Source organism: Ixodes scapularis, unplaced genomic scaffold, assembly GCF_016920785.2.
Source record: "Ixodes scapularis isolate PalLabHiFi unplaced genomic scaffold, ASM1692078v2 PGA_scaffold5__190_contigs__length_132052651, whole genome shotgun sequence".
NCBI classification, from domain to species: domain Eukaryota; kingdom Metazoa; phylum Arthropoda; class Arachnida; order Ixodida; family Ixodidae; genus Ixodes; species Ixodes scapularis.
The window spans coordinates 108,990,822-109,062,910 of NW_024609880.1; the positions used below are offsets into that span (position 1 = coordinate 108,990,822).

The 72,089-nt window shown below is 45.5% G+C and overlaps 3 pseudogenes; all 3 read left to right on the forward strand.

The window, feature by feature from the left end:
- The first annotated feature begins 13,500 nt into the window (after positions 1 to 13,500).
- On the forward strand, positions 13,501 to 34,159 carry LOC115332578 (annotated as a pseudogene).
- Positions 34,160 to 38,094: 3,935 nt separating this feature from the next.
- Positions 38,095 to 39,096, forward strand: LOC115332576 (annotated as a pseudogene).
- A 24,248-nt stretch (positions 39,097 to 63,344) lies between these two features.
- Positions 63,345 to 72,089, forward strand: part of LOC115324185 — a 25,696-nt pseudogene continuing 16,951 nt past the window's right edge.

A 72,089-nucleotide genomic window follows, 5' to 3' on the forward strand; every position in this document is an offset into this window, starting at 1 on the left:
TATCTAAGCCAGAAAAAACACGTACCTTCGCGCTGTATACTGAAAATGGGCAATGTTCACAAATTTAAAATTCAGTGTTTGTATCCATCAATTCGTTTGTTTGTTGCAATTCCCATTTCTCATGAATGTCTTCCTTATAACCGTTTTTTCCAATAGGTGAGCTGGCTAACCCCGTTAAGATCGTCTCAGAAAGAAGAAACAAAATGGAATTTCGGACCACGTACGTTACTGCGATGTCAGTATGCTCTAAAATAAGTCAATTGTGCATATGCGAACCTGACGCGATTGCTGAAATTAATAAAAGCGGGGTCACAAGAAAAGCAGACTTCTCCCGCGTGCCAAAGAAAAAACTAGGAGAGCGTCGCAACGCAAATAAAGGTGATTTCAATCACGTTAGTGCCACTAAGTAAGGTACGCTTCTGAGTTACGACACTTGGCCAAATTATGGCTTAAAATCATGGTTGCCAGTTATCTGAAGCTTTATCTGAAATCGCCGGAAACAATTTTCTACCCTCCAGGAATGCTTAAACAGTTCGCGACAAAGCAAATCAATATTCCATGAGCTTCCTATCACCGAATGTAATGCTGAGGAAGTCGAACTTTTGAATCATGACGATCGGCAGTTGCGTCTGCTCCGGATACGACCCAAAATGCGGCACCCACAACAATGTCGGGAAACAGAGTGCCGATACTCTAACCGCAGTTCATTTTTGGCTATTGGTCACGTTATAGACCGTCTTACTGGAAGAGGGCGAGAGAGAAGAGGGGAAAGGGCTACCACGCTTTCTCCCTTGCTGGCGCGTTAGAAAGAGTGAGAGTACCGGATGAGAGGTTCTGGAAATGCATGCATTTCCAGAACTTCGTTCGCGCTTTCTTCTCTGTTTTAAACTCCCAAACTTAAATGGAACCGTGGGCTTCGATGTCGACAGTATCCGGTCATCGAGACACCATTGCTCGGTTATAGGGCGCACAAATAACGAGAGAAAGTTTCAAATACTGTCCGAGGACCTATGCAGCTTGCACGGAATCCGGCAAGGCGAGTGCGGCTGCAATGACTTTAAACTAAATTTTATCGCTTTGCACATGACCCCGATCTCCGGCTGCAGTGCGTTGCGTCCGGAAACTGAAAAGACTTTTCCCAAACGCCATGCTCTTGACTGTGCTCGGAACATTTTGTGAATGGCGCGCGCACCCCCCTTAACACTGTACTGTCGATGAACATGGGGTGCGTTTGCAAGGTGCTTGCCAGTTTTCTCTTGATAATTGCTCTTTCAGCTTGTAACTTCTCTTAACTGAATTTATTTTAATATCGATAATTTGAAGTGGTGACACTGACTCAATTTTATCATCTACAACACATAATTGAAGGCTAAGTTCAGCCAACGGCTGTGGCTGGAAATCGTTGATAAGTTAGTTCTATCGGTTTTCCTGAATCGCGATCTCCTGCGCGATACCAGAGAGCCGTGAACCTATGTTGACCCTATCAAAGCAACTAGATCCTTCTTTTTTTAAAAAAATGAGTGCATAATGTAGCTGAAACAAAGCCTTAAATTTCTGTTGCTGAAAATTGAAACACGCTAATGCATCAATTTTGAAACGCTGAATTATTGATTGACTCGCTCAGGCAATAGGCCCTTCTCAAGTTTGCTCTTTACAGTTGTCGACAAGAAACGCACTCGTCGACGCGGAATCCTGAAATAAAGGGTTTAAAAAAAACCTTCAAGCCGCAAGTGCCCTAATGGATACACTTTATGCTCATACATGTTGTATGGGTTACGGTGCAGAAACTTTCGGGGAACCGTTAGAGTTAAAGAGCGACAGCAACCAAGACTTCTAGTTGATGCAATAACGGCCGTAAAATGTAAAAAAAAAATTAAAGACGTTTACAATTTTCTTTGACGCCAAATTAGACTGCAGCTCTTAAGGAGCTGCGGTCTGAATCTGTTGTCACGCCGACTACGACGCCCGCGACGCCCTGCTTTCTCTGTTTGCTTTTTGATTTTTGGGCACAATTTTGCCCAATTAAACGTTTAGTTTCTTCAGTTATTATACCCTCATCACTTGTCATTCATAACATTTTGGTGGAGGTGTGGGGCACTGCATTCTATGCCCGTTAAGCGTACCTCTCCGAAGACATCCCGGCAAAGCGACGTGCTCGGCCCCGGAAGGCTAACCTTCGTCGAAGACGCCGAAGCTCGAAGAAGACGTCGTACCAGAGGCCAGTCCCTCGAACACTGTCTCTCGCCCGTGAAACGGAAGAACAAGATCCCGACCATGACCACCCCGCCCGTCGTCGTCCTGCCCGTCGCTCCGCGTTCACCTGCCCCCTTCCTCGGCGAGATCTACGAAGACGTCGAAGATTGGATCAACCAGTACGAACGTGTGGCTCGCCACAACGGGTTTAGCGACGAACAGCGCCTGAAAAACCTCTATTTCTCGCTTGAAGGAACTGCCAAGCGCTGGTTCGAAAACCATGAAGCTTCGTTGATCACGTGAGACCTTTGCAAGAACGAGCGCATTCGTACGTTCTCCAGTCAACACTGAAGGGAGAGGGCCGAAGACCTGCTGCGATCGAGGACCCAGGGCCCCAATGAAAGCGTCAAGAGCTTTCTGGAAGACGTGCTTCGCCCGGGCTCCCGGCCGACCCTCAGGCCACCGAGGGAAAGAAGCTCCGCATTTTGATGCCTGGCGTGACGGACGACATTTTTGGTGGACTCGTACGCAACCCACCGACGACCGTTCAAGGATTTGTCACGGACGCGACGAACATCGAGCGTGCTCTGCAGGCCCGAGCCAGCCACTACCAGAAACTTTCCGGCGTCAGCGCGGTTCCGCAGTCCCCTTGCCACCCTGCCCACGGCATCCCGGGCATCCGAAAGCTCATTCGCGAGGTCGTCCGGGAAGAGCTTAAGAAACTTCTGTCGACTGCTGAGCGCCCGGCCTTAATCTCCATTGCTGAGGTTCTTCGGGACGAGGTTCAGCGAGCGTCCCATCCGGATGCCCCTGTCACCGTGGCCGCAGCCGATGAGCCGACGCTGACCTATGCCGCAGTGGCCCGACGACCGCCGCCAACTGCTCAACATTACCCGGTTGCGCCACGACGAGACCCCCCAACGCAGGCGTTCCCCCGACGCAACGACGAGGGACGTCAGTACGACTGCCGAGAACAGCCGGCGCCGAGGAAAACCGACGTGTGGAGAACAGCAGACCGACGACCCATCTGCTACCACTGCGGGGGGGCCCACCATACCTATCGCCGTTGTCTCTACCGGCAAATGGGCCTGCATCGGTTCCACCCGAACTACCCACGCCCGAGGTACGGCGAACGCCCGAGGTACGGCGAACGCCCGAGGTACGGCAAACGCCCGAGGTACGGCGAACGCCCTCACGACATCGAGGAATACCTCCGCCACCAGCGCCAACGGCACCACGAGGTTCCCGTTCTCCATCCCCCAGAAGTTCCGCATCGCCTTTCCGTCGGTTGCGCCGTGACAGCCTGTCGCCCCTGTGTCGTCGGGAAAACTAAGTGCGGCAACGCCTGAAGTGGCGTTGCCGAAGACGACCGAAGTAAAGAGCGTCCAAGAACGTCGAAGCGCTCCCGCTCTCTCGACGCCACGGATCACAACGACGCGCCTGTAAAAGTGTCCAACAACCTAAACGTCGTCATCGACGGCCACGAACGCATCGGCGCTTGTGGAAACCGGAGCATACTACTCAGTCATGAGTGGGAGGCTCTCTCGCCGCCTTTGAAAAGTCGCGACGCCGTGGGAGGGACCTCAAGTACGAACCGCCGGAGGACACCTAATTACACCAGTGAGAAGATGCACTGCTCGGGTCGAGATCCACGGTGAGACGTGCCCTGTGAAGTTTGTCATTCTAGAAGACGGTTCCAGAGACGCCATCCTCGGCCTGGACTTTCTGTGCGAATAAAATGCCGTCATCGACCTTGGTGAGAACAGATTGACGCTGCGCAAGCCTGTTCCACCTTCAGAGAAACCCCAAACAACGTCAGCCACCGCCCGAGTCGCTGCCGACCGCGTGAACCTTCCGCCGCGATCAAGTGTTTTCGTACCCTTCGTGACCGATGAAACGACCTGCGGGGAAGTTGTTCTGGAAGGCAACCTTCAATTTCTCCTTGGAAGAGGAATAGGCGTCGCAAGAGGAATGGCTGAACATCAGGATGGGCATGCCGTGGTCCTCGTGAAGAACTTCCGACAAGAAATGCAACATCTCACAAAAGGATGCGCTGTGGGCCACGTCGAGGAACTTCGGAACTCTGCCGGAATCGCCGTCATTGCTGAAGAATCAATGCCACCTCAGCAAGACACTACGCCGCCAGCGCAGCTCGACATTGACCGCAAGCTTCGGGGCCCGAAACGGCGGCAGGTTTGTGACCTCCTCGCCGAATACAGCGACTGCTTTGCGACGTCGTCGAGGGTGCGCCAAACCGCCGCCGCGAAACATCGCATCGTTACCAAGGACGACGCACTCCATGTGCACCGATTGCCGTACGGAGTCTTCCTAAAAGAAAGGAAGGTCATCCAAGAGCAAGTGCAGAAAATACTGAATGACGACATAACACAGCCCTCAAGCACTCCGTGGGCCTTTCCAGTCATACTGGTTAAGAAAAAGGACGGAAAGCTTAGGTTCTGCGTCGACTACCGGCAGCTGAACGCCGTAACGAAGAAAGACGTCTATCCACTCCCCCGCATCGATGACACGCTAGACCAGCTACGCCACTCACAATATTTTTCATCGATGGACTTGAAGAGCGGCTACTGGCAGACCGAAGTCGACAAACGGGACCGGGAGAAGACAGCTTTCGTCACGCCGGATTGATTGTACGAGTTCAAGGTGACGCCCTTCGGACTATGCACGGCGCCAGCAACTTTCCAGCGTGTCATTCACACTGTACTGGCAGGACTGAATTAGCAGAGCTGTCTCCCCTACTGAAAAAAGTATATGAATCTATATAAGAACTGATATGAAATATCCAAAAACTGATATGCGACCTATGAAACTAATTTGAAATATCCAAAAACTGATATGCGATATAAGAACTGATATGAAATACTCAAAAACTGATATGCGACATATAAGAACTGATATGCAACATATGCCAACTGATATGAAATATCCAAAAACTGATATGCGATATAAGAACTGATATGAAATACCCGAAAACTGATATGCGACATATAAGAACTGATATGCAACATATGCCAACTGATATGAATGTGTCCAATAAACATATAAGAAATAAATTCATATAATTTTTTTCAGTATACGACGTGCCGAGAGGGAAAGCAAACACGTGGCTTGGAACCGCAGTGGAGCGGCTTGATTTACTGGCTTTCAAATAATTACGGCATGAGCGTTTACTTTTTATTAAGAGATTTGTCCCCTGAGCCGTTCTAAATACTCTCAGAGGTACGACATTACTGAAAAAAATCCAACACGCTGAAAATATTATTTATTGCGTAGGTGGTCACCGAAAAACTCCGTACTTACAAAACGACCTGTGGAAAAGGCGGAAACGCAGAGCTCCGAAGTAGTTATAGGGTGTGCTGTTGTATTAATGTTTGTTGTACCGTGTATGTGTATGCACTCAATGTATTTGTTCAATTGATGCTAGTGGTATGCGTAATGTATCTACATGGTGGCGTGAGTAAATAAATATATTTTTGCAGCACATGAATTGGGCGGTACCTAGCGCCACCTAGCCTAGTGTAACTGATATGTGGCATAGGAAACTGATATGAAATAATAAGTTCTGATATGAAAAAGGTGTCCAATAAACATATCAGAAAAAATTCATATAATATTTTTCAGTAGGGTCGTCTACCTTGATGACGTCGTAGTGTTTTCAAGTGACTTCGAAGAGCACTTGCGACGACTTCGAGCTGTTCTCCAAGCCATAAAGACCGCCGGACTCACCCTCAAGCCGTCAAACTGCCGGTTCGCCTATGTCGAACTGAAATTCAAAGGTCACGTGGTTATAACGAAGGCGTCCGTCCAGACCACGAGAAGACTCGCGCCGTCGCGGCATTTCCAGAGCCCACAGACAAGAAGGCTAAGCGAATATTCCTTGGATTTTGTGCCCACTATCGACGCTTCGTGCGGGATTTCGCAAGGATTTTCTCACCGCTCACTGAACTCACGAAGGACGCCGAGAAGTTCTAATGGGCCGAGTAGCAGCAGCACGCATTTGACGAGCTGAAGCAACGACTCCAGACTCCCCCTGTTCTTGGACACTTCGATCAAGATGCGGAAACCGAGATTCATACGGACGCAAGTAACGAAGGACATGGCGCGGTACTGGTTCAAGTTCAAGAAGGCACAGAGCGAGTCATCGCCTACGCAAGTCGAACACTGTTCAAAGCGTAGAGAAATTACTCCAAGATTGAGAAGGAATGTCTTGCGGTCGTCTGGGCAATCACGAAGTTTCACCCGTACTTATACGGCAGCCCTTTTCGCGTTGTCACGAACCACCACTCACTCCGCTGGCTTGCGAACTTAAGGGACCCATCAGGACGTCTCGCTCGATGGAGTCTCAGACTGCAGAAGTTCGACATGACTGTGTGCCAGATGTCAGGCCGCAAGCACAGCGACGCCGATTGCCTGTCCAGAGCTCCTGTTGAGAAATCTCCCGGTAGTAGCGACGACGATTACGACGACTGCTTCCTAGGCGCAGTGAACACCGACGACATGGCGCGACGTGAAAGAGACGATCCTGAGTTGCGTGCCCTGAAAGAGCACCTCGAAGGACGGGGGGGTACTATTCCCCGTGTCTTCTCGGAAGCCCTTCCGACCTTCTTCATTCGACAAGATGTACTCTACAAGGAGAACTTCGGAGTTCTGAAATTGGAAAACAGCGCGCAAAAAGACGAAGACGACGAGAGAAGAGCACAGGACAAGCGCTGACTATCAACTGAAGTTTTATTAAAAGCGGCTCAAACAAGAAAAAACATTTTCTTGAAAGAAAGAAAAAGAAAAGAGAAAAAAGAAAAAGATGCAAGATTTCTCGTCGTCTTCGTCTTTTTGCGCGCTGTTTTCCAATTTCAGAAGTCATGAACCAACTCGCTTGCATCGCCACCTTAAGAACTTCGGAGACAATAGCTCGCCATGGCTGCTGGTAATCCCTCCCGACGTTAGAGAAATCTTCCAAGGGGGCCACGACGACCCAACGGCTGGGCACCATGGTTACAGCAGGCCGCTCGCCAGTATTCAGGAAAAATACTGCTGGACAAGACTACCAAAGACCTATCACCTCTACACTCGATCTTGCTACGAGTGTCAGCGACGCAAGAAACCACCGACGAAGCCGTCAGGACTTGTGCATCCGATTGCTACCCCTTCCATGCCGTTCCAGCAGATCCGAATGGATTTACCTGGCCCTTTCCACGGTCGTCTTCAGGAAACCGATGGATAATCGCCGCCACAGATTATCTCACGCGATACGCCTAAACAAAATCCCCCCTTCAGGGACTGCTGTAGAGGAGGCCAAGTTTTTCATCAAGTCTATTGTCCTCCGGCACGGCGCCCCTGAAGTCCTCATTACAGAACACGGATCATCGTTCATGGCTCTGCTGACGCAACAAATTCTTCGTCTCAGTAGCACCAGCCACCATCGAACCGCTGCGTACCATCCACAGACAAATGGACTAATGGAACGACTAAACGAAATTATCGCCGACATGATCTCCATGTATGTCGATGTAGATCACAAGACCTGGGACGAGGTGTTACCCTACGTCACGTTTGCTTACAACACGGCGGTGCAAGAGACCACAGGAGTAACACCGTTCTAGCTGGTGCATGGTAGAAAAGTAACGACCATGCTCCGCGCGATGGTGCCCCACGAACCAGCTGACGATGGAAGCCCCGACACCCAGGTGGTGGCGCAACGAGCTGAAGAAGCTCGCCAGTTGGCCCGACTACGGATTCAAAATCAACAACGTGTCGACGCCAACCGGCACAACCTTCGTCGGATCGACGTTCGCTTCAAGCCCAGAGACCGTGCGTGGGTCTGGACCCCGATACGACGACGTGGCCTAAGCGAGAAACTCCTGAAACGCTACTTCGGACCCTACAAAGCGCTTCGTCGACTCGGGATCTGAACTATGAGGTGATGCCCGACGGAATACGGACCTCATCACACCGCACTCAACGACCGGAAGTCGTCCACGTCGTGCGCATCAAGCCGTACGACGATCGATAAGACTGTGAATCGTGTTTCGTACTACGGTGGATAGGACTGGGAACGCGACAGAACAACACACGACAAAACAGCACGCGACAAAACAGCACGGTCAAAACAGCACGCGTCAAAAGAGCACAGCGTCAAAACAGCACGGCGACAAAACATCACGCGTGAAAATAGCGCGCAACAAAACAGCACAGCGTCAAAACGGCACAGCGACAGAAAAGCACGTGCCAAAACAGCACGGTGTCAAAAAAGCACAGCGACAAAACAGCACGTGTATAGCAAGTTCGAGCGCGCTTTTCATCTCTCTCTGCAAGAATAATTTCGAACCTCCTTGACCCCTTCATTTAATATCCCTAGGTTGTAAAAGAATTTATTGCCTATTTCTGTGCTTACCAAACTCCTCAACCCGGAGACACCCCCACGTTTTTCACAAGTCTACAAGAGGCAGTTTTAATGATTCTATGATGATTACTAGTGTCAGTCAACATAATAAAATGTATGCTGAAAGTAGCTGAACTGAAATCCATAAAAAAATACTGCGGGCAGCAATTGCTTCGCGACCCCCCACTGGATCTGTCGGACCCAGTTTGGGAGGCAGGGAAGTTGGTAGTGAACCACAATTTCTAGCTCAACAGGAGCTGCCGATCGGCATCCATCGTAAAGCATTCCCGTATAGGTGACGGGCGGAAAGCTTTAAACAATTAAATGGAATTGTTCGAACCTCCTTTTACAGTGAAGCTGTTGCTGGTACGTTTTTTTAGGATTTTTCCGTGTCGTTTATAGTCAGAAAAAAAAAAGGGTAAAATGTCAAATGTACTCATAACACCAATTGCCATTGTGTTCATCAGCTTCGCTTGCCAAATATGCCAGCAAGGATGAGTTTCAATCAAGTTTCGTATCTTAATTCAGATGTAGTAGGGATGAGTGTCTTATTTGGCAAGCACTTAGTTTTATAGCCGCAATGAAGTGTGAACCTCATGGACGATAGCGGAGTCTGCAAAGTGAATGAAGCCATATTTCTGACAGCCCCTTAAAGTTAGAGATTAATCGTACGCTGTTAACCTTTTTATAGTTAGGACGCTGACATGAAGGTCTTGCAAATAATGCATCGTGTAATCCGCAGAATATCAGAAGAATTCCAAAGGTCCTCACTTAGCGAATTGACCATCAGTCCTTCGCTAAAGTGCGCGAAATGTCCCTCTTTGGTTTGGCATGTAAATTCCCAGAGGTTACTTTAGCAGCATATTTATACTGCTAAAAGTCTTCTGGCTACCGATTAACATCCACGATAGTAGGAAAAACAAACTTGGAGACAGAGACAAGAGTAAAAAATGATGTCCTGAAGAATAGATTTTATTTGGCTCGCTTTTTTCTTTAACATTCAATTTACATAGTGTAGGAAAAGCGACACCCAAAAAGGGTATCAATGAGGGGCTGAGCGTCATGCTGGGATAAGATATTTCGTAGCGTTTGCGAGATCTTTGCATAGGGCTTTGAGCCCGACGGTCTGCATCCCCTTTGGCTGTCTACCAGATTCTGCTGGCTGAGGCTCTGCTCGGTTTTGAGTGCCTCGATGGATCGGTATGGATCTGGATGCTGGAAACCGAGGGAAGACTGCAGACTTCTCTGCTGTTTGTCATATTGTCAATGTCCTGTTTTGACGCTGTGCTGTTTTGTCGCGGTGCTGTTTTGACGCTGTGCTGTTTTGACGCCGTGCTGTTTTGGCACGTGCTCTGCTGTCGCTCTGCCGTTTTGACGCTGTGCTGTTTCGTCGTGTGCTATTTTGAAGCGTGCTGTTTTGTCGCTGTGCTGTTTTGACGCTGTGGTGTTTTGACGCGTGCTGTTTTGACCGTGCTGTTTTGTCGCGTGCTGTTTTGTCGTGTGCTGTTCTGTCATGGTGCCGGATAGGACTGTATTTCACAAGTTTACGCAGTTTGCCATTATTTTTGTTTGTTGCGTTTTGTTTCCCAGTATGTCGCATCGAGGCGATGCGCTTTTAAAAGGGGGGAAGTAATGCCGCACGCGTCGCCGAGCAAGCACGTGCGGGGCCCAGTGGTTAGCGTGCTTGACTGTCGCAAGAAGGATCCGGGTTCGATTCCAGGGAGCGGAATCTTCATTTATTTATTCTTTCTACATGGCGTTCTCGTAAGTTCGAGAACCTTCTCGTCCGATCTAGTCACGAATGTTCCAGACGCTCACGCGCGCATAGAAGGGGCTCCGCGTGGCATGCCGGAGCCAATTTCGCCCCAGCGTTCGACTCCGCTGTCACGCCGACTTCAATGCCCGCAACGGTCTGCTTTCTTCTGTTCCCTTTTTGATTTTTGGGCACAAGTTCGCTCCATTAAACGTTTACTTTCTTCAGTTACTATCGCCTCATCACTTGTCATTCGTGACAATAAGTAAATTCACCCCCAAAGTATCCGAAATGTGCTTTGCAAATCTTTACTGGCGTTTTTATCCTCGATAGACACGTCTATAAGTGTCTGTGGGCTGGACGACAACGAAGTACACAGTGGCGCGTGGCAAAAATATGACGATTGCGGGGGCAGGCCGTCAGAGAGTGAGCAGTTAAGTAGCTGCGATATCGAGTAGACTATAAAATACTACTTTGCTCTGTTGAAAAAAAAAAAACGCAAAAAAACACAAGCGTGGTGCCTATTTGCAGATTGAATTGACCGGCATCTTGTCAAGAACAAGCCTCAGACGCCAAGCTGTGTCGAAAATGTTCATCTCGATTCACGCTATTTTATATCGGACCCTGAAATGAGTGCGAAGGTCACTCTTTTCTGCAGAAGTTTTCGCCTGCATCACGGTGCTGAGTGCAAACAATATTGGCCAGAAAAGCAAGCATTGTTATTGCCGCTCAGTGTTTCTATAGAAGGTACACTGAAAGGCTTAGTTCTAAAGCTTTCCTAACACTTCGAAAATATTATTGCTTCTAGCTCAATCGCGTCGTCATCATATATATTGTGAAATGTACTTTCTAAACCAGATTTCGCAATATATGCGGCGAGGACGTGCCCATTTTATGACCCTATGCAATGTAATTAATCCGTAAGTTCAAGAGCAGAACAGGATTCGACTCTTAATAGTGCGACGCAAAGTAGTAATAATCACGGGCATTTTAGGCGACCTACCAGACTGAGAATGTTTCGATTCAGTTTAAATATATACGACTACGGTAAAAAAAGACAAAAAAAAAAAACAACAACACAGATTTTGAGTTATATACGGTAATCAAGCTTTTATTTCGGTGTTCCATCGAAATTAAATACCGCAATTTATTTTTGGTCCCTGAAATTAAAAGTTGATTCAACGAACGATGAAAAGCAATGTAGTTACTCGTTTTGCTTTAGAAATTCTGCCTATTGCCAAAAGAACGCAGAAAATATATTCTAAATTCAGCGATTCGAGCCGGTACGAACCAGTTGAAACCGGTTTGAACGTCATTTTTGCTCCCCGGAACTGAACCGGAGCTGAACCGAAAGCCTTGGACCCCTAACTGGAACCGAACCGATAAAAATTTCGGTTCGACACTCTGCCCAGTAGTAAATGGGCGGGGCCATTGATCTATGGGCGGTGCTTAGAGCGTGTCGCGTCCTCCACCTAAATATCGTCTAACAGCGTAAATATTGCGCGATTTTTCTTTTTGTAAAACAATAATTACAAACAAAATGTATAAGTGTTTTATCTAAGCCCTCTAACGAAAAATGTTTCTTTTCTTTATCGATTTAAACGTTTCTTTAAGTGTGAGCGCAGCGGATGCTACAAGAGCGAGCTCCGGGATTTCACCGTCTGTGCCAAGCAGTCGCGCTCGTGAAGTGCAAGCGCTGTTTAGGACCATATGCTCGCGTTCGTCTCATCGGCTGCGTCTGTACTTAGGCTGAAACGCAGAATCGCAAGCCGGTCCCGCTGGAGATGAAAAAAACTAGCCAGTGCGGTACCCGTTCTAGATGAGTTTTAGCGTGTGTCGCGCAGTAGTGGTACACGACGGTACGCCGATACGCGTACCGCGTACCGCCGCGCCCCATCTTCACTTCCTCACGGCAGCTGGAGATGGAACGCGCGGCACCTTTTACATGCTAACATTTCTAGTGTTTAGGAGCTTCCGTGCGTAAACACACACGTCAACTGATTCTGCTGGGATTAAAATTCCTGGGAATTTTAATATTGTTGGGTTTGATGTGACTTGGATGCAGCTGCGGAATGCGGATGATGGCGTCGTCAGATTGACGCGTCTATAGGCAGAATTCACACTCACTCGATTGTTTGAGTTGTCGCCCAACGTTGAACAATAAAGATATTGGAGTATCATTTTATAGCACTAAATGCTTTTTAACAAAAATTCCCATTCCCAATTATTTTTTTTTGCCGTCCGTCCGTTTGTTTGGGCATTTCCCATAAATTTAGCGGGGAAAGTTCAGTAACGTGGCCTAAACACTAATTGAGTTGGACAAAAAATTAGTAAACTCCAAAAAGAAAGGGTTAGTACGTTATCAGAGGATTAAAATATCCTAGAAAAACAAAAATAAATGTATATGGTGCTGGAAGCAGCATTACAGAAGATATGTGAAGCCAATGTAAAACCTCAATTAATAAAAAAAATACGCGTGTGATAAAAGCAAGGCTGCCAGAACTCTGCTAATGCTGCTTCGCATTAGCGGACAGAAAACCACGACGGTATTTTATGAAACGCGTACTAAACACGTGTTTCTCTTATTTATGTTTTCAGCTTTTTGCAATAGTCTAAACTATTCCTGGCACAAAACAAAATCCTGCCGCTAACTGAAGTCGAACAACGTGAACTATAAGACGCTTGAGTAAGACGTCACAATAGTCCGATCTCACTAAGCATTCGGCGCATGCCTGAAGCCGCCCTAACTTTAGTTCAAAAGAGGCATATGGCAGTGTACGAGAAGTCTCGTGGGGCTGCTCGTGGTCTACACGTGCATAGCTCCAGCGAGGTTGTCGCACGTGCAGAAAGACTAAAGTTCCCTCGATATATTGCAGCAGAGGTGGCGTAGTCAAACTGGCTGCTGAGATCAGCCTATTGTCCATTTTCATCAATAAATAAAAGCATAAAATGACAGTAGCTTCGACGCTTTTGACAGGCCTCATGAACAATGTTTAAATGTCTGATGACGCAAAGGCCATAACAAACAATTGCTTGTGGATCTCCTTCGCTCAAAGCAGTGAAAGGTTAAACATATGTAATGTCAAAAATAATTTTTTCCGACTATAAAAGCTCCGACTTGAAGTTAGAAGAGTACTTGCATAGTTGCTGCTTTAAGATGAAGCTGATGCCTTGTTCCTTTTTGTTGTGCTTCTTAGCAATACTTGTCGATGCGAAACCTGGAGAAATACGACTTGACGAGGAAGAAAATTATTGGCAATATCAAGACATGCAAAAGGCAAGTTCGAATTTAATTTGACGTGATGTTTTTGCGATATTTAGTAAGCCATATCACTCAAGTGAGATAGTCGAGTACATTCTGCCACATATCATTCTGAAAAGAGTTTATATGAACTGATGAATTTCAGTATGATTAAAATGGGAAAGAACAAATATAATTACTATATATTAAATTTGTGCTCGTTACTTGAAACTTTTAATGGGTTACAATTACAAATTACCGAGCCTAAAATATAATGGATTACCGTTAAAAATTACTTTCGCCCAAAAAATAACGGATTACTTCACTTGTTACGTTACAAATTAGTTTCACGTTACGTTTTACGTAAATTAATCCAGAAAATAATAGAACCAATTTTGCTATTTTGTGAAAAAGGTTCTGCTACACTAATTTTCCTTTCTCATGCGCCCGACTTATGGTGGTCTTTCTAAAAACAAAATCTCAAATTTAAGAGAAACAGTGTAGGTGTACGCCGTTCACCTGCAAGCAGGCAAGGCACCGAAAGCTGCAACCACACACTCCATTCCGCTAGCTTATGGCATCCAAAAATGACCCCTCGAATTGTGCAGACAAATTCCTAGCGGTGCGCATCCTCAGTAGCAGTGTCTACCTCTGCTGCGAGATTCGGAGCTAAAGAAGCGATCTACGAAAGCTACCTTTTAACTCGGGTGTTTCGCCTGGTATTCACAAGAAAACAAACACTTGGTTCTAACGTTACGATGTATAGCCTCTTTAAAAAAAAAAAAACGACTAAATTGCCATATTTTGATCTGCTGTAGTCTCCATACGTAAGTCAGTTAGGAAAATAAAAGTGTTGAAACGGATCCCTTAAAGATGGCTACATTTCCCTTGGTCAGAAAAGAATTAAGGATCACGGGAATGGATGTTGAATTTGCTGTCTTCAAGAAAGCCGTCGATGAGTTTTACTTCTCCCTTTTACGGAAGACTGCTCCCCCGGTGCGTCGATCGATCCCTTTTGCCGTCATGCCCTCGAGCATGGCCGTCCAGGGTGGGTGAAACTGCTCGTCAGAATGGGTGAAGCTGTACGTTGAGTCGTACTGTAACCGTTGGTCAGCGGATAATACGGAGTGGTTCGTACCGATGGCTACTTTGGCTTAGCCGAAGAATCTCTTCAGTCAGCTGGGCCATCAATGTTGACACGGAGCTAGTTAGGAATTTCGGGAACACCGTGCCGGAAAAAGATGGCCTACACGAAAAACATTGGCGACTTCTGCAGCAGTACCAGATAATAAATAATAAATAATAAATAATAATAATAATAATCTCTTTCTTTTCCTTTATGTACAAAAAAGGAAATAGGGGGAAATGCTGCGTGACTTGCAGCTTGCGGAGGCCCTACCCTCTGTGGCAGACAAACAGCTGAAACCTTTTAGACAGCACAAGCGTAAAAAACAAGATACTACACCTTATTACATCGATTAGCTACAAAAAATGTTGTAACCATTGTTTCTAATAACATATCATGTAACATACGTCCCTTGATTTTTTTAGCAATGCCAATATTTTCACTTTCGACCTTATTTAAAACAACGCTAGCTTATATCTTAAAGAGGTTATTCTATAATTAGTGCGGTGAGTATTCACACACCAGTTCTGGCAATGTCTTCTTTCATGCGTCCGGTTTGTTCTCACCAAGCCCGACAGCACGGAAAGAAAAAAAGTTGCTATTTTGTCTTACTACCGTACTGTAGACTCCCATCAAACGATAGTTGTACAAATGATTAATTATCACAATCTATGTTTTCAAAAAAGCTCCTCAGAAGGATAAAAAAAAGATTTTCAATTGTGAGAAATACTTTCTTCTGTGTTAGAAGCAGTGTTGTTAAATTTTGTTTCGTTGATCTTCCCCAGACCACTTGAGAGAACACGTAATGAGTGGAAATCAAAAAATAATGCAAGAGTAAACTCACTCGCGCGGGAAACATAAAATGAGTTTTAGATATAATTTCTATTGCTTTGCAAACGTTTGGGGGGATACATTGAAAGTGTTCAGTTCAAGAATGTGATTCAGTAAAATGACACCAAGAATCTTAACGGTTTTTGCAATCTCGAAAGAAGATGAATTCATCGTGATACTTAGAGGCCACGAAATTTTACGATTCCGTGACCTAAACAGTATGCATTTAGTTTTGTCTGTGTTTATTTTTAGTCCATTGACTTGCGTTCATAAGTGTAGTTTTTCGAGAACAAATGCCGCCGTAATTTTGATCTTAGAAGTTGCTTGGCGCTTAAGAAAACGAGAGGTACTGCCCGCATATGAAATATGCCTAACGTTTGGTGCACATTGTTTGATATCTTTTATAAAAATTATAAATAACAGCGACCCAAGTACACTCTTTTGGTTGACTCCAGTCGACTTTTTTTGGTTGCTAAATTATACTTATTTAGGCTAGCAAACTGCGTTCGATATTGCAATTATGATTAAAACAGTTTAAGTCCAGTTCCGAGGATATCATAGTGCTGTAACGTTTTTTATAGTATGTTACGATTAATTAAAACAAAGAGCTAAGAAATGTCAACATTCACACCTAAAATAAGCTCTTTTTCTTCGATATATTTTAATATTTCTTCTTTTTGCATTATCAACGCTGTTTCAGTTGAACGCTTGTTCCAAAGACCCCGTTGAAAATTAAAGTGTATGCGTTCCTTTTCCCGACTTTCGAAAAAAATCTATAATAAGAAAATGGGACTATCATTTTTAATTATCTTCTTATCGCCGCCTTTAAGATAAGCACAACTTTCGCAACCCGCATAGTGTTTGGAAAACAGCCAGTTCAAATGGACACGTTAAATATATACGTCATATGTCGGATGTAAAGAGAAAGACTGTATAATAACCTTTGATATAACTAAGTGGACCAACCCATTTCCAAACACCGCAGCGTCACGTGCTATGCTAACGAAGTAATTATTAGACGCATTCTACAAAGAGCACCCAAAAAGTGTACCTCTTTTGCAAGTTACTTAATCTAAATTATGTTCCTGCGTATATGGATTCGTTACGCTATTACTTTGTTTCCAGAATACTCCTGCTTCCTTGTTATCTTCTTGCTTGAAGAGGTTTATATTATAGGTGGACTTCGCACGTTTCTACATATCAACACGCTTATGTCGATACGTTTTAAAACTCTATAAATCCTCTGGGTTTCTCCTTTTCAAAAAATTCTGAAGCAGACTTTTTTTTCGTCTATTTTGTTCAAAAGCTCACTTTTCATCCGAGGCTTGCGTATTCATTTCCACTGCTTGGCGGCCCCGTGTGAAAAACTCTCCTCGCACAAATTTTGAAATGCCTGTAGAAAGTCTTCATACCTAACGTCCGCGTTTGTTTGCAAAGAAATTTGGTTCTAGTCAATTACATTTAAAGACGCCCAGAGTATTCTGATGCAGTGTTTGTTATGTTTTGAATTTGAAAAGTACGCTGCGCTGAACCTTTCTTAAGTTTATGAGGTGTGTTTATTAACATAAATATCGGGAGATTATCACTGATATCGGTGCTAATAGCGTTAGGGGTGATGGAGGACGCATCGTGGTTGCTAAGAAAAAATAAATAAGTGTAGCCGTTGTGGATGTAATTCTTGCTGCTGAAATTGCCGTTATTTTAAAACCATTAACGGCAATGCTTGAATCAAGCGCTTTTTTATAAGTTGTATTTTCCTAGCATGTTATATTGAAGTCTCCGCGAAGAAAAATAATATACTTGTTTTCTACTAAAAAGTTTAGTAAGCCGTTAAAAGAAGTTTAACAAATTATTCCCAATTCCAGGTGAAGGACGATAAACCACAGCAACGATATATGTGCCACAGCGCAAACACAGAAATTCAAAATTAGCCATAACTTGAGTAAATTACAATACCAGTTCGCAATTGTAGTCATTTCGTACAAGCGATGACGCGTCGCCCCACCACCTCTTTTTTTATTAGGACAGAGTGAGCAATTCTGATATTCTAGCAAAGTAAAAATGCAAGATTGATCTGTATGCCAACTTTCCGAAAGCATGATAACCGGGAAAGAAAAACCAAGACCACCAAACACTAGATACAGACTGTCATATGTTTCTTTGGCTTACCGAACGTTCAAGCGAACAAAAGATAAACAAACGGGTTCTTTGTATACAATAGACAGCACGGAAAGTCATGCAGAGCGATAGCAACTTGGGACTGAGACAGAAGGCGTCCAGCCTTTGAAGGCGCTTTCCTCTCAGAGTCTTACCTAAAGATGGGAAATATCGATCGGCGTCGTTTTTTATATGAATCACTCGTGCCCCTGCAGTCCTTCGCACAGGAACTTTTCCGCCTGTGTGCCATGCAAACGCATGTCCTTTTTTTTTTGCCTGATTTTTCGCTTATTGTAAAAGATATTTGCCGTCCCTTCTACATTTTCTTGTATAACAATATGTAGCATACTGTTCTTTAGAGTATTCCCTTTCTTTAGCCACGCGTCCATGCCCTGTTGTCCCGTAAAGTGAACAATATTTCCGGGGACGTTATCTTGCCCCGCGGGCAGCTTGTGAACAGACACGATATTGTTCTGTGCTAGTTCGTGGACCTTGAGGTTGTTAGCAACTTGGTGTAATGAGATCATCAGCTACTCGCCCTGCACCCCAGGGGTCCCGTGAATTTTTGAGGTTCAGTCGCCTACTCAGAAATTCCAGTTCCTTCACTTCCTCCAGGAGTTGATCTTGCATTATTCTGTACGCCTTATCTTTTTCCCCTAGTTCTGTCAGTCTCTTTTTTAGTTCTTTAATATCTCTTTTTTTGGCGTTTGATTTTTTTCTCGAAGTCATTGAACTGCATCGACATGTACCAGAGAGAATGTTCCACGCTCTCTACTTTTGCGTTTAGAAGTGGCAGACATTCCAGATTCAGGTTGATCCACGCTCGAACAAACGCAATACTAAGTTCAGCCTGGTTGTCTTCACCGCAGCTAGCACGCGAGGAACCACTCCCACACGTTGGACCCTGGCAGGTCTTTTTTTGGATCTCTTTTTCCTTTGTACGAATTCTCATTTATAGCCGCACATTTTCCGAAATGGTACGTGCTCGCACACTTCATACACTCTATGGACCCCTAACCCTCTTCCATGATGGGCGACTGACATGCCTAATATACACTGAACATTTCACAAATCACGGAAACACGGCAATAACAAGGCGGCAGTGGCAGTTGCAGCCTCAGCGGCGGCGGTGGGAACTTGGGTAACGTCAGAAAATAAAGAAAGTAATGTCTACCGACCTTAAACATTGGATGTGCTCAAATTAGCCAGGTTGTTCAGTTCCCGCCGCCGCTGCCAAATGACTTCCGGATGGAAGCACTCTGCTTATATGCTTTCGATGCCCAGAACTGCGCCTGTGCCGGCCGAGTCCAATGCAGTTCAAGGTTTCCAGAGCAGCAGGGTAGGCCCGCCAACGAAAAAGCAGCAGAACGCTGGCGAGAGCAATCGCCACAGCACCGACAGCTTGGTTCAAAGCACCGAGTATGGCCGAGTCCAGCGCGGATTCAAAAAGACACTAAAACAGTCGAAGTGCTCAGATTAGCTAATGTATCCTGCTGCCGCCGCCACTACCCGAAATAAAAAAAAAATTATGGGCCTTTGTGTAGGCATACCGGATAGGCGACTATCCAACGGTTCCCCGACACCGACGATAGGAATGGTCCTGGTAGGTCCGTTTCGACCTGCTGAAACGGAGCAGTAGGAGTCGCAATCAGTTCTAGGGTCCTGATATCTTCTTTGGAGGCTTCTTGCGGCGTTGGCACTCATGGCACAGTCTTGTGTACTGGCGAACTGTCTTCGGAAGATTAGGCCAGTAGTACTTCTCACGAAATCGGGCCAGGGTCCTACTGTAACCGTGACGTACGGATGTCAGGTCGTCATGGCAGGCTTGGAAGATCTTTTCTTGAAGACCGGAAGAGATCGCCAATAGCCGCGTCGAGTTGCTGTATCTAAAATTATTCTTGTAGATGACACCTTGTTGAATGGCGAAGGTTGGCAATGGTCTTGAGAAGACACGGGTAACTGTACACCCTCGTCCTTCCAAGTCCTCTTTCAGAGTCCGCAGTACAGGACCGTCGCGCTGGAGTTTCGCCATGCCATTGACGTTCCTGCTCCCAGAAAGCTCTCGTCGTCGCCGTCGGTGCAGGTAGGAGCTGACTCAACGGTTTTCTGGACAGGCAGTCGGGTTCGCAGTCCTTTCTGCCTGACTTGAAGACGGTCACGTCGGACTCTTGCGACCGTAGGTTTCAATGAGCGAGGCGCACTGATGGATCTTTAATGTTGTCGAGCCGGCAACATAGGGCCTTTGACCGCTCGAAACGGGTTCCGTACAAATACCGTCGGTATTTAGTTACCGGCCAGACAACGGTATGACATTCCTTATCCGTCGTCGAGTAATTTTGCTCCGCGTCCCAATGGGTGTGGCTAGCGTAAGCGATCACTCGCTCGGTTTTTCTTGCCTCGTCTCGACTATTAGTATTGCCGCGTAGCCGTAGCCCTAGTTGCAGGTAGAGACAAAGGCGGTATATGTGATCGGCATCCCCGCAGTGGCAGCACAGCGGCCAACGGGCGGCCGTTCGCTGCACGTCGGCCTTTATCGGTGCAGGTAGTCCAGGTGGGCGTACTGGGCCGGGTCGTCTCGGTGTTGAACATAATGCTGCCTCACCGTGTCCCGTCGAGTCGGCGCCTGGTACTGGCGAGGAACTAGGGGGACCTCCTGGAAATCGCGGGGTACGTTATCGAAGGGGCTTCATCAAGTGCTGTTACAGCGTTGATGGTGTCTGCAGTTAAAAGGCTCGCTGGCCTTGCTCGCTTATAGGTCACCTATAAGGAGCTCCTGAGCTCCTTATAGGTGACCTCGCGGAAAGAGGCCGGTGCCAGCATTGAGGCTAGTCAATGCGGGGGTAGCAACGTTGGGCAGTCACTGGTAATGGGTGGCTCGCGCTTAGAGGGCCCGCTCGATGCTTGTGGACTTTTTCACGAATGCCTCAATGGTCGCAGGCGGGTTCCGTACGAAGCCCCCAAAGGTGCTTTGTTTTACTCCTCCCATGAGGATGTTAGAATTCTTCGTCTTTTCCTGCGCAAGGGGATCTGCGCGGTCGAACAGTCGGAGGACGTCTTCGACGAACCAGAGGAAGCTTTCATTTGGTCCTTGATCTTTCGCCTGGAGCAGTTCTTCAGCGCGTTTCCGGCGCTGCTGGTTCGCAACGGCGTGGCCTAGCTGCTCTTTGCACGTTTCCTTGGAGGTGATACCCTCTTCGTGGATTTCTAAGCAGAGCGGGACCGTTCCATCCAATGAGAAATAGATTTTACGGCCCTCGGCTCTTGTGTCCATCAGTAATGCATATGGACACAAGAGCAGAGCGTCCATAGTAAAGTGCAGTAGATAAAAAGCCCAGCGTGGCCTTGACGACTGACTCTCGGACTCACGCGCTATCCAGCTGTCACGCCGACACCCCAAAGTTCGCTGCTGCTTTCTCGGCGCTCTTTAATTTATTTCTTGCACAAGTTCACCGGTTAAACCTTTATTTGGAGTTTTACGTTTGACGATCCTTTTCTATTCGCGACATTTTCGGTGAATGTACGTGCGGGTGGAGAATAAACACGAATCTCCTAGAAGTATGGAGAAGCGTTTCCTCTCGACCATGCACGCGGCATTAGGTGGTGATATAAATCGTTCTCAAAAGTATATATCATAATCTGTTGGCTACACGTATAAGATTGACCTTTTTAAAATTTCAGTTTCTGAATAACCCCGATCGAGAATCTTGGTTGTACTATCGAACATATACAACGGAGCAAACTTGTGTGTATGTGAAAGTGAACGAAAATCAACCAAATGGAAGTGATTACGAATTTGTCCAGGAATATAGATTGGGAACACAAGAACATAACACAAAGTAAGCTAGTTAAGCATTTGATATAATATGTGAGGTAATTTTTCAGACATTGACCACTGTGTGCATTCTCTTTAGACAAACGGCGACACTTTATGCGACTCCTTATAAAACAGAGATGCATGCCACCGAACGACAAAATAACAACGCAATGCGTATAAGCCCACATAAAGGTAAGAAAATAGTACAACCCAGTTTTCATCAGATGGTCGCTTACGTAAAATAAGTATTTTTTTATGATATTTTAATATCATATAATAGCTTCTGATCCTAAGGACTAATCGCATGCCTTAAATTGCGGGCACAACGCCGAAGTAAATTTTTTTATGAAGCATCGAATGATGACTAGCTGATTAGAAGCTTTGCGGCGCCACCGTTGATTTACAAAACTGCTCTTACCCTTGCGGTGGCTAGGATCAAAAATTAGTGACAACTGTTAACATCTGTTTGCTCTACTGACTACCAGCTCCTGGCTAGCTCAGTAGATAAAGGGCTCCGCTAGCCTTGGAGAGATTCCGGGGTTTAATCCCGGACCAGGCTAATTTTTTCTCCAGCCACCAGACGCATACAGTGCGCCAGTGGCGCATTATTTCAGGAGGAAGTCAATTTATTTTTAAGTGAAGTTTATCTTCCTCGGGGACTCTTTACAATGATAATTATACCAAATAATATAGCAAAAAATAGTGCGTGCACAGGCAAGACAGGCACACGTAAGTTTAATATCATAGGATTTGGTGTAGAGCCACATTCGACCCCGAGTAACTGAATTACAAGTTGAATTAGTAAAGGCCGAACAGTATTCTGAAGAACGTTAGGGAGCAGCACTAGAAGGCAACAATATAAGTTTTTAGTTTTATGATTTTCTCAATGTCTCTCCAGACTAAACGTTTTTACCTTGTCGTTCCAAAACCTATCCATGTTTAGAGTTACGTTGGTGTCAGTCACTGCTAGGAGAAGTAGATTGGATCAAATAAGCTGATATTTGGCAGATATTTTGGAAGCAGCATTCCTCGCGTGACAAGGCCTGTGCCTCGTGCCTTTCCCACCGCTCCTTAGTGTCAGCTGTACTGAGCATTTATGACTCTACAGCCCATGTTGAATCACAATTTTTTCTACTATCATAATAGGAGCGAATTAAATCTTGAATAGAAAAATATTTAAGCAATTTGAAAGAGGCCCCAGTAGCTTTAGTTATACTTCAAAAGTATTGTGACAGAAGAAGAAGTGATGTTCGGATTAGGAGGATAGAAGACAACAGCAGGGGCGAGATACGCTGAGAATAAAGCGTAGCAACTGGTGTCAGAAGTGGGATCCCGTTCGGGACACCGTCTTCCGGCAAGCATGAACCCTCCTCGACAACCTGCGGATGGGCTTCCGCAACCTGGAGGAGGAGCCATCTCGCCCCTATCAGTTCGTGATCCCGTTGAGCCTAACAGTCAAGCCGATGCCTCGACCGCAATTGCAGCTCTGCTGGATGTCCACCACCAGAGGGCTGCCCAAGAGCTCAGGCAACGCGATGCGGCTCTCCTGGAGGCCATTTCAAGCTCGTTCGAGAGAACATCAGTCGCAATCGTCGAAAGCTTTCGAGCGTTGGCACAACCAAGCTCCCTACCAACCGGTGAAAATGAGCTTCCACCCACGGCTCAACCGACCATCGATCCGTCTGCTACGTATCTCAAGCTACGGGCGCCACAATTTGACGGCACCGGCACCTGGTCCGCCTACGCGACACAATTTCAGATCCTCGCTGCCGCCAATCGATGGACCGACGAGCAAAAAGCACAGGTACTTGCTGTAAATCTCAGAGGGCCAGCATTACAAGTCCTTCACCACATGTCGCCAGAATCTCGTACGTCGTACACCTCTCTAGTCCAAGCGTTGGAGGAACGCTTCGGTGATGGGCATCAACGCTACCGACACCACACCCAACTGCGCCACCGGCGACAAAATTCGGGTGAGACGTTGTCTCAGCTCGCCTACGACATCGAGCGTCTTACACGCTTGTCGTTCGTGGGTTCGCCTGAAGAGACTGCAGATGCCGCTGGCACTGCGACTTTTTTTGATGCAATTGCGTCAATTGAGATTCAAGATGCAGTCCGCCTTTCTCGTCCTCAAACACTTCGAGCCGCCCACATTCATGCGCTAGAAGTGGAGGCCGCCCGTAATGCGTCACGATTGGCTACGAGGAATCCACCTGCAGCACCCGCCTCAGTCCTGCCAAAGATGATCTGCTGGAACTGCCGACAAGAAGGACACAGCAAGATGCAATGTCCCCTTAGACCCCCAGATGCCCGACCGACGGGTGCTCAGGGAGCGTCACGAAAAATATTACTTTTACTTCCTCGGTAGCTTCACCCTCATCCATCTACCTCCAAGGTACAATGAATGCCGTCCCTGTGCGTGCACTAATAGACGCCGGAGCGACAAACTCAGTCGTCCGACCCACATCCTTCGACCAGTTACACCTCTCAGCCATGTCTGCGGGACCTGATTCCAGTCTTCGAACTGCAACTGGCGCTACCCTTGCAGTTTCAGGACAAGCCAATGTTCCCTTCCAAGTTGGTGGCCTGCAGACGACACTACCTGTGGTCATAGCAGAAGTAGCTGAAGATTGCATACTAGAAATGGATTTCTTAAAGACCCACAAATGCGTGCTCGCTTTGCTCAAGGGATCCTTCACGTTGGGGCACAGGCATTTCATCTCGGCTCGGCGACTGTATCAGTGTGCTATGCGAATGGGCTGCCATTAAACTCGCTAACACCGTGTTCTAGTGGTCTGAAAACTCACCTTATACCTCTCTATGCTGCCACGGCCCCTCACCTTCAAGAGAATGACGCTGTTCAACTGCAGAGTTTACTTTCACCTTTTTCGGCTGTATTCAGCAGTAGCGACACTGACTTAGGAAATACCAGTTTGGCTACGCACCGTATCATAACCGGTGATGCAGACCCCATTCGGCAAGCGCCTCGCAGACTACCACTGGCGAAGCGTTCACATGTGAATGACCTCGTTGAACAAATGCTCAGAAAAGGTGTTACTTAGCCAGCCTATGAACCTTGGACCTCGCCGGTCACCCTTGTAAAAAAAGGATGGATCCACTCGATTTTGCGTCAATTATAGGAAGCTAAATAACATCACTAAGAAAGATTATTTTCCACTACCACGGACAGATAATATCCTAGACGCGCTCGCGGGATCTACTTGGTTCTCCACCCTTGATTTCAAGAGCGGCTACTGACAAGTTCCCGTACATTCATCAGACCGCGAACAAACAGCCTTCAACACCGGCAACGCCCTCTATCAACTCACAGTCATGCCCTTTGGGCTATGCAACGCTCCCGCAACATTCCAACATCTAATGAAAGAAGTCCTTGAGGGACTAAGCTGGCCCGCTTGCCTTGTGTATTTAGAAGACATTGTTGTCCTTGGAAAGACCTTCACCGAACACCTGACTAATCTAGATTTGGTGCTCAAGAGACTTCAAGACGCAAACCTGAAGTTGACCCCTAAAAAATGCACCCTTTTCGCTCTGGAAGCCCGATATCTAGGACACGTTATTGCAGCCAGTGGCGTCTCTCCTGATCCACTGAAGTTATCAGCAATCACCGACTGGCCAACTCCAGCATCAGGTGCTGACGTGCTGAGCTTCCTTGGCCTGGCGACGTACTACCGGCGCTTCGTCCCTGGTTTTTCACGAGTCGCCAAGCCTCTATATGCCCTGACCGAGAAGTCCAAGGTATTCAAATGGTCTACTGAATGCCAAGACTCCTTTGACGCACTAAAGTGTGCGCTAACGTCGCCCCAGCGCTGGCTTATCCAAGAGACAACGCGCTGTTCATTCTGGACACAGATGCGAGCAATACCGCGGCAGGTGCAATACTGTCTCAACAACAGGAAGGCCATGAACGAGTAATTGGCTACTACAGCAAAGCCTTCACAAGGCCAGAACGAAACTATTGCACCACAAGACGTGAACGTCTCGCTATTGTCAAGGCTCTTTCCCATTTCAATCACTATTTGTGTGGCAGGAAGTTTATAATCCGCACAGACAACGCAGCGTTGACATGGCTTCTTGGTTTTAAAGAACGAGAACGTCAGTTTGCCCGCTGGATATAACATCTCCAGCAGTACGACTTCGAGATTAAACATCGTGCGGGATCACACCATAGCAACGCCGTCGCCCTCTCTAGGCGTCCATGTAGTGAGGGTTCCTGTCGACAGTGCATGAGCATGATTCGCCGTAATTCGGGCCTGAGTCACACCCTCTGCCCTTTCACCATCTACAACAGCATGTGGTCACCGCAAGAAATACAAGAGGCCCAGTCACGTGACCCTGATGTCAGCCTGTGCATCCAGTGGAAACGAAACGGCCGTCGGCCACAACGTACTGAGATATCCCACCTATCTCCAGCAGCATTAAGCTATTGGGCCCAGTGGGACACACTAGAGTTACGTGACGGGCTTCTGTACCGACGCTGGGAAACACCCACTGGTGACCGTGTCGTGTGGCAACTAGTTGCATCACCCGAATTCCGCGCCCAGATATTTCGACAGCTTCACAGCAGTCCCGAAGGAGGCCATTTTGGCGTCAACCGTACCCTTCAGAAGACACGTGAGCGTTTCTACTGGTTGCAGTGCCACAACGATGTCAAGTTGTGGTGCCGTCAATGCGACCTGTGCGCTTCGCGTAAGGGCCCACACAAAAAAAAGTACAGGCGGTGTTGCAAGAACGCGTCAGTGGAGCACCATTTGAACGGGTCGCCATAGACGTTCTCTGTCCTCTACCACGAACACAATCTGGCAACAGGTTTCTCCTCGTCATAGTAGACTATTTCTCAAAATGGCCAGAGGCCATCGCTATTCCTGACCAAGCCGCCCCTGTCGTGGCAGACGCTTTGGTAGCCCACTGGATATCCCGGTACGGCGCACCCTTGTCATTACATTCAGACCAAGGACGAAATTTCGAGTCACACGTCTTTCAAGATGTCTGTCGACTGTTCAACATCACCAAAACAAGAACGACGCCCCTGCATCCACAGTCCAATGGCCTCGTGGAGCGTTTTAATCGCACCATAGTGCAGACTTTGGCGATGTTTGTCAACAACCATCAAGACGACTGCGACTGCTTTGTCCCTCTGTTCCTCTACTCCCATCGAACCGCAGTTCACGAAGTCACCGGGTACACACCCGCCATGATTCTTTTCGGACGGGAAATTCGCATGCCGTGCGACCTCGCTTTCTCAAGATCACCAGACCGTTCCTCTGACCCGGCGTCTTATGTTGGTGACCTGATGATGCGTCTCGAGCGGACATACGACTTTGTTCAAGGGCGCCTGTCTATCGCTTTCCAGCGAATGAATGCACGATACGACGAGCACACCACGCAAGAAATGTTTCAACCGGGACACAAAGTGTGGCTTTACAACCCTCTGCGAAGACGGGGGCTTTCGCCCAAACTACAGAGTAACTGGCAAGGACCATTCATTGTCGTCACGCGCTTGAACGATGTGCTACACCGCGTGCAACGCAATGCTCGTTCGCGCATGCTCCTAACACACAGAAACCGCCTTGCTCGGTACGAGGTCTGCTCAGCTTGAACTGAACTTACTGCCCTTAATTTTTGAGAGCGTATAGTGTGACAGGAGAAGAAGTGATGTTCGGATTAGAAGGATAAAAGAGAACAGCAGGGGCGAGATACGCTGAGAATAAAGCGTATCAATATTATTACTAAGCACTTTTCACTGTTTTTAATGGAGGCGTGGATACCTCAACAAGCCGCACGCAAAACGCCGATCGCCTGAAAGAGTTAAAAAGACAAATTAGCAGAAACCTCATTTCAGACAAGGGAGGTCACGACTAAAGTGTTTGTGACAGATATTTTAATTTGATGCTTGTATATAAGCTTTTTTAAATATAAAAAGTAGCACGACTAAACCAGATTCTTCACTGATAACACGATATGTTGTAACATACGATTTGTTCTTTATGGGCATGAAATCATTTGAGCTGCACAAATTTTAAAGGAACGTAAAAATATGCGGTTTTCAATGACGTTTCTCAAAGTTTGTATTCCGGGAGCACCTAATTTCCCAATTCGCCAGAGCCTATCATGCCACGCCAAATAATTACAAAAAAAGTGTCAACGTTCTCTTTGGAAGAGTGTCGAGTTGCGTTAAGACTGTCAAGTATTATAAAAAAAAAATAAAGTTATTATCAATAAATGTCTAGACCAGATGGAAAGTGCCCATTTGAGAGGGACTAAATAAATAGCTTATTACAAACGAAAAAATATAAACGAATATATTTTTTTCATAATTACAAGCGATATATTCCGTCCCTAAGTGGTATCATCATGCTTCCCGAAGAATTTCACAGGCGTAGTTAATTGGAAATCTTTTTTTTTAAGATGCCGCAAGTGGAGAAAGATTCCAGTTGATTTACACTGACTCTGACAAATGCGATATTCTAAGAGTTCTGGATGTAAACAATGGTAAGTGGGAATGGTTTCTTTTCCTTAGTTTTCTCAGCTTTAAAAGATATATACGTAAATTGAGCAAAAAACTAGAGACATTATGGTGCGTTCGGCATCTTAAGCGCCCTAAAACATCCATATCGGTCGCTCCATCAATGCTATTTATTTATTTATTAAATATTTTTGTTTTTTATTTATATATTACCTAGATCGCCCAGGAGACATTAATACGGGCGGTCTTTAAAATAACAGTTTTTCCCACATATATTAGAAACGGTGTTCCAAAGCACAAGTATTTCACAAAAGTATAATATACATAAAATAATATTGCAAAACGAGAAGTACATCATAAAATAAGAGATAATAACACTAAAAAATGTAGCAGTTTTATTGAAATGGGTAGAGCGTTGAATCAGAAGTTTTTGTGACGACGTATTCTGGTAGACGCCTGAGCACCACACACATGAACGGCCAACCGACGGCTGATTAATGTATGATCAGGCACATCTCGACGCCCGATGCCTGGTCAAAGAGCTCTGCAGGACGTCCAATGTGGTCCTTGCAGTCATGGACTGATCTTGGAAATAAGTTTTTGAATAATCGCACTTAACATCGAAACTTTTATTTTCAATGGATAATCTACACTTGATGAAATGTTATCTTGGATATAAAAATAGTTGTCCTTCTTAACGCCTGAAGGCTTTAAGGGGATTTCGCAGCTGAATTAAAACTAAAATATGGATATTTTACAATTCCAGGCGGCACTGCGGGTGCTGCTTCTTAACGGTTCGGACTGGGCTATTCACGAAAGAGTCCTTTCTTCATCAAAAAATTAAAGGACACATTCCCGCATTTTTCTCAGATTATTTTTGGACGCTTGTCTGGAAGATTATTTTATTAGTTTAGGATTAGGCGGAAACAAACGACGAAGACTATTAGAGCTTGGAGGCATTGTACGCCTTCGTCTGTTCCGTCTGCATTCCGCGAGCTTAGGCTGCATGCGGGGAAACAAAAATGTTGTCGTAATAGTAACACAAGCTAGGTTGCCATGCTCCCCAAATCTCAGCGAAACGTATATCTTTCTCGCAAAAATCATGCATCCAACTCAAATAAAATAAAATTTGATTTTATATTGGCCAAGTTACTTGATTTTCGAAAAAACAAAAAGCCCCCAAAAATGGGGCTTGATTCGGCCCATGCCCCGACAAATTCGTATTACAGTGTTACGGTTTACCATTGAAACAAAAGAATGATGTCTTAGTTGCCCCTTTCGAATTAATTTCTAGAGCAACAAAATTGTTTTGTATTTCCACGTTCGACCACGGATCGGATAATACCGCAACATGGTCCTCAGCTAATCGCTCCTTCATTAATAAAAGTGGCATCGAGCGCTGATTAAGGTTTTCTCTTCTCCTATGGCACCATGGTGCGTAAACAAATAATATATTCATCCGCGCGCAACCATAACTGAAGCCCAATACCAATGAAAAAATGCAAAACTCACTGGCAGACAAACTCGAAAAAAAATATTAAACAGACTAAATAAAAAATCCTAAAGCTGTCTAAGAAGTCATTCAACAATGAAATAATTTTAGCATCTCTTTTCGGTTTGAAAGTGATGCGGAGCGATTCCCAGTTTTGGGTGTTTCAGTCCAATAAAATACTCAAGCGCAACGAGTGTACGCCTGAATTTGTGATAGTATTCAAACTTAAAGCTCAAGTACATGCAGAATGCAACCAGGACTGCCTTACCAGGCGACGCGACTTCGAAGTGACTTGCAATCCCACATTGCTGGTCACCACACGACCAAGTAGGCTTGAGCTGACAGCCACCGGGTAGATTGCACTGCCTGCCTGGAACCGAACAAATCTGAAAATCATATGATATAAAATTGAAGCCCATTATCCCCAATTTAAAGAAAATTTGAAGAAATCTTTGCTTTGTCAGGCGCATTTGGAGCATTTGATGGACCACTGATGCCATCGTTGAACAGCATTTGCGTTAGTCAACTGCCACTTTAGCTGTTGACTAACTACTTGTGAAGCAACACTATAAAAAAAAAATTAAACATTGAAAATATCGTTAGGTTTTTCAAAACTATCTATTGTGTCAAAAAATATCGATAGTGGACTATCCATATTACTAGCAATGGGGCAATTCGATAGTACTATTGATTCTACTATCAATAGTTGGCTTTTAGTCGAGTGTAGGAACTATCGAAAGTAAATTTTCAAAAATCTGTCGAGGTTACATATAATTCAAGCACTACCCAAAAAGGTAATGACAACGGATATGTGTGGACAGACAAGGCATGGTTTGGAAAAACATGAAATTGAAGGGAGAGAAAACATAGACTTTCATTCTCGTGCAATTAATGTAGAAATAAAACAGAAATGGCTGTTTGCTAGTTTTCCTGCGCAGATATTTTGTGTATTCATGGGGTTCAAATATAAGGTTTCACACTGAAGTATGTCCGTCTTTGTAAAACTCTTCAGTATATTCAGTATATTTTTTTGTCCTGCAGAGCACTCGCTGCGGAGATTTAGCATCAGGGTTTTCACAAATCGGTTTCAGGCTGATGCTTTTTTTTTACTATGCAATTGACACACATTTCTTTTCATAGCCCTAACCAACGACAGGTTAAGACGAACACTCTGCTTGGGATTTTGTTCTCTACTAATGACTATTTACAAGGAATTCCCGAAAATCTAAAATTAGCCGTTGATGAAAGCATTTAGGCTTGTGTTTCATGATATATTGTCACTTGTTTTTCGGTTATATTTTTGGCAGAGTTTAATAACGATGGCTGGGAAAATGTTTACCTAGCTGTTGGTATAAAAAAAAATTAAAATACAGAGGCCGTCCCCTAACCTCTAAATAAATATATCTGTTTAAATTAATGTAACAGAACTTTTGTGGCACTGAATTCAATTTGAACATGCCAGAGAAAATGCTTATACCAAGAAAACATTGTAATTGATGCTTTTATTTTCTCGAATTCTTAAATACTGTATGTTTGGGAACACGACGTTAACTGAATCAAAACTAAATTATAAAAACGAAATTTATTTTTGTGATTCAAGTAACAATATTGTTGTAAATGAGGCATTATTTCAGTTCAATGAATATTGTAAATCCGAAAGAAAATAATGCTTTTTTCGTTCTTGAAACTTCGTTGTTTCGAAAGAAACGCCATACTTTTCTTTTCATGCGGGTAAAGTTATGACCCTGTACTGCACATTTGATCCCCATCGTTAGCTTTGTATTCAAGCAGGTTTCTGGATTTATACAACACATACATAGTTTACGCATCAGAGGCTACAGAAATATTCATTTTTCTGATTGAGCTCATAAAAAGCACAGGGAACACCCCGGAGAGCACTCTAAACAGCAAAAAACAAACTTCTTCCACATCCTATCAAGTTGATATTTTTTATTCATAATTTTTCAATAGTATAGAATTTCTAATCTAATAAAATATTGTAAATAGTTTCTAAAAAGAGTTCCTACCATTTTGTGATTGTTTTCAATAGGTTAATATCGTTCCTCGATAATTATGCTGAACTCCCTATTGCAGTTGCATTTTCTCCGAGCTACACGACATTTCCTGGACATTCTTCGTCCGTCATCGAATAAAAACCCATCAATAGCATTACGTTAGTTGGGTATCGCTATTTTATTGATATTCGACGATAAACAATTTCGCGATAGCCAACTATCGATAGTATGCTATCGATTTTCATGATAGCCGACTATCGATAGCACTATCGATAATAGACTATCAATAGTCGACTATGGAGAGTGCTATCGATAGTCGAATGAACTATCGATAGTGAAGAAACGATCGATAACACTATCGATAGTAAATTTACATCACTGCTAACTACAATCAAATTATCCCATGGGTTTGTTTTGGGTCCATTATTGTTTCTAATATTTTTAATGATAATAATGACGGTGCAAATTCCCAGGTACGATTGTTTGCAGATGATTGTGTTGTTTATACACGATCTGATCTTAGTCAAATAGAGCAATGGTGTAAAAAGTGGAAGTTAAACGTTAAAAATGTGCCCATGTTAGTTTTACCCGCAAAACCAAAAGTTGAAGCATGTTACCAACTGAATAATTAAACCGTAACAAAAAGCAAACAGTTAAATATCTTGGCGTCACTCTGTCAGCTGACTGCACCTGGAACGCACACATTAACGACGTTGTTATGAGGGCCCGCAGAGCGCTTTGATATTAAAAAAAGCAAAATTTAAGGGAATCAACTAAAGCTTCAAAGAGCTGGCCTATCTGTCTTATGTACGCCCAGTGCTTGAGTACGCCTGCACCGTTTGGGATCCTTCTCAGCAGAACTACATTGCTGCTTTAGAAAGAATTCAGAGTTGTGCCGCTCGTTTTGTTTTGGTGCGGTACGGCCGTTTTCAGAGTGTAACCGACATGAAAAAAGAACTGGGATGGTCAACATTGGCATTAAGACGAAGAAATTTGCGCTTGAAGTTTTTATACAACATCCATAACAATAAAACTGGCATTAATAGTTTACATGTTACCACCAAATTATATCTAAAAAAGGAAAGACCACATTCTTAAGGTTAGAGAATACCGCACCAGGGCGGAATTGGGCAAAAGTTTCTTTTTGTTAAAACAATTAAGGAGTGGAATGCCTTGCCCAGTGCTATTGTGTGTGCAGCGAATTCAGAAATGTTTTTTTTTCAAATTTATTCGGCCATTTCGATAATGCCTGATGGCGCTGCAAGACAATGATAAATGAAGAATAAATAAAAAATTACTTCTCAGAAATTAAATGCTTAATTAATAATTTTAAAGGTGTGGTTATAATCAGAAACGTGGTGCGAAGCATCCAGAACCACTAAATTCACCCACATTACAATAATATAAGACACGCACAGTATCATTTATGGCGTTCCGAAATAATGCTCAATTTGGACGCGTTTCTAGGTTTTGGTTTTCTCTCGGAGCACATCTCCGCGCCAGCATTCCGCTCCCCTTAGTCAAAACGCACAACGTTCTTGCGCTGTCACGCGTCTCACGCAGCGGTGAGTCGACACACTGGCACCGACGTCAAACAGGCAAACCAAATCTGACCGTCTGGAGGCTTTCTTATCTATACTCTTGTACGTGCGATGCGTGACGGCGCACGTACGTTGCGCGTTTTGGGCACAGGGAGCGGGACTGCTGGCGCCGGAAATGCACTTCGATAAAATATATCAATTTTGAAATGCGACCATATGAATAATTTTTTGGAACACCGTAAAATGCCGCGCGTACCTTATATAATTATAATAATGGTGGATTTAGTAGTTTTCAATGCTGTGCATTAAGATTCTAATTGGAACCATAGCTTTAAAGTTAATGATTGAGAATTAGGATACTAAAAGGTAAATTATTACGTAATTATACTGAACGCTAGTAATATTGCTTAATCGGCTTTTTGGCCCAATCTAGAACAGACCACTACGACATTCACCTTTTTCTGCGCGATGCGCAGTTTTAGCAGGAGCGATTTCGCCTGCGTTTCCAAAAACACCTGTATATTTGCGCCGAGTTAAGACTCTGGGTTTTAAAATAAAATTTCTTGAATGTCAGGCGCTAAACTAAACCTCTAGCGTCAAGGTAAGCGATACAAATTCAACTGTGGGATAATAAAATACTAAAAATCTTAACGCATTTTTAAAGACTAGTTTAATTATGTTATCTCCTCCCTTCAATTATGCACTGCTTCCACCTTGGCGGCAATACCTTCTCCTTCTTGAAAACGTAAAGTTGCAGTGTATACATTACAGACTTCCATGTGTTAAACCAGTGTAATTTTATAGGCATGCTGTAAAGAACAACTTAATGCTTGTCCACTCATAAATGGCAAGTTCCTTTCCAGCGGTGTTGTTAGTAAGCATAACAGTACTAATTTTCTTTATAGGGCGCGCCTGTGAGCTCTATCTTCACAACAACGCAGTTGATGCTGGTGTCCCTGAAAACTGCAAGAAAATATATGGTAATGCATGCGGGAAAGATGACCTATCCTACACGCAGCAAGTATACTACCCGTGGTGCAAGAAGACAAATGAAGGCCCTATAGACACAACTTCTGCAGAGACGACCCGACAAGAACACTTGGAACAAGTTATAACCACAACATTACCTCCTGTATGCTGACACTCTTTTTGTTTTAAGAATAATTATGGGCGATAAAATAAAGTACCTACACATACGCTCATAAAACAGTCGTTATGAATCGTTATTTGATCCAATATAATGCTGTGTTTAAAGGGGCCGTGTTATAATACCGATTCGTCTGTCTTGTGTGAGAACCAGTTGTTCTGGGTTCAGGGTTGGTCCCTTGGGGCTTTCGTTGCCATTGTTCTTTTAAGGTCACTTGAACGTCCTATCGAGGTGTGTTTGGGCTCTGTGGGCGGTTTTGTGTAGGAATAGTATAACGGTCGGCCATGGTACGTGCGCAGTTGTCCGGATATCGGTGCGGGAAAAGACGTATATAAGCGATGTTCTCAGTAAAAGTTGTTAGCTGAGTATGAGATGTATGTCCTGTACTGTCCCCATTCATTCCGCTCGTCTCGGTCTTAACAATGTTCAACCTAAACCAGCACGCCTGGTTACAAGCTTTATCATGTGTCTTATAGTTCCTTTAAAATATCTTAACGCAATAGCATTCTTTAGCTACCACCCCCCCCCCCCTATCCGCTTTCGTGGACCTTTCTAGCCTCCTCATGCGCAGAAGTTATGCACAGTAGACCATTTCTGCTCTCTGTGCTTGTACCCCATTGCGCCGCGCATATGCTGAGCGAGTGGCAGTAGGTAATTCCTTCACCTCCGCACCCTCTTCGAAGGACCTGACGACTTTGACGTCAACCTCGACGTCATTCTAGAGGTCCTTCTAGAGGTCGTCACAGACGCTGTCCTCGACGTCGCCGTAAACGTCATTCTTGAGGTCGTCCTAGAAATCGTCCTTGAGATCACCCTAGAGGGTCTCTTCGAGCTTATCCTAGACATATTCTTTGACGTCGTCCCTTAGGACGTAGCACTCGAGGTCGTCATTCAGGTCCTTCTTAAGGTCGTCCTAGAGGTTGTCCTTCAGGTCGCACTAGAGGTCGTCTCGGAGGTCGTTCTAGACGCTTTTGAAGTCGTCCTCTAAGACGTCGCCATCGACGTCGTCCTAGACGTCATCCTTGAGGTGTCCTCTAGGCGGACCTCAAGAGCGACCTGCAAGGTGACCTTTAAAAAAAATATTGAAATATTAAAATATGTTTGTACCTTTTTGCATATGTATCTTTGGCCACCCGTGGCGTAACAACTATATCTTAAGTTTAATGTTGAGTTGAAGGAAATATTGATGTTCAAATCCTATACTACAGTCAGTGACAGGTTACGAGTTTAGGGGAAGCTCCTCTTACCAATTTCTACTTGAGCAGAGGGAACGCTGGAGGGGAGGTGACCTCGTCTCCAGCGTTTGATTTGTTAAGGTATAAATAAATGGGAGTAGCTTCCCCTAAAGTCTTTACCTGCCACGAAATATTTGCGGAGAGATGTTTTAATGGCGCCCTCAATTGGTTCCCTCTGCTGACATCATTACCTTGCGACCGACAAGACCTTCGGTGTTTGTAATTAGCATAGTGGAAGCTTGAAATGATGGCACTCTTAAACCAACACTGCTAAAAGAGTCACAATTTAGTCCTTGCATTACTCTTATTTCCGACGATGAGAAATCCTTTGGCGACGTCATAATTCGGCCAATCGTGGAAGGCCGGCCACTGTGACGCTTTCAATCGTTCACGTTGCAAATAGCTATTTACAAAGAAAAATATCTGCTCGCGTGCCTTACGATAATTGTCACTGGGGACACCACCTGGGTAATTCTATCGGGCTCATTTTTATGAAATAAATATTTTAACAAATGCTCAAGTGTGCAAGTAAATAAATCAGTGATTTAGCAGGCTCGAAGTATAAGTTTGGAGCACACTCCAAATACCATACCAATAGAATATGCAGTAACTCTATCAGTAACTAACTTAAATTTGAAAACAAAAAATTCTACAGAAAAGGGACTTGCCTGCTATACCTTCCTTTCGAACACCACATTTAAAAATGTGTGTAAATGTATAGTGGCTGCTGTAAAACTACCGCACTACTACAGTAATTATAAAAACAATACCAGTTCGAAATAACCGCCAATGATCTCTAAAACTAGCTTGCAGTTCCTAATCGTCCAGTCTGCTGCACTTCTCACCCAACAAGTGAAGTGAACTTTACAGAGGCAAATACCTTCGTAATATAGACAAGCCCTAAATATTCGACTTAGCGAATGCTCTGTGACGAGCACCTGCCTAATCCAGGCAGGTGCTCGTCAGGAGGTTTTGACGAATAAATCTCCACATGTTCAGGTGAAAGGCAATTCAATCACAGTCTAAATTCATATTAATGTACAAGCCGACTGGCCTTAATGCAAATATGCATTAAAAAGTGAAACAACGTACCCTATGGCGGCCGGTGGCGTTGTCGACAATCACGCCGGAAAACAATGTGGGTGAATGTGTCACTATCTCATCAGACGCTTCCACGGGAGAAATTTGCTCGCTATGGTTTTCTGCCCGATAGCGCCCAATATCAACAACACACTAAAGAGAAGTTCGATTATAAGAACGAGAAACACATACGCAACCTTTTTAGGGGCGAAGGTCCTTAGGGTCTAGCCTTCTCCGTCCGGCGTCCGTCCTCACATCGATTGCCATCCCATCTGTCTTCTTAAAAAAGAAAAAAAAAATGTTTGCGCAGTCGACAGGATTTGAACCTGTGCTTGGAGACGCCAATGGATTTCTAGTTCATCACCTTAACCACTCGGCCACGACTGCGGGACGAGTACGGGCTCTGAGATGTGGTAGTACCTCAAGAGCTGGGGATGTCATGGATGAAACACTGCATGTAGCCGCTCAACGTCTATACAAGAAAGGCGGCTGCGGTCAAATGCGTATATAATCGCGTTAAACTTTGCATGCATTGGCTCAACGTTTATAGACGAGAGGGCGAAACGGTCAAATGCTCAAATGCGTATATTACCACGATCCATACCAACGCTACCCGGAACTCAGCACTACCTATGAGCAATAAAAAAAAAATCAGCACCATCTACACTACCTATGAACAAAATCAGTATCATCAGCACCGCCAGAGCTTTCCTCCAATCATCATCATTCACCACGTGGAGATGCGGCCATTTTTTATATTTGGATGACATTGCATCAATTCACATGGTCACAAAAATGTCCTGGACATTGCATCAATTCACATGGCCATAAAAATGTCCTGGTTGCAATAAAAAAATTAAAATAAATGTATCTTATATTGATACAATAAAAAAAATATTAGCTTTTAAAGGTGGAAAGCGATAGCGTTATCGGGTCCGTGTACATGTATGCAGGTTCAGAGAAAGCGAAGCTGGATCAACCGTTCCAGCTGCACATCCTGAAGGCGACCCTGACTAAATTGAAACAAGGAACGGCACGGGCCGGGACATGATGACCGTGAAACCGCTTGCCAATCTTCCCGACCCCGCCTATCAAACCTCCTCGCTTTTATCAAATCGATATGGCTTGGTGAGGCACCCCTACCACTCGAATGGAAGCCCGCTCTAATAACTTTCAGTCCAAACGCCGGAAAGACATAAACACAGACAACCTCCGCTCCATCTCTCTCACGCCTTGTGCGGGGAAGCTGATGGACACGTTGGTGCAGGACAAGCTGTCTGAGTTTCTGGAAAACCAAAATGCATTCGCAGAAACCATGTTCGGTTTTCGCCAGCACCGGTCCGCGCAGGATATTTTGCTTCAACTCGACCGAGGAATTCTCAACCCTGTCGAACACCCTCAACGATAAGGCAGTACTCGCCCTAGACTTGAAGGGGGCTTTCGACAACGTCACACACGAAATCACCCTGCAACATCTCTCCCAGACCAACTGTGGACATAACAGCTTTTAGTATATCAAGTAATTTCTCCCGGATCGACAATCTCTCATCGGAATACAAGACGAAAAACACGGCCCTTTCAACTGGGAACGAGGGGAACCCCGCAGGGCACGGTCCTATCGCCGTTACTTTTCAAACTGGCCATGATGAAACTTCCGGCTCAGCTGGGGAAGGTCGAAGACGTCCAGCATATGATCTACGCCGACGGCATAACCATCTGGGCCAAACACGTTTCGGCTGGAGACATGGAGGCCAACTTGGGGCAAGCTGCGGAGATCATGGACGCCTACGCCTGCCGCTGCGGACTTTAGTGCTCGACGTCCAAATCCGAATTTGTGCACATTCGCCCGTCACCTAGGTGCACCACCAAAAATGAACCTATCCCTGGCCAGCGGCCTGATACCCGAACATGATGAGATTAGAGTGCTTGGTCTCTTGATCCACAAACATTGACGAGATGACACAGCACTAGCCAAGCTGCGCAAGGTGGGGGAGCAGGTGGGCCCGAATGGTCCTCCGGGTTTCCAACAAACGCAGGGGGTTACGGTGCAAAGACGCCTAGCGGCTGGCACATTCATTCGTTCCCAGTCGAGCCCTCTACTCGACTCCTTACCTCCACCTGCGCAAATTTGACGAGACCGCCCTTGAGGCGCTTCTCAGAAAAATGTACAAGCGTGCCCTTGATCTTCCGATGAACACGTCCAACCTGCGCCTTATGGGCCTGGGGATGGTAAACACTCCGGGAGGGCCACTTGAGCAATCAATATGCAACACTTTCAGAGACGCCGTCGGGACGCCGTCTACTACCCCGACTGCACATTCACCCCCCAAACACTGACGGAAGAGCGCGTACGCATTCCGGTGTAGACATACGCCCCTGCACGTGCACACTCTTCTAGCAAACATCACACGTGACGACCATAGTGGCAGGCGCCATGCGCGGGAGGCGCCACTGGCCCGCCACTATGGGACCAAACCCGGAATCATCTGCGTTGACGCCTCCGGCCCTCACCATGAAGGGGGTGGGATGGTACACGGCCGCAGTCGTCCACCAAAACGTCGCGGTGAACGGCCTAACGTTTAAGACATAACACATGCGGAAGAGATCGCCGTCGCTCTAGCCGCCGCAGCCCAGGACCTCGCGAGTCATCATCACCGACTCGAAAGGGGCCTGCAGAAATATTGAACATGCGTACATTCCTCTCTTTGCCTATCGCAACCTTAAAGATAGCGACTACTTCGGGGCCCCCGCGTCTCAAACGATCGTCTGGGCTCCTGCTCACAAGGGCCTCGAAGGCAATGAAACCGACAGACGCCGCCGCTCGTGCGCTCACTCTCCGGGCAACGCTTTCAGACCCTTCCGAAACGGATCCCGAACCTAATCCGGCCTTCACTTTTTCGAGAAATTAATCAATTAAACTGATTCGGCCCCGCAATTTATCCTATGTCCCGTGAGGCCTTACAAAGGCGGAAGGACGCACAGTCCTCCGTCTTTACACCAAAACCGTGCTGTGCCCGGCAGTTTTAAAACAATTTGATTCTGCTTATGCAGAAAAATGCCCGCACTGTGCGAAGTTGTACAGGGTGATTCAGGGAGACGCCAGGCTCTTTAAATCGACCGCCAAATTCGGTTTCTTAACCTATCGCGCTACGACTTTGAGCAGCGTTGCCCACAGATGGTGCTTTTTTTTGTTTTGTTTTTTTTTTGTAAAATTTGCAAAGAGCGAATTTACGTAAGGAAAAAGTAAAGAAAGACAAAGGCTTAGCTCCTATGGAAACGCAGCGACGCCACCGGTCTTCAAACAACACGGCGCCGTTTCGCACGGGAGACAAGAGATGTCGCAACGAACGCCGTCAACGAACGAGCATGCGGCGCCGTGAGCCAGTGTCTTGAGCAGGCTATCTTTTCGACTCAAAAGCGGCGCGCGTTCCGCAGGTGGCGACAGTCGCAGAAACAAAAACAGGCGCGGTAAAAACAAGGAACTACAGTTCCTTGTCTGTTAAATACGCCGGCTCTCGTAGTCGTATGCTTGTACGTTGGCGGAAATTGGCGTCGCGACCGCTTGTGCCATCTCTTGTCTCCCTTGCGAAACAGTGCCGTGTTGTTTGAAGGCCGGTGGCGTTGCTGCGTTTTCATAGGAGCTAAGCCTTTTTCTTTCTTTAGTTTTTCCTCAGGTAAAGTCGCTCTTTGCGAATTTTGCAAAAAAAAAAAGCACCATCTGTGGGCAACGCTGCACAAAGTCGTAGCGCTATAGGTTAAGGAACCGAATTTGCGGTAGATTTAAAGAGCCTAGCGTCTCCTTGAATCAACCTGTAAAACTCAAGTCCGAACACTCCACCATCCCCACACCATCCCGAGTTCGGCACGGCGCCGATGGCGCTTGCGCCGGGGCGGGGCGAGTCTTATGAGAGGACCCCGTCGGGCTGAAGCGGCTTGAGGATTGCCTCAGTTTTTGATTGCATCTGTCAGATGGCGCCACTTCCTGTATGATCCTCACGACCGGCGCCAAACTTCGAACACCTTATAAAAATATCCTGCTTTTTTCCGCCTTTAATTTACACAAAATAATGGAAGCCACTTTTAGCTGCTCACGTCTTTAAAACATGGTTTGCAGTGTTTAGGGAGCGATCGTTCAAATATTTTTAGACGACATTGAACCGTTCTATCGAGAAGTAAAACGCAAAAAAAAAAATGCACAAGAAGTGAATTAACTAAAATTGTGTCTTTCACTTGATGTCACGTGACGTGACGTCATTTCGTCAAGTTATGGTTCCACGTGACATCGGGATGTCCCTTGACCTGATCTGACGTCACGGGCCATCACATTGTCACGTCGTAGTGTCACGTGAAGGCACATCACATGACACACGTCACGTGTTATGACGACAAGGTACGTGACAACATGGTGTGTCACAGGGCGTACAAAGTGCCACATCAAGGGACGTCGCATGCCATTACGACTTGACACTATGACACGGTGCTACCAGACGGGAAGTTACAGTCTTAATTCGTGGTGTCACTTGGCCCATCATTGGTTTATATACATATATTGAACTCTCTGCCGCCACGGCACTGTGGTGTCTCTGCTCCCGCAGTGTGCATGTGCGCACGCGTCACTTCAATAGAATCTGATTTCTGCGCACGAGCAGTGGCCACACCTGTTGTGGGCAAACAGTGACCTGTTGGTGAACAATGTTTAGGTATATCCACAAAGATAAATTTTCTGTTAAATTTAGTAGGAATATGCTTCCCACACTTCCAGTAACGTACGACAGGACCTTGATTGGTGTATAAAAACTAAAGTAAATTTCGACTCTAAATTTAGCCGCTAAGCCACAGCCAGAGGGACGGACGGCCGACAGGCCTACCTCTCGAAATTGGAAGTTCTGTTAGAAGGCATTCTATGCTTTAAAGAAAAAAGTGAAATATTGTAAACTGTTACATTTTAGCTACAAGAGTTGCCAATAAAAGGAGACGTTTCTTGACTAAAGCAGTAATAATCTTTGCTGAAACCAATAAAAATACCAAGAGTTAAAAGTCGTTCTTCAACATTTTCTAGTATAACTTATTTTTGTCACAATCAAGCTTATTCTTCGAATTTACCTCTTCGAATAAACTAACTTGAAAATTTGTTAGTAGATAAAGTTTTACAAGAAATCTTCAAGACGTATCAAAATATCTTTCCGAGCCCTGTAGGCAAAAATAAGGAAGAAAAGATATATGTCTGCAATAATTCAGAATATTTTTTTCACGTTCTCCGAAAATAACACATTATAAAGCTGGTTTCACATTTTGGGGTAACAAGTCACAGCTTAAAAATAAGTTGATATGTTATGAGTTTTGTGCAATATTATCGATAACGGTCCTAATGAGTTTAACGCAGAATGGATTAATGTCGCAGCTCTTGCTATTTTAGCGCCATAAAAATAATGAAAACCTCTTGGTCATTTTAAGGTCCGAGAAACATAGTTCCATGGGTATGACGAACAACAGCGACATTCGTGGCATATGTCGTGAAAGTTGCTGTGCGCGCGTCCGTTTTCAGTTGGGACGTCAACCACGCAAACAGCACGGTTGTCCTCCTCGGCTCTTTGCTGTCGCCTCTTTTCTTTTCTGTTTTCGGGAGATTGGGGGACTGACGACAACGGCACCGCCCATTAAGGCAGTCGAGGTGCGTATGAGGCGATGTCCGGGCCTACGTGATGAGCACGCTCTAGGCGTCTATGCAAAAACGAAAACGGTGGGAAACTTTGCTTCTAAATAATAAGCGTATTCGTACGCTATGTCTTTAACCACTGCTCCCACCGTAAACATTCGATATACCTTGTTACTGTATGGTTGTCTACTTTTTGTTTATTATCGCCAATCTCAGCTAATTATAGTTATATTTATCATAAAATGACTGATAAAAATTATATTCACAAATACAAGCACTATTGCTATATGGGCGGCGACTAGTAAAGAATGCTATAAAAGGTTCTTTTGGAGCTTCTACAACATTCTTGTGTGTGTGTCGATTTTACTTCCGGCAGTCTCAGGCGTCGAGTTAGTTAGTGATCTCGTACAGCTCGCTTGCGGCGTCACATTTTGTTCATCAATTTTCCAAGACCAAACTATTGTCACTTTTCGGTTGTTTCTCCCGAATCACTCCCCTTTCGACATGTGTACTCACTCTCGCTGTGGGTTCTCTGCAACCTGGGACAACAGATAGACCGAATCGAAGTCCAAGTATAGTACATCGGTATGTCCCTCAGACACAAGTACATCAATGCAACTAAGCTTGGGCAACTAGCATGAAAACGAGTAGCCTGGCATCGTAAGAAGGAATTCTAAACGACTACCGGACCTGCACAAGAAAACAGCTACAGATCGCTGCAGACCTTCCCTGTCGCCAGATATGGACCGCTCTTTTAGGCGAGAACTCTCGCTTTGTGACACACAGTGGCAACCATTACAATAGACACTCTGTGTGTGGCAGTGCTCTTTTTGCTTCCTGCAGTCTCGGGGGTTGAGTTATGAAGCTCCGACTCCAGCACGCGCTCGTCGGCATCGTACCTGTTTTGGTTGCGCAAGCCGGAGCATTACCGAAAGTTGAAATCCCGCGTTGAAGTTTGAACTTTAATTGCATTCTTAACCTGTCAACGACCATACAATTTTTCCACCGCTAATCACCCAGGCAAGAATGCCGAGTTAGTGGGCTCTCAACGCAAGTGCTGGGTCTAATATTCGGTATAAGAGGGTGACCACTTGCTGAGAACGCGCTACACAAAGATAGTCAAATGCGGCAGTGCGCAGAAGCCAATACTGGTTTTGTCCAGTAATAATTAAGTTTAGATTGAAACCTTTGAATGCAGTTTTATAAAACATAAATTCCTTATGGTCATATAAGATAAAAAAAAGTCAAGAGGGTAAGACGTAATAAACTTTCATAGATATAGCGGCCATGAGAAAGGCAGGGCAGCTCTAACCAGACAAATATGTTTTGCCCTGCAGGGCACAAAACGTTAATAAGAGATATGGACAGGGATTATAGAAATAACAACAAAAAGAAGACAGCAAAATGAAACTGAAATATGCGATTCCTTATCTGAAATGGCCTAGCAGGCCATTTTTTGTAGTAATTCACCGATTAGCTAGTATGTGAAATCAAATATCGTTCACATAAGTAATCTAGCTTGTACGTTTAATATTAGCTGTGTAGAAAATGACGCTTTTGATATAATCTGACATTTTGATTTTGCCAGATAGCCCCCTGTTCTGCAGATCAAGCGCATTTCTTTTGTTTTGAACGTTTTTAATTAACGACCAAATATAACATCGACAAGACAAAACATGAACACATATTGTCTTCCATTTTTCATATTCTGCATAGATCACTTGGACGGCGTTTATTTGTTTTATTTTGTGTACAACTGCGAGATCGCTAGTATACAGAACTGATAAAAATAAATGCCTGGTTTAGTTTGTATCACTGAAATTATTAATTGCCTCGTTGTTCTGTGTCTACGCTTCCTGTTATATTCTTACTGTTATGTCCCTTTTTTTTTGCGCGAATCAGAAAATATTAGATTCCGCCAACCGCAAGGTACCGCTCTCGTAGTGTCCGAATGGAATACTTCTCGGTGGGTGGTTCATCGGAACAGCGTCACCAGTATCTATGCGGTTGTGAGTAGCGCACTTAAATCCCTTTTGAAAGGGAAACAAGAGAAAACGTCTATGTTAGGGGTGGAAAGACAGACATATGCAGAGAGCCATTTCAACTGAAGAGCTGCAATAAAAAAGGAGACGCGGCATTTTTTTTATAATTTCGAGTTTCTTTGGCTGGTGGCCATGGTGATTTCCACTCTTAGAGCTGCTGCTTATTATGTCACTGACCCTAATGCCATTTATCCGGTGGATCCGATCTGTGCATGTAGGCACAAGGCCGCCAAAACACAAGCTATATGTTTTCATATATCTTTCCTTCTGATCTAGCACTGCATCAAATAGGGAGAGGAGTGGGGGAGGCAACCTTACCAGGGAGACGCGAGCAGCAGTTCAACCCGCGAAGAGCCGCATGCGGCTCGCGACTCGCGGTTTGGCCACCCCAGGTCTATGTAGTCGTTGATTAAACCAAAAAATGATTGGTCCTGAAGTAGACCGAGGTGTTGCTTGGAGCGGTTTGCCGGTTTCAGCAAGAATATCGGCAACTCATTTCGCTTCACCTGAGTTGTATCCGCTCACAAGGTTCTGAGGTTCACAAAACATGAGACCACATTGCCGTTCAACAGCCTTTTCTGACGTGTACAGCTTCATCGGTTAGGTTGGCAATGCGGACAGGTACGCATTCAGTACAAGAATCCACGAGTTTTATTCCAACAGCAAAGCCTGGAAATATGGGACCGTGTTACATGTCTTTGTTTTTTTCGGTGACCGCGTAACATTGTGCACTAATTACCATCAGTCGTCTAAAAAAATGGCTTCGCTTCGTGGGAAAGCCAGAGTTGAAGAGCAGATGACAAGTTGACAAGAGCAATGTCTCCCAGAAGTGCTCGACAAAAGCCCAGAAAAATGCTTTCCTCACTCGCAAAGAAGGTTTGAAACTTTGGAACCATTGAGAAACCACGCGCTTTAAAAAAAATCGAGCAGCGTACTACATTCTTCAGATATATCTACGGCATAAATGACATGCGAGAGTTCTTAGATGCCGAAGCGGAGCGTAAGTCCAGATGATGCCGTGACTGGTGCTACGTGGCCTCTGGCCGTGCACAGTGAACATCCTGTAAAAGTCTGTACGACGTTCGCGATTCCCTTATTTGCTTTAAGACAGCATGCCTCACTAAACTGACTTTTCTACCAGTGTTCACAAGCATGGTACTACATGTAACACCTTGCATTCCCGTACGAAAATGTAAGATATGGCCCTGATATATATTATATACGGCCATATATGATAATATAAGCAGTCAAATATGGCCCTATTCCGCCATATATGAGAGCGAATACGGCCGTATTTTGCCATATAAGTGGGCAAATACTGCCAGATGTGGCCGTGTAAGTGCGTAAATACGGCCATATATCGCCATATACGCGTGCGAATATAGCCCCTGATAACGATATATGGGCCCGTTTCGGTCGTGAAAGCAACAAGTCTTATGTACTCGCTAAGACCACGGATGGGCAGTATTTCAAATACAAGTATTTACGTATTATTTCAAATACTCTTCGTATTTTCAATCTGTATTTAATTACAAATTCGGTAATGTATTTGACGCGTCTATTTAAATACTAAAACGTGGGTATTTCAAATACAATTGTAATTGAATACAATTTTGTGGGCGAAAATACATGTGGTTGTAAGATATAGTCTCCATCCTTTATTCGGCCATGGGGCTTTTTTTATTTTTCTCCTTCGGCTTTATTTTAAAGGCACTGTCGAGAGCAGGACGAAAACTACGTTCTGCACCGAATGCGGTGTCTTTGTGATTACGGTGCTAGTGCCGGGCAAGAATAGTGACGAAATCGACGTTCACGGGCAGACTGGCTAAAAAAGTGCCTGTGGCAACTCGTGATGCTTTCCATCCTAATTCCCATCAATATTTTTGCCTGGAACATTCTAAATGCGCGGGTCGTCCAGATTTTCGTAACTGGTGCGAGTTGCAACAATAAAAAAATTCTCTAGCTAGTGCTGCGCGTCATGGTCGTCTCGTTTCTTTGTTGGTCTATACCAAAATGTAATCGATAAAAAAGCTGCCTGAAGCTCTGCACTTTTTTCACCTATTACGTCCAAGCTGATTGCATTTTTTTTATTATATTTCTATTACGTTACTAGAGCCTCGCACACTAACTCCCGAGTGTGCGATGCAAAATTAAAATAAGATACCCAGAAACTCGTTGCAGGTGCCCTGAAGTCGCTGACGCAAATTTTGAGGAATGTATTTGAAAAAGTATTTGGAGAAGACCAAACACATTTCGTTGTATTTGTATCTTGTGCTTAAATCATTTTTTGGAAATGTAATTAGATTTTCAATTAAATACATTTTTGACAAAGTATTTTGTATTTGTATTTCGATACATAATTGCATTTATTTTGCCCATCCCTGCATTCATCGTTTCCTCTCAGCCGTGCCTGAATGCAAGGGCGGTTACAATAACGCCTGAGAACGAAATTCCTGCCACAGCTTCACCACGTGGACGGGGACATCTGGCACAAAAGGTTCCTGCATTCTTGTGCATTGGTTGGAAAACTGCATCCACTTGCCTTTCACTCTTACCACAAACCAAGCTTACGTGATGCCGGTCGAAAACTTTGCAACAGGAGCCAGATGGGTAGCCCTGACAGATCTCTTGGCCACTTCCACCTCCATGGCTCGAGCAACAGCATCGCGCATGCAGCCAGGCAACGGAAGACGCTCCAACTGCTGTATACTCCTTGGTTGGTGAAGGTTTGTATTTATCAAATTTTCGGCCCAACCAGACGGAGTTCCGTCAAACGTGTTTACGTTTAGAACATGCATCTCAATATATTTTTTTAGAGTAAGGCTTCGTGTATAATATTATTTAGAAGAATATCATTTATTATCTCTCTTCCTGCACATTTTGTGTATATGCCTTCAGGTCTATAACGTGAGCACACAGTCCTTTCTTGCAAACCCGGCGACCCGGTGTTTCACACTGTCAAACACCGATAACAAAAAAAAATAATAAAAACATCTCCGCAGACGCAGCAGAAGGCGTATTTTCGAGTATCGTCCTGCCGTGTCGGTCTCAAGCGACACGGGAGGACTATAAGCGACACGGAGGATCTGAACTTCGTAGAGTAAAATTTATTAATGACAAAAAGAAATAGTCTATTACTGCCTGAAGAGTTGACAACATAGATAAAGGAGCGATCACCTTAAAGATATACATCATAAGTAGATGCCCCCCCCCCCCCCCCCCCCCAAATTATCCGAAATATGGTTTGCAAATCTTTACCGGCGTTTTTATCCTCGATGGGCACGTCTATAAGTGATATGAGAGTTCCTAACGCATATTCAGCTTCCCAAACATAAAGAAGTATGTTGCCACTTTTATGTGATGGAAAACAATTTTAAGAGTCTGCGGTCTGGGCGAAAACAAAGTACACAGTGGCGCGTGGCAAAGATATGACGATTGCGGACGCTGGCCGTCAGAGAGTGACGAGTTAAGTAGCTGCGATGTCGAGTAGACTATAAAGTACTACTTCGATCTGTTTAACAAAAAAAAAAAGCAAGGGTGACGTTTATTTGCAAATTGAATTGACTGGCATCTTGTATTTCGTTACATTTCTAAGAAATGTAACGAAATACATTTCATCCTGATTGTATCGCGGTACAAAGAAACGTTCAAAATGTATTTCGATACAGGAATACCGATACTGGTGAAAAAAGGTATCGCAATACAGAAATACTGATACAAAATGTATTTCTAAAATACTATCGCGATACATTTGTATCGCGATACTGCCCAACCCTGGCCGAAAAGAACGCAGAAAATATGTTCTCAATTTAGTGGTTCGAACCAGTACGAACTAGTTCAAACCGGTTCGCCCGTCATTTTCACTGCCTTAAATACAACTGGAGCACAACCGAAAGCCGTGAACCCCTAACCGGAACCGAACCGATAAAAATTTCGGTTGGACATTCTGTCCAGTAGTAATGGGCGGGGCCACTGATCTGTGGGCGGAGCTTAGAACGTGTCGAGTGCTCCACCTAAATATCGTCTAACAACGTAAATGTTGCGCGTTTTTTTTTTTGTGAAAAAATTAGAAAAAAATTGTAAACGTGTTTTATCTATGCCCTCTAAAGAAAAATTTATTTTTTCTTTATTCATTTCAATTTCTCTTTAAGTGTGAGCGCAGCGGATGCTACAAGAGCGAGCTTCGGAATTTCAGCGTCTCTGCCAAGCAGTCGCGTACGTGCATTGCAAGCGCTGTTCAGGACCACATGCTCGCGTTTGTCTCATCGGCTGCGTCTGGCATTAAGGCTGCGGTCCCACGGCCGCCATCTTGAACAAGGCTTTAGTTCAACCAATAGATGGCGACACGTACCCGTGGGGTGGCCGAAACATTGGTTCACAGTGGGATGGCTCGAGCACCATCACGTTCCCCTCGTGGCCTTGCTCGCGCCGCTGCCAGCTGTGCTCAGCTAGCTCAAGTAGCGTGGCCCAGCAAACGGATGTATGCGGAGATGCGGTTCGGCGGTTGTAACGGGCTTTCACAACAAATCTTACCAAGAAGGAATCAAATGTTGATTGACGTGTTAATATTCTGTCAATGAAAACTTCTTCTGCAGGAATGCACGCTCAGTAGACTCAATCTTCCAAGACACGAGTGGAAGCCGACGTCAAGTCGCGATTTACGGTGCTTACCTCAGCATTTTAATGACGACTAAAATAACGTCACGAAATATTGTGTTTCACGGGGTCCGGCAGATGTTGTAAAGGTTGTTACATTGTAGGTTCCCAGAAAACAAACGCCGTTGCAATATTTTCGGAAGTACCGACACACATAATGTTGTAAGTACAGCTTAGGAGGAATATGATGAAAACCATCAGAAGAAATAGGAAGACGTTTATTTGCAATGATGACGCTATGAATGAACGGCGTTTAGCGACGGCAAGTTATGAGCGTTCGGGAATTTATAAGTTCACGTGATTGCTAACTATGGACATGCGTTTTTGTCGGGAGATGGTGTTGCGGTGATGACCTGATATCGGACGACTCGTGGCAGACGAACATGCAAGTTTCTTCTCAGCGAATGGTAGGTGTCCAGTGTCAAGCACAACACGTGGCTACCGACGTTGTCGACGTTTCGAACACTTACCGCTTTCGACAAAAGTCCTGGCACCTGGGCTAACATTCTGGAAAGACTCGAAGTCTTCTTTGAGTCCAACGCCATCATGAACAGTAACTGAAAACGATCCACTATCCAATCGGTGGGCGGCGAAGCGTATCCGCATCTGCGGAGTCATGGACGATGCGTACTCTATGTGGTTGGAAGTTTACACGATGCCTGCCACGACGTCCAAACACGTCATTGACGTTCTACGGTATCTTTTACCTACTTTTGCCATACCGAAAATACTTTTCTTTGATAACGCGCCAAATCTTGCTTCAAACAAAATAAACAAGTTTTTGAAGAAAAAAAAAACCGGCATCAGGCGTCACATTAGTGTACCATACCATCCTGCAACTAACGGGCATAGAGAACAGATGGTGTGCGAAATAAAATAAAAAAGTAAAAGCCGTTTACAACTCCCTGTAACACCGAATTAGAGCGCAGCTCTTGAGGAGGAGGAGGGAAGGGTACTGGGGGGGGGGGTGAAGTGACCTGGGGGGGTCACGTGACGATGACGATGATGTCATTATTGACGTCACTGTTGACGTCATCAGTGACGATGACGATGCGGACTCCGATGGCGTCACTGATGACCTCACCGGCATCCGCATCGTCATCGTCATCATCACTGATAACGTCACCAGTGACGTCAATAATGACGTCACCGGCATCCGCATCGTCATCATCACGGATGTCATCAGTGATGATGACGATACGGATGCCGGTGACGTCATCGGGGAGGTCACGTTACCTCGGCGGGGGGGGGGGGGTCACGTGACCCTGGGGGTGGTCACGAGACCTCGGGGGGTGTCACGTGACAGGGGTCGCGTTACCCTGGGGAGGGGTCACGTGACCTTGGGGTGACCTTGGGGGTCACGTGACCTTGGGATGACCTTGGGGGTCGCGTGACCTTGTGGGGTCGTGTGACCTTGGGGTGACCTTGGTTACGCCGACGCCGACGGCGACGCCGACGCCGCTCAAGCCGGGAACGGGCCCCTAAGAGCTGCGCTCTAAAAAAAAGCCCTTTTGAAGCTTACGGAAGAAGCAGTTCAGTGAAGAATCGCCAGGTCGTTGTTCCAGCAGCAAGCGACGGTCTCATCTTACACGGTAAAAACATCCGCCGAAGCAATATTCAGCGGACGAAGAGCCACACCCCTCGATGTCATGATACCATGGCTTACGAACGAAGATCGAGAGATTCCCAGATCGGGAGTAATTGCAGTTTATTAGGTCGGACAACTCGTCTACGTAAGGAATTTCATCGGAAGTCGGGCCTTCCATGTAAAACTTGAGCAGAAAAGGCTCTATGTTGGTTGACCGGAAGGTGTCATCTCTCTGAATACGTTGGATATCAATGCCCTTGAGTGTAAATATAACTAAATCACAAAACTCTCTTTGTGTATTGTGTAACTGACCTTGTATTTCATAGTAGAAGCTATGGTGGTGATTTGTACCTTTCGCACCAGGCTCCATTTTCTTATTTTTCGCCTCATACTCCTTTGCGGTTTAAGTATGCTTCAAGAATCTTTTGGAACGGGGACACTTTACGTCAACGAGGCCATTTGTTCCAAGTAGTCAATCAGGGAATTCTGCTAGAAATCCGTCCCTCATATTAACGAATAAGCCGCACTTCTGCACAGTGCAGTTGTAAAGCAGCATCCTCATTGATTCTACCATATTCTGTTGCGGGTGAAGAAAGTCTTTGGGTACACGATACTTGAAACAAGTCTGACACTGTACGTTGTGGTTCGACACCCACTAATGTCGTCGTCCTTATAGAGCCTCATCATTTAATCATTACATCGTCACCTCATAATGCTCTTCATCAACAGTAAGTACAATAGGCTATCGCCATATTACAATCCAAGAATTGAAAAATTGAGTTGTTCAGTCCTTCAACAAGTTTATTATTTATATAATGTTATTACGTTACATTACCTCGAGATGATCGACGTCCATCGTCGATCTTCAAATACTTATACCTGTATATAAATTAGACGCAAAAGGGGGGAGGGGGGGGGGGGGTCGGTGGCCGAGTGCATGGTGTAGCGCACACCAGCTCGGACCACTTGGAGCGAAAGCTCGCGCTGCAGAAGCCACCCCGCCCCTGCCCGTTTCGATCTGGAAGAGCAGCGTACCGGCGTGCGGTCGTGTGCATCAGTACTGCGTGGTGCACGTTAAAGACGCCAGGTTTGCGGTTGTACCGCACTGGCTAAACTGCTCATCTACAGCTGAGAGTCAGACGCCCACTAAGGCGGACTAACTTCCGGCTGTATAAACATACACACAACAATTTGCAATTAGACGCATAATAACAAAGAGCACAGCGTGCCGCCTCTTTCCTTGGATGCCTCTTTTTAAACCAGCGCAAGCTCGCGCGTTCTCTCTTTTGAGACGGTTAGTACGGTCGCACATAAAACCCACGTTTTACCTACCCGGCCGCTTCCTCCTCTCATTATGTGTAGTTGGTTATAACTAAATAAGCTATAATAATAATGTAATATTCATATTTACTTTCAGTTTCAGTCAGGGAGAAGGAGTTTTGCGGGAACTAGAGCAAATAAATGAGCTGCGCTTGGAGTATCGGCACTCTCTTCCCCGTCAGTGTTGTGAACGGCGCCATTCTGGTGCTTGTGCAGTGCAGGCGCAACTGCCGATCATCAAGATTTAAAAGTGCGACATCCTCAGCATTAGATTTGGTGTTAGGAAGCTCACGTAATGTTGCTTTGCTTTGTCGCACACTGTTTAAAGTTGAGGACGGAAAAGCGCTTCTTGTAATTTCAGATAAAGCTTCAAATAACTGGCAAACATGATTTTAAGCCACAATATGGCCAAGTGTCGCTACTCTGACGCGTAGCTTATCTAATGACACTATTCATGCTCTTGTTCAAGAGGCTTGTAATACCTGGAGGGGCCATGACGTAAGCCCCGTGGATTCTACAAGCCACTACCTTTTGACACCTGCCTCTTCCTCATTGTTCCCACTTGTGCCAGTAATACCCTTGTTATACGGGCGCACTTAACTTCAGTTACGCTAAGCCACAGTTAGCTCACAATACTGGCCGACAACATTCTTTGGCTATGCAGTCAAAGCTATGGGCGAACGTGCGCTTCAGCATCTTGAGCACACATCGAAGCAGTGCACGAGCGCTCTCCACTTCTTCTGAAATAGCTGTCTGAGAGTACAGTGCGGTGACTGTGGTGCCACGTAACAGCAGTTAAAGCTGAGTTAACCACGGTTAAGGATGCTGGTGTAACAGGGGTATAATTAGCTACGGTTCAGAGTAACGACAGTTACTCTGAACCGCAGCAACCATGATTTAAGCCATATTGTGGCTTAAAATCATGGTTGCCAGTTACCTGAAGCTTTATCAAAAATCACAGGAAACGCTTTTCCGTACCCCACAAATGTTTAAACAACCCGCGACAGAGCATTGCAATATTGCATCAGCTTCCTAGCACCGCATCTAATGCTGAGGAAGTCGTACTTTTGGATCATGACGATCGGCAGTTGCGTTTGCTCTGAACAAGACCCAAAATGTCGGCGCCCAAAACAATTTCGGGGAACGGAATGCCGATACTTTAAAGCTCATTTAGTGACTCTAGACATGAAGTGAACTCGGGTGTATTATTTTCCTCTTCGTCTTTATTGTTTATTGATTTCAATCATATCGAATAATGAACACATTATATCACGCTACACGTGTGTAATTATTTGTCTTAGATTTATTAATCGGACCCAGTACTTAAACCATTCATTTTTCGATAGTAAATCTTCCAATATATTTTTTTAAATGTGAAGGTAAAAAGACACGGAGATTGATGATGATACAGACGCCAAGGCCGCCCTCGGAAATATTTTGAACACTAGAAATCAGCAGTTTGTCTGCCACCCGCCAGGTAGCGCAACAAAACACCCAAACAGTTTTTAATTGTTTTTAAAATTAGCTAAGCTCTATACCTATTAAGAAACCAAAGCAAGATCATTGTGAAAATTGAATACATCGCAATGTATATCTATTCCAAGCAATAAATGTTATTAGATGCCAATAAATCTGTTTGATGTCCAAAAAAGATATGCATAAAAACAGGTAAGTTTGAAGGGCTCCTGGAGCGTTATGACTTTGAAAATGAAAAAAAGCCATCGTACACCTCTTGGGCAACCATTGTAGCTCTAAATGTTATAAAAGATTTTGTCATAGCTTAATTATTTCCTCAGCGGCATTTGAAGTACCATGATTCGAAGCACAAAAAAGTGCTACGTTTGATATAAAATATCTAAACAAAAAAATTTTACACAACATTAAATTTTTTTCTGCATATTACCAATTATAAGCACTACATCTGTAGCTAATTTCATTGCCCTAGCGCTTGTCATTAAAAACATATTTGTGCTGAAAAATGTAAATTTTAGGGCAATATTTGGAGGGATGAAAAAAACAAAGTAGTGCAAGTACCAAAAAAGTGTATCGTTACATTCTGCTCCGACATCATCTTAACAAAACTGCTATATTGGAACCGTGCTATCTTTAATGGATCGTTCATAAAACATGAACTAGCGGAGCAAGTGAGGGTCCGCGCCATCATATTCGCAACGCTACAAACACGCATGAACAGTAAAAACCAACACATACATAATATCAAATGAAAGAGTTTTGCGTTGCCTTTCGAATGACATTAATCAAAAAAAAAAACAGTTTTTAAAAGGAGAGGAGTAATGACCTGCCAAAAAGTACCTAAACTGTCACATTCAGTGGGACCGTGGCCTTAAGCTGAAACGTAGCATCGCAAGCCGGCCCCGCTGGAGATGAAAAAAACTATCCAGTGCGGTACTCGTGCTAGATGAGTTTTTAACGTGCGTCGCGCAGTAGTGGTACGCGGCGGCACGCCGAAACTCCGGAAGGTGTGGGGATTGAACAAAGGCCAGCCGCGCACAACTTTCACTTCCGCACGGCAGCTGGAGATGGAACGCGCGGCACCTTTTACATGCTAACATTTCTAGTGTTTAGGAGCTTCCGTGCATAAACACACACGTCAACTGATTTCCGGGGAATAAAATTCCTGTGGAAGTTTTGTATTGTTTCCTTTGACGTCACTTGGGTGCAGCTGCGGAATGCGGAAGATGGCGTCGTCAGATTGACGCGTCAATAGGCACAACACCCCCTTACTCGATTGTTTGAGTCGTCACCCAACGTTGGTCAATAAAGATATTGGAGTATCATCTTATAGCACGAAATGCTTTTTAACAAAAACCCCCATTCCTAATTTTTTTTTTGCCGTCCGTCTGTTTGTCTGGGCATTTCCCGCTAAATTTAGCGGGCAAAGATCAGTAACGTTGCCTAAACACTAATTCAATTTTCCCACTAAATTTAGGGGGAAATGGAATGTTTAAGTGACCTGACGTCAAGAGACCCACAGATCAATTAATTTTCCCCACTGAATTTAGCGGGAAAATTGACGTCACGTTACCTATACACCAATTCAGTAGACCCGCTTGCAGAAGGAGGTCACTGCCAATTATATAACATGCAGAAAGGGAGGTATGACATAAGGTTTCACAAGAATACGTGGAGCGACCATACACTTTGATAATAGTTTAAGCAAATACCACGTGAGTACCGGCAACTCCCGCGGAGAGCGGGAGAAAAGGGGTCGCAGCGCCCCTGGCGAGCTTTGAGCCTCCACTAGCAGATGAATTCTCCACAACGCGTTGGTTTTGGTGACCAATAAAAAAAAACTGTCAGGGGTATTCGCTGCTCTCAATGTCAAGAATAGGTGCTACCTCCTGAGGGAAGGACACTTTCTTCGCGTGGTAAAGATGTTAGAGATTCAGGTTGCTATTTTGGGGCTCTCCTGAACGAAACTCTTTTTCACAACTTATCTAAGCTGTATACTGAAAAAGGGCAATGTACAAAAATTTCAACTTCACTGTTTGTATCAATCAATTTGTCTTGCTTATAACCGTTTTTTTTTTCCAATAGGTGAGCTGGCTAACCCCGTTAAGATCGTCTCAGAATGAAGAAACAAAATGCCATTTCAAACCACGTACGTTATTGCGATGTCAGTATGCTCTAAAAGAAGTCAATTGTGCATATGCGAACTTGACGCTACTGCTGAAAATAATAGAAGCGGGGTCACAAGAAAAGCAGACTCCTCGCGCGTGCAAAAGGAAAAATAGGAGAGCGTGCAACGCAAATAACGGTGATTTCAATCACGTTAGTGCCACTAAATAAGGTAAGCTTCAGAGTTACGACACTTGGCCAAATTATGGCTTAAAATCATGGTTGCCAGTTATCTGAAGGTTTATCTGAAATCACAGAAAAAAATTTCACCTTCCAGGAATGCTTAAACAGTTCGCGACAAAGGAAATCAATATTCCATGAGCTTCCTAGCACCCAACCTAATGCTGAGGAAGTCGAACTTTTGAATCATGACGATCGGCAGTAGCGTCTGCTCTGCATACTAGCCAAAATGGCGGCACCCACAACAATGTCGGGTAACAGAGTCCCGATACTCTAAGCGCAGTTCATTTTGTGGCTCTAGGTCACGTTATAGACCGTCTTACTGAAAGAGGGGAAAAGAGAAGAGGGGGAAAGGCTACCACGCTTTCCCCCTTGCTGGGGCGTTAGAAAGAGTGAAAGTCACGAATGAGAGGTTTCGCCGGTCTTGGGTGTATGCATTTCCAGAACTTTGTTCGCGCTTTCTTCTCTGTTTTAAACTCCCAAACTTAATTAGAGCCATGTGATTGGATGTAGACAGTCTCCGGTTTTCGAGACACCATTGCTCGGTTATAGGGTGCACAAATAACAAGAGGAAGCGTCGAATATTGTCCGAGGACCTATGTAGCCTGCACGGAATCCGGGAAGGCGAGTGCGGCTGCAATGTCTTTAAACTTTATCGCTTTGCACATGACCCCGATCTCCAGCTGCAGTGCGTTGCGTCCGTAAACCGAAACTAATTTTCCCCAACGCCATGCTCTTGACTGTGCTCGAAACATTTTGTGAATGGAACACGCACCCCCCTTAACGCTGTACTGTCGATGAACATAGGGTACGTTTGCGAGGTTCGTGCCCGTTTTCTCTTGATAATTGCTCTTTTAGCTTGTAACTTCTTGCAACTGAATTTATCTTAATATTGACATTTTGAAGTGGGGACACTGACTCAATTTTATCATCTACAACACTTAATTGAAAGCTAATTTCAGCCAACGGGTGTGGCTGGAAATTGTCGATAAGTTAGTTCTATCGGTTTTCCTGAACCGCGATCTCCTGCGCGATATCAGAGAGCCCTTAACCCTATGTTGACCGTCTTAACGTAACTAGAGTCTTGTTATTTTCAAAATTATCGCATAATGTAGCTGGAACAGAATCTTAAATTTCTTTGGCTGGAAGTTGAAACATGTTCATGCATCAATTTCGAAACGCTGAATCATCGATCGACTCGCTCAGGCAATAGGCCCATCTCGACTTTTCTGTTTTCAGTTCTCGACAAAAGACACAGTCGTCGACACGGGATCTTCAAATAAAAGGTTTAATTATAATAACACCTTCAATCCGCAAATGCCCTGTTGTATACACTTTATGCTCGTACATATTGTATGGGTTATGGCGCAGAAACTTACTGTCATTTTTTTTTTTTGCGTGAATCAGAAAATATTAGATCCCTCCAACCGCAACGTATTGCACTTGCAGTGTGCGAATAGTCTTCCTGGGTGAGTTCTTGATCGGAACAGCGTCAACAGTGTCTATGCGGTTCTTGGTAGCATCCGTGCGCCCGGTTTGGAAGGGAAGCAACAGAAAGTGCCGATGTCAGGGATGGGCAAACAGACATATGCAAATGCCTTTAAGAAGAAACGTTTAAACTGAAGTGCTGCAATAAAAGGGGGTCGCGTTTTTTTTTTTTTTTCTCATTTTATCAATCTCAGTTGTTGGCCATGGTGATTTTCATTCTTCAAGCTGTTGCTTATTGCGCTGAGCGTAATATCAATTATCCGGTCGATCCGATGCGTGCATCAGCGCAGAAAGCCGCCAAAACGCAAGCTATTTGTTGTCATGTATCTTTCCTTCTGATGTAGTGTAATTGAAAAGAGAAGGGAAGGGGGGGGGGGGGGGGGGGGGGCAAGCTTACAAGGCAGCCGCGAGCAGCAATTGAACCCCCGAAGACCCGCATGCGGCTCGCGAGTCGTGGTTTTGTCATCCCTGGTCTATGTAGCCGATGATTAGACGAAAAAAATTTGTCTTTCTGAAGTTGATCGAGATGTTGCTTGGTGCGATTTTCCCGTTCTAGCAAGAAGATTGGCAACCTCTCTCGCTTCATCTGGGTGGTATCCGGTCGCAAGGACCTGAGGTTCACAAAACATAAGACCGCAATGCTGTTCGAATCTTGAAGTTTAGTGTACCCTAAGCCAGCATACTCGGCCCTCTGCTGTTCAATGTGTATATAAACAATCTAGTCAATATTTTCAACCAAGCACGTTTTATAATGTATGCTGGCGACACGAATATATTTCTATCTGCATCGAATATGGACGAAACTATACCCATGGAAAACTTAGTTCTGGAAAAGTTTTTTTCGTGGTCAACAATAAACGGTGTTAAAATAAGCACGGTAGAGTCTAAAGCCATTTTGTTTAAACCAGCATGCAAATAAGGACGTTATTAGTAATTATGCTCTATAGATTGGCACCGACCAGATTGATATAGTTAAACAACACAGAACGCTAAATGTCATTTTATCAGAACATATGAAATGGGATAATCACATCGAATCCGAATACTTAGTTACGAAACTGTAAAAAGTTGTTCAAATAGTATGTCACTGTCGCTCCCATTTGCCTCTAAATATTATAATGCAAATTTGTCATGCTCTGTTTAGCTCACAAATTAACTATTGAGATTTGATTTAGGGCGCGACGATTAAATCTAGTTTTAATAAACTTACGATCCTACAAAAGAAAATACTGCGTTTTATTACGAACGTGCCTTACGACACTAATACGGAACCATTATTTCTCAAATTCAACCTCATGAGGAGTGCCAGTGCATTCGAGTACAATGTGATATGTTCTTACTTATTTTTGACCGATGAGTTTATCTATTTATTTATTTTTGTCCAATGTATCCCACCTGACAAAACGTGAATCTTTTATCCTTGTGAGACGCAGAGAGTTCTGGAATGTGCCTCATTTTCGTACCAAATATGTACTGCAATTTATTGCGGATAACCTGCCTACATTACTTAACAAGTGCACTATAGGCCACTAGGATATTCACTATTTAACAAAAAAAGATGCACGCGTTTGTTTTATTTAGACAAAGTGTAGTGTATAGCATGCTGTTGTTTTTACCATGTCCCGTAAGTGCAGGGCCCATTGGCACATGAAAAAACGGAGTTTATGGGTTGACCAACATTTTGATTGACCAACATTTTACCGGCGGGTGCTTTTTGGACTTTTCGGGATATATCCGAAATCACGGAATTCTTCTCATAATATTGCGGCCCGCAGAGCCGAGAAAGCAACGCTTGGTCACGGTTTTCTAGAAGATTCCAGTTCATTCTCGCACCAGACGTAACTTTCTCTCTGCTTTGTTATTCTCGAAAGTGCCAGTTCATCCTCGCCCGAGCGAGGACGAACTGGCACTTTCGGCAAAGAAGGCTCATGCCTTCTTTGCCGAACCTTTTGAGATAGTGACGCACGGTAGATAAGCATGCTGCCCGCGACCTTGTCTAGTTAGTCTCGTTCGCGCTCTCGGATTCGCCGCCGAATCGCCGCTTACTTTTCTGCTACCTCGACGCTCTTTCTTTACTTATTTTTGGTTGGCACAAGTTCGCCCATTAAACCTTTTTCCTTCAGTCCACTGTTCACCTTCTCGTCGCCTTTATTTGCGACAATATAAACTATTTCGCAACATAGCGTTAGATCATCTTTTTCTATGTGAAGCCTGTGAGCTGTACGTGCACAGCAAAAATCTCAATGAAAATAAACTTGAGTGTATAAGGTAGTGCAAGCACGCCTCTGTCAAACAGGGCGTCGACGATTATAAAGTGTAACACAAAAAAATTGTAAAAGGACTCGGAAACCAAAACTCGCAGCAAATGCGTTATGGCAATAGGCTGTCTGAAAGTATATTTGTTCCCGGCTCAATCAGTAGTATTTATGTTAATGATTTGACTGTACATGTACTGTAGGTCTGTAAATAAAATATTTCTTACTTACTTCAAAAGATTACTAAATTACCTTTCATTCGGAAACACCCACATCCGTTGACAGGTATTTTCCAAAGCTCCATGTTTCGGTATCAAAAAGCCATCAAATATTGTTCCTGCCACTGATTCTCCCCACTACTTACAGCTTGGCGTCTCCACGTTCGAGATAATATGAGAGCACATTATACTTCCTGGCATAATAATTGCTAGAGCTAACCGGATCTGTTCATTCAGTGGCCGTAAATAATATTTCAGCACCTGATTTGGAAATCATAAAGCTACAGAAGAAAAAGGAAAACAGAGCCGAGATGGCAGAAGGAGAAAGGCACGAGGAGCAAGAGAAGAGGAGCAAGACAAAAACGCTGTTTTCCTTAGCCATTAACCAACTGGCCCAAATAACCACCTTACTACATTAGGAAAACGGCAAACATTTAGCGGGGGCCTCCGATGGTGTTTCGATATACAGATTAAACAAGGAACACTGTAGAACGTGTCTTGGAGAATTACAGAAAACTCCCGGCTTTGAACGATCCCCATGAAGTTTTAAAGAGGTTCCGTTCATGACAAGGACAATAGGCTGCTACAATGAAGGAAAAAAACAAGCAAAAGAAAGTGTATAACATGTTTCGCAGGAATGCCGGCACGTGCCTAAATGGTTGACAGAAGGGATAATCCAACCTCAAAATAAATGCGTTCTTGGAGGTAAAAGTTGTAAACAACTTTTCTATATAAAATTCTTGACCTTATGTCGGCGCGCCCGTGGTCGAACGGTTATCGTGCTTGGCTCCCATGCAGAAGTACTCCGCTGGGGCGTGCCAGATCCCCGTCGTTGGTTTGGCACGTAAAACCCGCAAATTTCACTTTGGCTCCCACGCAGAGCCGAGATTCTATGCCTGGTCGCGGATACACCTTTTTGTCGTTTCTGTAAATGTCACATTCTAGTAAATTCGGGAACCGTGTTGCTTGTTTGAGGATAGAATATTCTATATACGCGACGAACCTTCGACGCCTATTGTTCCAGACGCCAACACGTCTATGCATAAGGTCCTCCACGTGGCGAGCCGTAGTCAGTCTCGCCCCAGCGCTCGATCCAGTTGTTCCGCCGACGCATATGAGGCTAACCTTCTTCCGTTTTCTTTTTCTTCTGTTTCTAAGCCCAATTCGCTCCATTGAACATTTAGTTTCTTCAGTTAATTCGCCGAATCTACGCTTGTCATTCGTTAGACTAAGCAGTTGAAAAAAAAAGGCTTGAGCTCATATACACAGCTGGAATAAAAACAAAATTGTAAGTTCTTTTTTTTTACATTTAGGGTGGCGAGCTTTCTGTTACAGAATAAATGAGACGTGCATGGGCGACTGAAATTCGGCGGGGACCCTTAAGACTTCTTACGTGTAGGAATACAAGAGCATTCTAACGCACAGCGCATTCCTGCACGCAACTCCCACGTCTTTCTTTTTCCCACGGCGTTCCGGCGTTGACATCACGCTCCCCCCCTGCGTAGGCGCGGCGAACCTCGCCGGCTTCACGATGGCTTCCATGACGACGCATCTGCGTTGCTGTGCTTTTCTTTGTCTTTTACTTCGGAGGCGCGTCCGCTTTGACTTTGAGTGCCCCTGCGGCATCTGTGACGAGGTATCTGCGGTGCTGTGCTTTTCTTTGTGTATTTTTTTCTGAGGCACGTGCGCTTTGCAGCCAATGAGAATGTATGTGCCGTTTCGCTTAGCGCATGGGCATTTAGGTGCTTTTCGCTCAGTCCATGGGTATGTAGGGGCGGTTTTTTGTCTGCTACAGTCACAAGATAACGCCGGCTCGCTCCAAGGGTGACTAAATGCTTTCACATTAATATAAAACTGCAAGAGTAAATATGTCGCGTAGGAAGGGCAATGCCATTTTTGTACACGTAAATAAAAAGGTTCTAACAAAACATTGTGTTTATTGAGTATTGCATTTTCGTTGAATAATTAATGACGAGAAGTTTCGTGTTTTATTCATTAGTATGACAATGTTGCCTTTGTAGTTCAGGGCGCTTTCTTCTAAAATGATGTCATAAAATTGTTTTGAATATACTTTTGTGTTACACAGTGAAGGTAGGACACAGTTTTGTTGAATTCGGGAGCAACGCATTTAGGTAACCACCTATACCTAGACGTTTGCAAAAAAATTACACCATCTTCCCGAGGGGAACCATGGGGTCATGCGAAGCATCGCGGATCGTTATTAACGGTGTTAGTATCGTTGTTAACTTGCATGTTATTACGGTGTTAACTTCCGTTGGTTACCACACATCGAGTGACCGTTGTTGGAAACTCCGCGATGCTCCGCATCACCCCATGGTTCCCCTCGGGAAGATGGTGCAATTTTTTTTCCCCGCCGTTTCTTCTTGTGGGTGCTCCGGCGGCGGGGAGTGGAGGGGGCTCTCTCGTCGTCCCCGAAAGAGCCTGCCGCCGGCAGCAGCCAGCGATCGGCTCGACAGCGGCGCTGCGCCGACGAGCTCGCTCGCTCGCCCCGAGGGTCGAGAGCCCTCCCTCCCTCCCTCCCAGCGGGCGAGGAGGAAATGCACGTGTACACACGCCGTGGCTGCTGCTGGCAGAGCTGGCAGCAGCGCGCACCAGAGAGAGAGCAACAGCGGTGAACTGAACGCGCGCAGTCAGTCAGAGTATTGGGAGGAGGAAATCAAAGGAAGTGTTGCTGAGCCGGAAGTGAACGCGCGCAGCGCCCTACCGCTGCTTATATTCACACTTGAAGGAGAGGAGACTAGAGGAGGAGAGTTGCGCATGCGCGCGCGGTGTGAGTAGAAGCGGACGCACGCGAAGTGCACGCAGCTGGTAGAGAGAGAGAGCGGAGAGAGTAACGCGCAGCTGTTGGAGAGAGGGAAGGAGGAGAGTTGCGCATGCGTAGTGTGAGTGCGGACTACGAAGCCGCGGGACATAGACCCGAGCAAGAGATGCTCCGCATCTAAAAATTTGTAAATTGCAAAAAAAAAAAGGGCTAGTACGTTATCAGTGGATTTAAGATATATCCAAAAAACAAAACAAAATGTATATGATGCTGGAAGCAGAATTACAGGAGAAATGTGAAGGCAATGGTAAAACCTCATTAAATAAAAAAATCCGCGTGTGATAAGAACAAGGCTGCCAGAACTGTTCTAAAACTGTTTCACATTAGCGAGAAGAAAATCACGAGGGTATTTTATGAAACGCGTACTAAACACGTGTTTTCTTATTTACGTGTTCAGCTTTTTGCAATAGGCTAAAATATTGCTGGCACAAAACAAAATCTTGCCGCTAACTGAAAGAGAACAACGTGAACTATAGGACACTTGAGTAAGACTTCATAATAGTCCTATCTCACTAAGCGTTGCCGCATGCCTGAAGCCGCCCTAACTTTAGTTCAAAGGAGGCATATGGCAGTGTACGAGAAGTCTTGTGGGGCTACTCGGTGGTCTACAGGTGCAGAGCTCCACGAGGTTGTCGTACGTGGAGAAAGACTGAAGTTCCCTGGATGTATCGCAGCAGCGGTGGCGTATTCAAACTGGCTGCTGAGATCAGCCTATTGTCCATTTTATCAATAAATAAAAACATAAAATGACAGGAGCTTCGACGTTTTGACAGGCCTTATGAACAATTTTTAAATGCCTGATGACGCAACAGCCATAACAAACAAATGCTTTTGGACTTCCTTCGCGCGAAGCAGTGAAAGGTTAAACGTGTGAAATGTCAAAAATAAATTTTCTCCGAGTATAAAAGCTTCGACTTGAAATTACAAGAGTACTTGTATAGTTGCTGCTTTAAAATGGAAGTGATGTCTTTTTCCTTTCTATGGTGTTGCTTAGCAATACTTGTCGATGCGACACCTGGAGACATAGGAATTGACGAGGACAAAAATTATTGGAAATATCAAGACATAGACCAGGCAAGTTCGAATTTAATTTGACGTGATGTTTTTTGCGATTTTAGTCAGTCATATTACTCAAGTGAGATAGTGGAGTAAGTTCTGCCACATATCATTCTGAAAAGAGTTTATATGAACCGATAAATTTCAGAATGATTGAAATGGGAAGGAGAGAGAGAGAGAAATAACTTTATTGAGAAGCTGGTGATCCTAGGCGTCGGCCAAGAGCCCTTGGGCTCTAGCAGCGTCTTCGGCCACTTGGATGACCCAGCTTTGATCAGCTGGGTCGGAGCTGAGCAACACGGTCTCCCATTGCTCTACCTGAGTGATTCTGCGACCTGGTGCCGCCGCCTGTGGACAAGCCCATAGCACATGTGCTAGGTCTGCTCTACCTTTACATCTGTGGCATTTGTCCGAATATTGCCCTGGGTAGCAGTAGCTATACGTAACCGGGTTTGGGTACGAATTCGTTTGGAGAAGTCGCCATACTACGGACTGCCTCTTATTGAGTGATGGGTGAGCGGGGGAAAGTGGGCCCGCCCCATTCGGTAATGATTTGTAATGTCCGTGTAGGACACGAGCCGATCCCTGCCCGACCATCGGAGCGAATGCGCAAATGTGGTGTTAGGGTCGATGTCTGCTCGTTCGGTGAAGCCACGAGCTGCATCGTGCGCGCATTCGTTCCCGGCCAGGCCGGAGTGGGCAGGTGCCCATATCAGGTAGATCGTGCCGGTCCACGCGTCGTTGCGGAAGCCAGATTCAAGGATTGCAGACGCCTCTGGTTAGATTCGTCCTCTCGCGTAATTTAGAATGGCAGACTTGGAGTCGCTCACTACGTATTTGATTTTCGTGGAGGCCGTCATTGCCAGGGCAATGGCCGCCTCTTCGCCCACCTCCGTTTCGCTCGTGCGAAGCGAGCCGGAAGCGATGGAATTTCCCTGTCGATTGACTACCACGAAGGCCATCGCGTCGCGACTCGCGTAATCGGCCGCGTCCACGTACACCACGTCCTCGGACTTTTCGTATTGTTTGTGAAGGGCTTTCGCTCTGGCCTGTCTTCGCCCTAGGTTGTGCACGGGGTCCATGTTTTTCGGTACAGGTGGAATGTGTATGCTCTCCCTTATTGCTGGAGGTAATGCGACTTTGGTTGGGGTAGTCCCCGGATGGGCGATGCCGAGCGAGTCGAGGATGTACCTGCCAGTAGGGCTGTAGGTTAGTCGTTCCCGTTGTGCTAAGCGTTGGGCTTCGATGAGTTCGCTGAAGGTGTTGTGGAGCCCGAGTGCCTCGAACCGTTCGGTCGAGGCGGTGAGTGGGATCCCGAGGGCTTGTTTGTAAGCTCGCCTAATGAGGGCGTCGATTTTGTGTTCTTCTTCTTTTTTAAGGTGTAAGAATGGAGTGACGTATGTTACCCTGCTTAGGACGAAAGCTTGGACTAATCTTACTAGATTGTGTCCCTTCATGCCGTGATGGCGGTTGGCAATGCGCGAGATGAGTCGGGTGGTTTGATGTACGCTCTTTTCGAGAGCGAGGACGGTTTCGGTGTTGTGTCCGTTTGCCTGTATGCGGAGGCCAAGAACCCGGATGCTTCTTACTATGGGGATGCTTTGTGTCCCACCCGCGAAGAGTGTGACGTTCGGAGCCCTACCGAAAAATCCGGTATAACTTTCCCTATCCGGAATATGGAACCGGAAATTTGTTACTGGAAACCCGAAATCCAGATTAAGAACAAAGGAATAATTTCTGAAAACCTAAATTCCAGATAGTTCCGGTTCCATAATCCGGATAGCGAAAAGTTATACCGGAATTTTCGGTAGGGAGGGGTCGGATCTGTGGGCCGCCCCCGGCTGGTCGGCCGGTAGAGTACAAGCTCCGATTTTTGCGGAGGGCAGCTGAGACCGCGAGGGCCTATCTACTGTTCGACTGCTTCGATGGCCTGTTGTAGTGTGTCCTGAATATGACCGTCACTGCCTCCGGGGACCCAGAGCGTGGCGTCGTCTGCGTAAAGGGTATGCTGAAGGCCTTCAATTTGATTTAAAATTTTGGGAAGACCAATCGTGGCCACGTTGAAGAGAAAAGGGGAGAGGACCGAGCCTTGCGGCGTCCCCCTGCTTCCCAGCTCCATCGCGTCCGACTGGAGTCCCCCTATTGAGAGGGTAGCTGTGCGGTCTGAGAGAAAATTGCTGATGTAGTCGTACACCCGTCTTCCAAAACCAAGTTTGCCCAGGTTCGCGAGGATAGCCGAGTGTTTAACGTTGTCAAAGGCCTTCGTGAGGTCGAGCCCCAAGATGGCTCTAGTACACAGTGGGGAGCAGTGCGCCCCGTCTATGACGTCGTATCTGAGCCGAAGCATAACGTCTTGCGTAGAAAGTTTTGGTCGAAAGCCAATCATGGTGTGCGGAAAGAGACCGTTGTCTTCCATGTAGCTGTTGATCCTGTTGAGTATGACGTGTTCCATTGGCTTACCCACACAAGACGTGAGGGAAATGGGTCTAAGATTTTCGAGCTGGAGTTTCCTGCCTGGTTTCGGTATCATGACTACCTTTGCCGTTTTCCACTGGTCGGGTATTTGTCCCCGTTCCCAGCAGACGTTCATGTACCGGGTAAGGGCTTCAACTGAGTTGTTGTCCAGATTTCTGAGCATTTTGTTAGTGATGCCGTCTGGGCCTGGGGCGGAGCGAGTTTGTAGGGCCAAGATTGCCCCTCAAACTTCGCTTACCGTGATGGGTCGGTCAAGTAGGTCGTTGTGCTGTCCTGTGTAGGGAGGGAGGGCCTCACGCGGGGAGTCCCCGATATATCTATCTTTAATGGTCTTGATTAGCTCTGTGTCGGAGCCATTAAATTTGTGCAAAAGTATATTGAGGTTGTGTCTTTGTGTGGTTTTGCTGTTGTCGGGGTCGATGAGACAGCGGAGAATATTCCAGGTTTTTGCGAGTCCTATTTCGTGTTCCATGCGATCGCACGTGCTGTGCCAATTTTGACACGTTAGTTGTTGTGTGTAGTCTTCGATGTCACGATTGAGGATAGCGAGACGCCGCCTGAGGTTGCGATTTAGCTTTTGTGTCTGAAGTCTCTGATGCAGACTGTGCTTGGCTTCCCACATGTGGAGGAGCTTTGCATCGGCCTGAGAGAGCTCTGCGTCTTCAGGGATTTCTTTAGTAGACTGCTTGGCATCCCTGCGGAGTTGTTCCGCCCATTCCTGAATGTCAGCTATCTCCTCGATGGAGGGATTGCTCGCTATGTCTGAGGAGGCACGTTTAGCGGCCCGGATTTCGCGGAAGGTGTCCCAACCAATAAGGTGGAGTCGTTTACCGGATGTGCGTTTAGCGATTCCAGTTTCGACCCCGATAGCGACGAGGTAGTGGACGCTGCCTAGGTTTTCTTGAGTGTTGAGCCAACTGGCTTCTTTGCGCGTGTTTTTCGTGAAGGTGAGGTCGGGAGTGGTGTCGCCGCTAACGCTGTTTCCAATGCGGGTGGGGTGTGTTGGGTCAGTGATCAATGTGAGGCCCTCCCACTGCGTATCGAGCCAGAGGTTGCGCCCCTTGATAGTGTCCCGTTTATGTCCCCACTCGGGGTGATGTACATTAAAGTCTCCGACGATGACCAAGGTATTTCCCCGGGCTAGTTCAAGGGTTTTACGTAAAAGTTTGCCGAATTTGTGGGTGTTTCGGGGAGAGCTGTATACGTTTAGAATAAATGTGCTGTGCGTCCTTTGTTTCCGGTCCGGGATTAATTCAACGAGGACGTGAGCCGCGTACGGCGCGCTTACCCCGGTATCGCGACGAATGGCCGGGAGGTTGCGTCTGACGAGGGTGTCTACCGTGGGTTTTTGCTTGGAGTTTACACCAGAGGCGTCTTCTTCTAAGTCTGAGAAAGATTTGTAATTCGAGAGTTTTGCAAAGGCGCCAGTTTCTTGAAGACAAACGACGTGAGGCAGTTCGTCCGAATTCTTGGTTTTAATAAATTGTTAGAGATGAGCGCGTTTCCTTTGAAATCCTTGACAGTTCCATTGCCAGACGACGAGCCTGCTGAACGTTCGGGTTCTATTGTGTTGGGAATTGGACATTATCGTGAGGATTTTGGGGGCTTTCCGCCGCGGGTGGCCTGTTCCCCCATCCCTGCCCACCCGTAGGGTGGCGTTTTCAGAGGCTGTAACCCTAGCGTTGAGGCTGGCGATTTGTGTGCCCATACTTTCGGCGAATTGGGCCACCATAGCTTCGAATTTCGCGCTGAGCGTTTCGTTTAAGGTCTTGCTAAGGTTTCCTCCAAATTCTCGGAGCATGTCGTCATCGGCGTTTTTTTTGGAGCCCGAGAGTGCGGGCTGGCTAGGAGTACTCGGGCTTACTTCTTTGGCCCTGCGTTTAGACGGTGGAGAGTCAAGGGGTGAGTCATCCATCGCGTCGGCAGAGCCGTTTTCGGATGGGGTTTGAGGCGACTGCTTAGGTGGCAGGGCTAGCTGCTTAGGTTGGCCTGATTTCTTAGCGGCCTGGCCTAGGTTGCAGGGAGAAGGGGGTGGCGTTGAGTCGGCACTGGTTCCCTTTAGTTGTGCTAGTTCGGCTTTGAGTTTTTTTTTATTTTCCGAGATGACGAGCTCTAGCATCTGCCTAATTTTGGTAATCTCGGACTGTTGATCTGATTGTTCGGAGCTGGGCCCACCCTTCGGAGGGGCACTGCGCTCATGGGAGGTTTTGCTGTGGGAGACCGTGTTTGCCCAGCTCACCTTGTTTGTTTGATTGCCTCCGGTTAGCTGCCTTCCGTTTCGAGACGGGGATCTCGACTTGCGTCTCTGGTTCTGGCGGCCTTGGATGCTGGGGCTCCGGCGCCGCGACGACGAGCGCGAGCGATGTTGACTGCTGGCGGAGCTGTCCCTGGTCCCTGGTTCGCGACTCACGTCCCGTCTGCTTTGTCGCTCATACTGCGGGAGGCGTGGGAAGGAGCCCGATCTACCGCGCTGACCGGGCGTGTCTCCGCTGAGTTCGTCTTTCTTGAGTATGGACGGCGTCGAGGCTGGGTTGCCTGAGCCTTTTTGTGGTCGTCGACGGTTGTTCTGTATCTGTTGCTTTTCCCACTTCCGTTTCTTGAGAAGGTAGGGAGTCTGGAAACGGAGTCGGCACTTTTTGTCGCCGGTCGGATGATCCCGGCCACAAAGTGCGCACTTGGGTTCACATTGATGGTTTTCGGACGGGACTTCGGTGCCGCAGATCTTGCAGATCTTTTTGTCGGGTGCTGGGCAGACGTCCGTGCGATGGCCGAGCCTGCCGCACCCGTCGCACACTTCGTGCCGCTTCTTGTGTATGAAGCAGCGGTATTCGGCGCCGCGGTAGTAAACAGTACGGTACCTTAATGCCTTCAAAGACGATGATTGCCGAATTCGTCCGGCCCATTCTTCGTGCTTGCAGAATCGTGGTATTCTTCTTATAGATAAGGCTTCTTGTGATATCCTCAGCACTGTCGTATTCGGGGATGTCGTGTATAACCCCCTTGAAGGTGTCCTCGGGAGGCGCCGCATAAGCGGTGACATTGTAGGATTTTTCTCCGTAGCGGAGCTCCTTGACAGCGGTGTATTTGCTCGCATGCTCCATGCTGGGGGTGCTGGCCACGATGATGTTTTTTGCGGGGTTGATTCTCAGGAGATCTTCCGCCGCTTCGTCGTAGCCGAGACCGGTAGCACGGAGCACTCCGTCGCGCAACTCGGCGTGGCTGATCTTTGTGATGTCGAGCCCCCCTCGCGGGCGCAGCACGATCTTTATGTCTTCCTTGGGCAAGGGCGGCTGGGGCGGCAGGCGCGGTTTCCGAATTGTTTGCTTCTCGGCACGCGGCTGACGGTTAGTAGGCCGGGAGCCAGCGCCTTCCTGATCATGGGAGTATCCCGGGGTTAGACCTAGCTGTGCGAGGGCTCGGGCGCCACGTCGACGATGGCTTGTTAGCCACCCGGCCTCCTCGGTTATTTCTTCAGGCGAGATGGACTCGCCGTCTACTTCGATGCTCACCGTTGCGTCGCTCCGGGTTTCGGGGATGGAGGTGCCGGACGGCGAGAGGGATGCCGAGCCGGGGAGAAGGCGGCTGGGCCCGCCGCCACCGCCCCGCCGCGGTGCACCGAAGTTTGGGTTTGGGTTAGCGGGCGGCCACGCCCCGGATGGAGTAACCGGCTGGTAGAAGCCAGGCGGTGATCCAGTCTTCTAAAAAACGATGTCCGTCGGCAGCGAAGACCTTTAGACACCCGGTGTGATGGTTGTTTCCAGGATAATCGTGAAATTTACGCCACAGAACGTCGGAAAAGACAGAGCCCCTACAGAGCGCATCCGTGCAGCGAACGCGACAGTGGCGCCCTCCAAAAAATGGGAACGAACAAAAATAAATACCAAGTATTAGACTTCTGCTTGTTACTTGAAAATTTTAATGAATTAAAATCACAAATTACCGAGTTTCAAATGTGACGGACCACCGTTACAAATTACGTTTGCTAAAAAGTAACGGATTACTTCACTTTTTACGTTACAAATTGGTTTCACGTTACTGTTTACGTAGATTAATCCAGAAGGTAATAGAAGCAATTTGTTAATTTTTTCAAAAATATTTTGCAACACTAATTTTCCTTTCTCGTACGCCCGTCTTATGGTAGTCTTTCTAAAAATAAAATATCGCATTTACGAGTAATAGTGTAGGTGCAATCCGTTCACCTGCAAGCTGACAAGGCGCCGAAAAGCTGCAACCATACCCTCCATCCCGCTAGCTTATGGCATCAGGAAATGATCCCTCGAATTGTGCAGACATATTCCTAGCGGTGCGCATCCTCAGTAGCAGCGTCTACCTCTGCTGCGACATTCGAAGCTCTTGGACTCGGGTGTTTCGCTTGGTATTCACAAGAAAACAAACACTTGGTTCTAACGTTACAATGTGTAGCCTCTCTTTCTTTAGAAACAACAACTAAATTGCCATATTTTGATCTGCTATATTCTCCATACGTAAGTCAGTTAGGAAACTAAACGTGTTTACACGGATCCCTTGAAGATGGTTACATTTCCCTTGGTCAGAAAAGAGTTAAGGATCACGGGAATTGATGTTGAATCTACTGTCTTTGCCACATAAGAAAGCCGTCGATAAGTTTTAACTTCTCCCTTTTACGGAAGACTGCTCCCCCGGTGCGTCGATCGATCCCTTTTGCCGTCGTGCCCGCGAGCAGGCCATCCAGGGTAGGTTAGACTGCACGTCAGAATGGGTGAAACTGTGCGTTGAGTCGTACTGTAGCCGCTGGTCAGTGGATGGTACGGAGTGGTTCGTACCGATCGCTAGCTTGGCTTAGCCGAAGAATCTCTTTAGTCAGCTGGGCCATCAACGTTGACACCGAGCTAGTTATGAATTTCGGGAGCGCCGTGCCGGCAAAAGATGGCCTCAACGAAAAAATTGGCAACTTCTGCAGCAGCCCCAAATAATAATAAATAATAATAATAATAATAATCTCTTTATTTTCCTTTCCTTTCTGTGCAAAAAATGAAATAGGGGGAAAAGATGCGTGACTTGCAGCTTGTCGAGGCCCTACCCTTTGTGGCACACAAACAGCGGAAACATTTTAGACAACACAAGCGTAAAAACAAGATGCTATACATTATTACATCGATTAGCTACAAAAATGTTGTAACCATTGTTTCTAACAACATATCATGTAACATACCCCTTAATGTTTTAGCAATGCAAACATTTTCACTTTCGACCTTATTTAAAAGCGACGCTAGTTTATATCTTAAAGAGGTTATTCTATCATTAGTGCGGTGAGTATTCACACACCAGTTCTGGCTATGTCTTCTTTCATACGTCCGGTTTGTTCTCATCAAGCCCGACAGCACGGAAAGAAAAACAGTTGTTATTTTGTCTTACTACCGTACTGTAGACTCTCATCAAACGATAGTTGTACAAATGATTAATTATCACAATCTATGTTTTCAAGAAAGCTCCTCAGAAGGTTGCAAAAAAAAAAGAACATTTTCAATTGTGAGAAATAATTTCTTCTGTGTTAGAAGCAGTGTTGTTAAATTTTGTTTCGTTGATCTTCCCCAGACCAGTTGAGAGTACACGTAATGAGTGAAAATCAAAGAATAATAAAAGAGAAACTTCACTCGCGCGGGAAGCATAAAATGAATTTTAGATATAATTGCAATTTGCTTTGCAAACGCTTGGGGGATACACTGAAAGTGTTCAGTTCAAGAATGTGATTCAGTAAAAATGACGCCAAGAATCTTAACGGTTTTTGCCATCTCAAAAGAAGATAAATTCATCGTGATATTTAAAGGCCACGATAATTTACGATTCCGTGACTTAAACAGTACTCATTTAGTTTTGTCTCTGTTTATTATTAGTTCATTAAATTGCGTTCATAACTGTAGGTTTTCGAGAACGAAAATGCCGCCGTAATTTTGATCTCAGAAGTTGTTTGGCCTTTAAGAAAACGAGATGTACCGCCCGTATATGAAATATGCCTAACGTTTCGTGCACATTGTGTGATATCGTTTTATAAAAATAATAAATAACAGCTGCTCAAGTACACTCCTTTGGTGGACTCCAGTCGAATTCTTTTGGTTGCTAAATTATAATCATTTAGGCTAGCAAACTGCGTTCGATATTCCAAATTTGATTAAAATAGTTGAAGTCCAG